The 62,789-nt window shown below is 32.9% G+C and overlaps 3 protein-coding genes across 3 annotated transcripts; 2 read left to right on the forward strand and 1 right to left on the reverse strand.

Annotated features, from left to right (window-relative positions):
* Window positions 1-37,243: 37,243 nt before the first annotated feature.
* LOC139871060 (putative cysteine-rich receptor-like protein kinase 9) lies at window positions 37,244-38,830 on the forward strand. The gene is made up of 2 exons (XM_071858806.1): window positions 37,244-38,106; window positions 38,595-38,830. The coding sequence occupies exons 1-2, from the start codon at window positions 37,287-37,289 to the stop codon at window positions 38,828-38,830; spliced, it is 1,056 nt and encodes a 351-aa protein (XP_071714907.1). The 5' UTR covers window positions 37,244-37,286.
* On the forward strand, window positions 38,772-43,486 carry LOC139872173 (cysteine-rich receptor-like protein kinase 29). Its single transcript, XM_071860008.1, has 5 exons — window positions 38,772-38,982; window positions 39,085-39,295; window positions 39,985-40,222; window positions 40,439-40,589; window positions 43,020-43,486. Exons 1-5 carry the CDS (start codon window positions 38,866-38,868, stop codon window positions 43,335-43,337), a joined length of 1,035 nt encoding a protein of 344 aa, XP_071716109.1. The 5' UTR covers window positions 38,772-38,865; the 3' UTR covers window positions 43,338-43,486.
* Window positions 43,487-43,522: 36 nt separating this feature from the next.
* LOC139872172 (phospholipase D zeta 1-like) lies at window positions 43,523-60,627 on the reverse strand. Its single transcript, XM_071860007.1, is given in 21 exon segments — window positions 43,523-43,965; window positions 44,044-44,105; window positions 44,509-44,533; window positions 44,535-44,572; window positions 44,656-44,787; window positions 45,442-45,543; window positions 45,627-45,824; window positions 46,160-46,306; window positions 46,418-46,528; window positions 46,677-47,096; window positions 47,453-47,609; window positions 47,960-48,109; window positions 48,216-48,355; window positions 48,688-48,804; window positions 48,906-49,148; window positions 49,515-49,688; window positions 49,781-49,942; window positions 50,067-50,205; window positions 50,294-50,409; window positions 50,559-50,660; window positions 60,396-60,627. Coding segments are annotated over 21 exon segments (3,162 nt in total). The 5' UTR covers window positions 60,582-60,627; the 3' UTR covers window positions 43,523-43,724.
* Window positions 60,628-62,789: the final 2,162 nt, after the last annotated feature.

The raw sequence follows: 62,789 nt of genomic DNA on the forward strand, positions 1-62,789 counted from the left end.
TGTACGAATAATCGTTCATTTAACCGGACACGGGAATGGATTAATAGCCACTAGAATAATTAAAACAGGGGTGAAATTATGTACAAGGACACTTGGTATAATTGATAACAAAGTATTAAAACCTTGGGTTACACTCAGTCGACATCCTGGTGTAATTATTAAACAAAGTATTAAAATCTTGTTACAGTTTAAGTCCCCAATTAGTTGGAATATTTAACTTCGGGTATAAGAATAATTTGACGAGGACACTCGCACTTTATATTTATGACTGATGGACTGTTATGGACAAAAACCAGACGGACATATTAAATAATCCAGGACAAAGGACAATTAACCCATGGGCATAAAACTAAAATCAACACGTCAAACATCATGATTACGGAAGTTTAAATAAGCATAATTCTTTTATTTCATATTTAATTTCCTTTATTTTATATTTAATTGCACTTCTAATTTTTGCACTTTTATTTATTGTTATTGTATTTAGTTGCACTTTTAATTATCTTACTTTTTAATTATCGCAAGTTTATTTTATCGCACTTTTATTTATCGCAATTTCATTATCGTTATTTACTTTACGCTTTAAATTAAGTCCTTTATTTATTTAATATTTTACATTTTGTTTTAACTGCAACTAAAGTTTTAAAATCGACAAACCGGTCATTAAACGGTAAAAACCCCCCTTTATAATAATAATATTACTTATATATATATTTGTATTTTTATAAAATAAAACTAATATAGCGTTAAGCTTTGTTTAAAGATTTTTCCTGTGGAACGAACCGGACTTACTAAAAACTACACTACTGTACGATTAGGTACACTGCCTATAAGTGTTGTAGCAAGGTTTAAGTATATCCATTCTCTAAATAAATAAATATCTTGTGTAAAATTGTATCGTATTTAATAGTATTTCCTTGTAAAATATAAGCTATTTTATATACACCTCGCATAACATCAAGTTATTTTTGGCGCCTCTGTCGGGGACAATCTAGCTTAAAAGACGGAAGCGTAACGCTAAATTTTTTAAAAAAAAAATTTATTTTTAGTTTACTTTTATTAAAATTCGCTTTTGTAAAAATACGTTTTTAATTATTCGAAAATATAAAAAGAAAAATAAAAATATAAATATTTTTAAGATTTTGTTAAATATTTAAGTTTTATAAAGTTTCTTTATTTTTATTTTATAAAAATTATAAGTTTTATTTAAATATTTTGTGTTTATTTAAAATATAAAATCAAAAACCGAAAAAGAAAAAAAATTATATATATATATATATATATATATATATATATATATATATATATATATATATAATCTAGTTTTAAGATTTTTATTTATAAAATTATAAAGTAGTTCTATTTTTATTTTAGTTTTTAAATATAAGTTTTTATTATATAAATATTTTTATTTAAAACAGAAAATATAAAGCATAATACAGAAAATATAAAAAAAAAACGCGTCGAATTAAAAACTGTACCAGAGTTGAATTTTAGAACTCCGCGACTCGCGGAGTTTTCCTGCTTCGGGCACCGCAACTCGCGGAGCAGCCCTGACACACGTGACAGAAACCCTAATCAGCATTAATTACGGGGTTTATATTTATTAATTAACTTTTAACCCTAATTAGGTTTAATTTTAATATATTAATTAGTTTTACTTTTTATTTAATTTATATATTTTAGTTAAATCAGTTTATTTAAATTATAAAATTAATAGTTTTATAAAATAGATAATATAAAAATAATATTTTTATAAAAATTGTACTTTTTACAATTTTTTTTGTATATTTTTATATTTTGTCCCTTTTTAATTATTTTAGCGTAATATTTGTATTTTTCGCTAGTTTTTAGTTTTAAACTTAGTTTTTGCCATAGTTATTTTTATTTCTAGATTTTTAGGCCTTGCCGTAAAATCCCTTAAGTGCTTTTTCTTTAGACTAAGATTTAAGTGCTTTAGAATTCTGCGACGCCTTTTTAAGTTTTAGTTTCTTTTTAAGTTATTGCCATTTGGGATATAGTTTTTCTTGTAAGCTTTAATATTTTTAGACGCCTTTTACCTATGTATCAATTATCATTCCAATTAGTAATCTCAATTTGCGATTATAATTTTAAGTTAGTGATAGTAATAAGGTTGGGTTAGTCGAGTGTTTTTAAGTTCTATAAGTTACTCTTTTTCTTTCTTATTTTTATTTTTTGACTTTTTTCGACACGCTCTTTTTCTTTCTTATTTCTCGTCATTCTAGTTTTTAGGAATTAGATTTTTATTCTACTTCTTATCTAAATTTCTTAAAATTACGAAAATTTATTTTAAGTGGTTAAATTGATAGACATCAAAATTTTCTGGTTCGTAGTAATAGTTGGATTTGTACGTGGACCGGGTTATTGGAGCCAAACAGTCCTCAATTATATTGAGACCAAACGAATCCTGCCCCTCTGCTGCATCTTTTGGCTATTCGAAACGTGGGCAAAATCAGAAAAGTCTATTAATTGGATAACTTATATAATTTTTCTTTCCTTTTTAAAAACTAATAGGATATTCAGTGAATGCACCGAGCAAGACGTTCACCACCTTTTGTACGTTCACCACCTGTAACTCGATCAAGACATTTAGCAAATATTACCGCCGTTGATTTTTCTTTAGAATCGTCATCCAGTCGACCAAGTACTTCAGTTCAAATTTCCGATAATCCATTTTTTGAACCCGACCTCACAATTGAGAATCCAGAGAATATTCAGGGACGATTCATAGATCCTGAACCATTAAATTTTCCTCCGGAACCACCAATCATTCAAACAGAGATTGTTGATGAACGAACCATTAAATCAGAATCCTCTAGTAATTCTGAAAGGACCCGTTCATATACATTATAAACGATTCACAATAGTTGATTACATCGCGAGGTATTTGACCTCTATATGATACATTTTACAAACATTGCATTCGTTTTTAAAAGACAAACTTTCTTTACAACGAAAGTTGACGGCATGCACACCATTTCATAATACATCCAACTATAATTGACATAATAATAATCTTGATGAACTCAATGACCCGAATGCAACGTCTTTCAAAATATGCCATGAATGACTCCAAGTAATATCCTTAAAATGAGCTAATGCACAGCAGAAGATTTCTTTAATACCTGAGAATAAACATGATTTAAAGTGTCAACCAAAAGGTTGGTGAGTTCATAGGTTTATCATAACAATCATTTCAATATATTAATAGACCACAAGATTTCCGTTTATAAATATATGTACACTCGCAAGTGTATAAAAGTATTCTATAAGTTGTAGGCACCCGGTAACAAGCCTTAAAGTTCATGTTTTACCCTCTGAAGTACACCAAATCAGGTGTGTTTAAAATAACCTCGAAGTACTAAAGCATCCCATAGTCAGGATGGGGTTTGTCAGGCCCAATAGATCTATCTTTAGGATTCGCGCCTACCAGTCATACACCAGTAGTTATAGTTACCAAGCTAAGGGGATATTTCTGGTTTAAACCCACGTAGAATTAGTTTTAGTACTCGTGCCTATTTCGTAAAACAGTTATAAAATATGCATGTATTCTCAGCCCAAAAATATATAATGCAAAAGCATTTAAAAAGGGAGCAATGAAACTCACCATACTGTATTTCGTAGTAAAAATACATATAACGTCATTTAACAAGTGCAAGGTTGGCCTTGGATTCACAAACCTATATTAATTATATATATTTATATGTTGGTCAATATTTGTCTAACAATTTTTGGTCAAGTCATAGTGTACCACAATCCTAATGCTCGAGACTAATATGCAAAAGTCAACAAAAGTCAACTTGACCCAAAATGACTTCTAAAATTTATACGTGTTTATTATATAACTTAACTATAGTCATTTTATATATTTAAATATATTTATTAGATTTTATAATAATAAAAGTCATTTATTAATAAAAATTTATATTAACGTTTATATATGATAAAATATACTTTTATATATCTTAAGTAGTAAAATTTATAAAGTTCACTTAATATCGTAAAACTATAGTGGTAAGTATTATTAATGTAATTATATTACGCGTGGTGAAAAATATCTTTGTATCCCCTATTTATTTGATAAAATAATATTGATCATAATAATAATAAGTAAAAGTTGTATTATTTTGTAATAATAATTATTATTATTCTATAAAAAAATAACAATATTTATATTTACTAAAAATGTTATTATGATAAAATGATAATACTAACATAATAGTAATAATGATATTTTATAATAACAATGATATTTCTATTAAAATAATAACGACGATAGTAATAATAATCATTTTGACAATAATACTAAAATTCAGTTGACTATAACTTCTAATCCGTTCTTCGAAACCATTCGATATCTAAATGAAAAGTTCTTAATTTTTCGCTAGCTTTCCAATGACATGCATATCATATACCCTATCTCAGTAGCATATGTATCTAATTCAGGATTCAACAAACCTATCTAAGGACAATATCGAATGTACAAGCATGCATAATCCTATATACTCGAGCACTAGTCAGGGATACACTATTGATATATAAAAGTTAAGTTATGAGTGCTCACGTATCAATATTGAGATTCAATATTGCAGGAAAGTACGTAGACACAACGGAGATGATAAATACTAGATTGACCTCACGAGCATACCCATGAACCATACCCATCACCTCCATAGCTATAACCGATAATTTCCTTAGCTTCAACTCATTCAAAAAACTATTTTGAAATCACTCGGACATCACTCCGTCGTAATATTTTATGTATACTAATAATATCTTGAAATAATACAGAGCAAATATATATATATATATATATATATATATATATATATATATATATATATATATATATATATATATAAATCGATTGAGAGAGTTTAGAGAAATATATTTTCAAGTTTCTATGAAATAATGAAACCTATTGAATTCTATTTATAATATATTTTTGAATTATTAAAGTAAATTATTAAAGTATGAATTATTAAAGTGAATTATTAAAGTATGAATTATTAAAGTGAATTATTAAAGTATGAATTATTAAAGTGAATTATTAAAGTATGAATTATTAAAGTGAATTATTAAAGTATGAATTATTAAAGTGAATTATTAAAGTATGAATTATTAAAGTGAATTATTAAAGTATGAATTATTAAAGTAAATTATTAAAGTTAAAGTAAAGTAAAGGTAAAGTTAAAGTATAATAAAAGTATAAAAACTATGTATGTATAATACGCGTATAAGTATATATAATATTAATTTAAATCGTTATATATATTTAATGAAATAAAATATAAATATCGTTATATTTATTATACTGGTTAAGTAATGAGTTGTCAAAAGTGATTCTAGATATTTATAAAAGTTATATACGTTTTAATAATAAAGTTCTTTTTAAACTGAAAACGTTTTTGTACGTTTGAAAATAGATTAATAGAATATTATGGAAACCAATTCTCCACTAGCTTTTGTCTAACTTTCGTAAATGACACTTTTTATTTTTATTTATAAATAGCTTTACAAATTATTTCGAATATCGTTAAGAGGAATAGATTTTCTCAAATCATAGTGGACCTCTCAACAGAGACTTGTAATCATAATTCAATGTTTCTGATAATTCAATCATTTAATAAATTTTTTTAATTTCGTTGATAATCAAATTGAAACAAATACGTTCATATAAAGCATTATACGTTTAAATACTTTGTTGACATTTTCAATTTATAACATATACACATATACATACATATTCATATATGTTCATTTAATGGTTCGTGAATCATTGGAATTTGGTCGAGGTTTAAATGAATGTATAAACATAGTTTAAAATCCTTGAGATTTAACTTAACAAACATTGCTTATCGTGTCAGAATAATATAAAGATAAAGTTTAAATTTAGTCGGAAATTTCCGGGTCGTCACAGATTCCGATTCAACAAATTCAATTATGGAGAATCTAGAACCTTTAAGTATGGAAGACCGAATGAGAGCTAAACGTACTGGCCAAGGTCACGCAATTACTCATCCAGACATTAATGCGCCAGATTATGAAATCAAAGGACAAATTCTACATATGGTGACTAATCAATGCCAATTTAGTGGTGCGCCGAAGGAAGATCCAAATGAACATCTACGTACCTTTAATAGGATCTGCACTCTATTTAAAATAAGAGAAGTTGAAGATGAACAGATATATCTCATATTATTTCCCTGGACTTTAAAGGGAGAAGCCAAAGATTGATTGGAATCGTTACCTGAAGGGGCGATTGATACATGGGACGTTTTAGTTGAAAAATTTCTTGAACAATTCTTTCCGGCATCTAAAGCCGTAAGACTTCAAGGAGAAATTGTTACGTTCACACAGAAATCGAATGAAACTCTATATGAGGCGTGGACAAGATTTGGAAAGTTATTAAGAGGATGTCCGCAACATGGTTTAGACACCTGTCAAATAGTACAAATATTCTACCAAGGATGCGACATCACTACAAGAAAAGACATCGATATAGCAGCTGGTGGTTCCATTATGAAGAAAACCGAAACTGATGCTTATAAAATTATTGATAACACTGCTTCCCACTCACATGAGTGGCACCAAGAAAAAGATATCGTTAGATCATCTAAAGCAGCTAGAGCCGATTCTAGCCATAACTTAGATTCCATTTCCGCAAAGATAGATGCTGTGGAGAGACGAATGGAAAAGATGACTAAGGATATTCACTCAATACGAATTAGTTGTGAGCAGTGTGGAGGACCACATTTGATAAAAGATTGTCTCAGTATTGAATTAACAATGGAACAAAGAGAGAATATTTCATACATAAACCAAAGGCCTGGAAATAATTATCAGAATAATTATCAACCGCCAAGACCTATTTACAATCAAAATCAGAATTATAATCGAAATATTCCATACAACAACCAACAAGGTCCTAGCAATCAACAAGTATCCAATAATACTTACAACCAGCAAAGACCTAATTTTCAAAACAAACCACCACAACCCGATGATAAAAAGCCGAATTTAGAAGATATGATGACGAAGCTAGTTGAAACTCAAACGCAGTTTTTCACATCTCAAAAACAAACTAATGAACAAAATGCTCAAGTATTTAGAAATCAACAAGCTTCTATTCAAAATTTGGAACAAGAAGTAAGTAACCTAGCAAGGTTAATAGGTGAAAGAAAACCGGAAAGTTTACCTAGTGATACAAATGCTAACCCCCGGAATGAAACAGCTAAAGCCATTACCACAAGAAGTGGTACAACACTTAAACCACATGAAATACCTGTAACTTCTGATGAAGCTATTCCTACTCCACAAGAACCACAACCTGATCAAGATAAGGAAAAAGAACCGGTAGTTGAAAAGGTTAATGAAGATAACACAGTTAAGGCTAAACCTTATGTTAAACCATACCAACCACCACTTCCTTACCCGAGTAAAATGAAGAAAGAGAAACTTGAAGCCGAGCAATCCAAATTCTTGGATATGTTTAAACAGATAAATGTAAATCTTCCTTTCATTGATGTGATTTCAGGAATGCCTAGATATGCTAAATTCTTGAAAGATCTAATCTCAAATAGAAAGAAAATGGAAGAACTCTCGGCCGTTACTATGAATGCTAATTGTTCAGCAGTGCTGTTGAATAAGATACCAGAAAAACTATCTGATACAGGAAGTTTCACAATTCCATGTTTTCTGGGTAGTCTTAGTTCAATAGAAGCATTGGCAGACTTAGGTGCTAGTATAAATTTAATGCCGTTTTCACTATACACTAAACTAGACCTTGGAGAATTGAAACCAACAAGAATAAGCATACAACTAGCCGATCGATCAATAAAATATCCTAGAGGGATAATGGAGAACATGCTAGTTAAAGTTGGTACTTTAGTATTTCCAGTAGATTTTGTTGTTCTGGACATGGAAGAAGATTCTCAAGTTCCTCTCATATTAGGAAGACCATTCTTAAACACGGCTAAAGCAATGATAGACGTGTTTGGTAAAAAACTGACCCTAAGTATAGAGGATGAGAGTGTTACCTTTTCAGTTGATAGAGCAATGCAACAACCGCAATCTGCAGATGATACATGTTATTATATTCAAACTATAGACTCACATGCAGAATTGTTAGAAGAATTTCCAGAATTACAAGGAACAGGAGAATGTTCTTTAGGAGAAGGTAATGAACCAATTGATGAAGCTGAAATGTTAGCTACACTTATAGCTAATGGATATGAACCAACAACAGAAGAAATTCAAATGCTAAAAGAAGAAGACAGATATCGATATAAATCATCGATAGAAGAACCTCCGAAATTAGAGTTAAAGCCACTTCCAAACCATTTGGAATACGCTTATTTACATGGTGAATCTGAATTACCTGTAATAATATCATCTTCTCTTAATGAAAATGAGAAATCACAACTCATTTCTGTGTTGAAAACTCATAAACCAGCCATTGCATGGAAGATTCATGATATTAAAGGAATAAGTCCTTCGTATTGCACACATAAAATCCTTATGGAAGAAGGTCATAAAACGTATGTGCAACGCCAACGAAGACTAAATCCTAATATGCAAGATGTAGTTAAGAAAGAAATTATTAAACTGCTAGATGCAGGTTTAATATATCCAATTTCTGATAGTCCATGGGTAAGCCCAGTTCAATGCGTGCCTAAGAAGGGTGGCATGACTGTCATTACAAATGAGAAAAATGAGCTTATTCCTACTAGGACTGTAACAGGATGGCGTGTATGTATTGATTATAGAAAATTAAATGACGCCACCAGAAAAGATCACTTTCCCTTACCTTTCATTGATCAAATGTTGGAAAGATTAGCCGGAAATAGTTACTATTGTTTTCTAGATGGATTTTCCGGATATTTTCAAATTCTAATAGCACCCGAGGACCAAGAGAAAACCACGTTCACGTGCCCTTATGGTACTTTTGCTTACAAACGCATGCCATTTGGACTTTGCAACGCCACCTGCAACCTTTCAAAGGTGTATGATGGCGATTTTTCATGACATGATAGAAGAATGCATGGAAGTTTTCATGGATGACTTTTCAGTCTTCAGTGATACATTTGAATCATGTCTAGTTAATCTGGAACGAATGCTTATTAGATGCGAACAATCAAATTTAGTACTTAATTGGGAGAAATGTCATTTCATGGTTAAAGAAGGCATCGTTCTTGGTCATAAAATTTCAAAGGAAGGAATTGAAGTGGATAGAGCTAAAATAGATGTAATTGCTAAACTTCCACATCCAACCAATGTTAGAGGAGTTAGGAGTTTTCTAGGGCATGCCGGTTTTTACCGACGCTTCATAAAAGATTTTTCTAAAATTGCCACTCCTATGAATAAACTCCTAGAAAAGGATGCTCCATTCATCTTTTCAGATGAATGTATCAAATCTTTTAATATTCTTAAAGAAAAACTCACTAATGCGCCGATCATGATAACACCAAATTGGAATCTACCGTTTGAACTAATGTGCGATGCAAGTGATTTTGCAATGGGAGCCGTTTTAGGACAAAGGATTGAAAAACGATTTCAACCTATATATTATGCTAGTAAGACGTTACAAGGAGCACAGACAAATTACACAACTACTGAAAAAGAACTCCTTGCTATTGTCTTTGCTTTTGACAAATTTCGTTCATATCTCGTTCTAGCAAAAACGGTGGTCTATACCGACCATTCTGCTCTTAGATACCTATTTTAGAAACAAGATGCTAAACCAAGATTAATCCGTTGGATCTTACTCTTACAAGAGTTCGATATTGAAATCCGAGATAAAAAAGGAGCAGAAAATCTCGCCGCTGATCATCTTTCTCGTCTTGAAAATCCCGAATTAGAAGTTCTAAATGAATCGGCCATACAAGACAACTTTCCTGATGAATATCTATTGAAGATAGATTATAATGAAATCCCATGGTTTGCAGACTATGCAAACTACTTAGTTTGTGGATTCCTTGAAAAAGGATTGTCGTACCAAAAACGAAAGAAATTCTTCAGTGATATAAAACACTATTTCTGGGAAGATCCACATTTGTTTAAAAGTTGTCCCGATGGAATAATACGCCGATGTGTATTTGGAAATGAAGCTAGTAAAATCTTAAACCATTGTCACACAGGACCAACAGGAGGGCATTATGGGCCTCAACTAACAGCAAGAAAAGTGTATGAAGCTGGATTCTATTGGCCTACAATTTACAAAGATGCACACCTTCTTTGCAAATCCTGTGATGCTTGTCAAAGGGCCGGAAAAATAAGTCAACGTGATGAAATGCCACAAAATGTCATCCAAGTATGTGAAGTATTTGACATTTGGGGTATTGACTTTATGGGTCCATTTCCAAAATCTCATAATAATCTCTATATTCTCGTAGCCATTGATTATGTATCTAAATGGGCGGAAGCACAAGCTCTCCCAACTAACGATGCACGAGTTGTAGTCAACTTTTTAAAACGTCTTTTTGCAAGGTTTGGAACACCGAAAGCTTTAATAAGTGATCGGGGTACTCATTTCTGTAATAATCAACTTGAGAAAGTTCTCAAAAGATATGGAGTAACTCATAAAATCTCCACTGCATATCATCCACAAACAAGTGGACAAGTTGAAAATACCAACCGAGCTTTAAAACGTATTCTAGAGAAAACCGTAGGATCAAATCCGAAGGAATGGTCCATTAAATTGGAGGATGCACTCTGGGCTTTTAGAACAGCCTACAAAACTCCAATTGGAACCACACCTTTTAGACTCGTTTATGGAAAAGCAAGTCATCTTCCAGTAGAAATTGAACACAAAGCATTTTGGGCTTTGAAGACATGTAATCTTGATTTACATGAAGCCGGACGTCTACGATTAAGTCAACTAAATGAATTAGAAGAATTAAGACATGAAGCATACGAAAATTCGTTAATCTATAAGGAAAGAACAAAGAAATGGCATGATAAAAGAATCAGAAGTTCAAAAGAATTTAAAGAAGGAGACAAAGTTCTTCTTTTCAATTCACGATTCAAGCTATTTCCTGGAAAATTGAAATCAAGATGGTCTGGACCATTCATAGTCAAAAGAGTTTTCCCATACGGAACGATAGAATTAATAAATTCAAATGGGATTGAATTTAAAGTTAATGGTCACAGAGTTAAACATTACATAGATAGTCCGATGGAAGTCAACAACGAAGTTAATCACAATTTTGATACCACAGCTAACTAAGTGTGGGAAGAATCAAGTCTTTTAAGGATTTTATGTATTTCTGTTAGAGTTAGATTTTCTGTTTTCGTGTAGTTCTCGAAAATGGAACTCGAATGGTCTTTCCCTAGCAGACCCTAAAGAACTAGTCTTCTCCCCCCATTCTGAATTTTTTTTTTTTTAGGAAATGAAGACTGCCTGTGAACTAAACCATGGTCTAATGCTACACGCTTTGATCACTAAACGTAATAATGACACACTACCGAGTGAAACAGTATCAGTAATCAGAAAAAGATTGGACGGAGTAAGAAAAGAATCCAGATGCGAAGATAATAAGTTACAATTTGGTAAAGGAAAATCAAAATCCGCAGCGAAAAGAAGAGCACGACACCTTGAAAGATGTCACAAATGCGGAAAATGGTCACATGGATGTAAATGTTCAAATAATCAAACCTATTCAAATACCGAATTTGTTACTTTATGCAGAGACGGACCGTTCATATGTTTAGAAGAAAAAACACTGAATGCTCGAGGTTACGCCTATGTAGCTATGGAAAACCAATTAAACCGACTATCTTATGAATGAGATAGATCATATAACTAAGAATACTATCTCACAGGTAAGTCTGTACAGTTTTTATTTTTTTTATTTTTATTTTTAACCTTTTGATAATAAACGCTAATTTGTTCGCTATAAAGTATTAAATTGGTATTGAATAAAATTAGGTTTGGCAACCGAAATTATTGATATCATTCAAAAATTTATTACATCACTGCGAAATTTAACGTTTATTCTTAAGGTATAAATATCTTTAATCAATCAACCCAAAATATTTCAAAAATTCGTCATGAGTTAAATTAGTTCATGGAACCGAAATTACTTTACCGAAAAGAGGGGCGCATATTTTTGATAATATTTGATTAATTAAAGTGGGATAAAAAGTCAAAAAGATTTTTAATTTTATTTTTACCATGTTTTTAAAATTAATATATAAATCTTAAATTAATATTGTAAACTTTTTAGATTAATATATTTAAAATTGTAAATATTTGAACAATTGATATTTTTAAGTTTGTATGTATAAAAACAAAAATATAATATAAGTTTGGTGTGAATTTTTAATTTCTATTATATGAATTTTGAATTTTATGCATTTTAAATTTAAGTTTGGTGTGAATTTAAAAACAAAAATTTACTTTATTTCGCTAAGTTAAAAATATGATTTTTAAAATTCGTCGTAAGTTGAAGACTACGTCTTTGAACCGAAATTGCTTTACCCGAGGAAGGGACGAGAACTTTTATTACCATTATTTTTAATCTTATTGAATTAAAGTATGCCAAAAACATTAAAAAACCCAAAAATCTAAGCTTTTAAAACAATCGCTACAAAAAGACAAATTTTAAAATTTTGTCGAAGGACGGACTAGGACATCGATCCGAAACGACCTCGTCCTAAATAACAAAGGAAAACAAAATTTTAAATTTATTTTATATTTGTTTTATAAGTTAAGATTTTATTTAAAAAAAAAATATCAAACCCCGCGACTCGCAGAGTTTGAAGGGTCAAACACCGCGACTCGCGGAGGGACCAAAACCCAGAAAAAAATAAAAACGTAAACTGATCAGTCCACACACCACACCACAAAAAAAAACTGCGAAATAAAACCCGAAAAAACCCGAAAAAGACCTCCCAAATTCACAATTTTTCACCGTTAATCATCAAATCTTTTACTAAAATCATGTTAAGAAGGATGCTATCAAGGAATTACTCAAGAAAAACGGTAAATTTCTACACCTAAACACCATTTAATCCGAAAATTGGTGTTCTTGAGCAATTTTTTCTCCAATTCGATTTTGATGCTTTTTAGTGTAATTATGCTTAAATTGCTTATGTATTATGCTTGTATAACCTAGATTGATGCTATTTAACATAATTAGAAGCCTTAAACTTCAAATTTTGAGTAATCTAGGGTTTGTGTTCTTGAGCAATTTGGGGCTTTTTGATATAAACAGGTTATGGCCGATTTTTGTCATGGAATTGTTGCTAAATTAAGTAGTGTAACATGTTTAGGTAGTTAAATGATCCAAACTTTGAGCCTAAACATGATTTTGAGAATTAAAGTGGACTTTTTCAAGTCTAAAATTCATGAACTTGATTTTTGAGAAATAATGCCAATTGAGACTTGTTTAATTGCTAGTAATGATTATTTTGACATGTTATTTGAGTTGAATGCTTATGAACTTGGCGAACATTTTCGTATATGCTTATTTGAAAAAGTGTAGATTTGATAAAAATATGAAAATGAGCTTAAGTTTGATATAAATTGGACATGTTATTGTAATTATTTTGATTGATGATTTTGCTGACATTAATGCATATTTGGATGCACAAAAATTGTGTTTGATGTGTTTTGCGGACTGAAAGGGGTGAATCTTCATCCCAAGCTCGCAATGCTACTCCTGAGAATGCGGACCAACAGGAGGTGGATAACTACTACAAGCAAGATATACCTCATCCAGTCATGACATTTTCTGATATGCACTTGGAAGATTTGCACCCGAACCTGAGATTTGACAGACTTTGGATAGATTATCCAAAATACCAAAGGGGCTTGCATACTCTTCATTCTAAAGCTGTTGAAGTACCTAGGGTCATAGAATGGGGACCATTAGAAGCTATAGAATTGGCCGGGCCAATTAGGGAATTACTTACACAGAGGTATGGTAATTCTACTTTTAACGATTGGGCACGTTTATTCAACATGCGTAGACCTGTATATAAAGTATGGTGTGAAGAATTATTGTGTAGTATAGAAATAAATGATCGGGTAGCTAGTTTAACCGATATATCTTTTATTAGATTTTTGTTAGGAGGTTCGATGCGCCACATGTCTTTACTAGACATGGCTCAGGCTTTACGTATATATACGCCTGAGGAGTTAGCATCTGCCGATTGTAGAGGGTTGATACTAAATGGTAGAAAGATAGACGAAAATTTTGATACGCATGGTGTATGGAGTCAAATGACTAGCCATCACCGATTTAAAGGGGGAAATTACTCTTATTTGGATATAGATAGAGCTGAATTAAGAGTAATTCATAAGTTTTTAGCTAATTCGATTACACAAAGAGGTAAGAATAAGGAAAAGGTAAATGAACAGGATTTATTTTACCACATGTGTATTCGAGACCCACAAAGCGCTGTAAGTATACCATATTGTGTGGGTTATTATTTATCAGCTATGGTTAGGGGGATGAGACCACATAGCATAATAGGAGGTGGTATATTTATTACTTTGATTGCTGAATATCTCAATGTGGATATAAGTCAGGGGGGATTATTAATCGAAGAACCAGAACCCCAAGATACAATAGGTTTAAATCTATACCATGGTGCTAAAGTTTTGAAGAGGCGAAATAACGCCGCAGTACGATATAATGGTAGACATCCACAGGTTGAGAGAAACCAACAGCAAGGTAATGTAGGAGGGAGAAATGAAATGGCAGAAATGCAAAGGTTTATAGCTTCACAAGAGTATGAAAATGCTAGACATAGAGCATTTGAAGATTGGCAAGTTCATCAAAGCCAAATCATAGCTTATTGCCAACATATAGGTAGAAACTATATTCCTACCCGAACGCCCATATTCCCTCCCTGGTCTATAGAGATGCAACCACCGTATCCTACGTATAACCCAGGAGAAGCATTTTATAGCACATATGGTTATGCATGGAACCCCTTCTGGTATCAGTATCATCCCTAGTCTACTTAGTTTTTTTTTTATTTTATTATTTGTAATGTTGATACATTTAATACTTATGTTGGATTTGTAATAGTTTTATAATTTTCTAAATTTTATTATTAGATTTTAATAATTTTTGAATGTGGGGTAATATACCAAACTTCAAAAATATATATATATATGTTTGCAGTTTATCTTATGTACACAACAGGGTAAAACAACGCATTTTCAAAGACTGGCATTAAGTTCAGCAAAAACAACTAATTTTGATGACAAGATGCAAAATATATGTGAAATAACAACAAGACGGAATGAACAAATGATATGCACCATTTATCATTCAGCAAGCAAACACAAATATGTTTGGAAACTTTGGTAAAATTTAATCATTTTCACACAAATCACCCTCAATAATTTAAATTGTTACTGATTTCTTGCAAATGAGGGCATTGCAAGATCTTAAGTGTGGGAAGGGGTTAAATTCTTTCGGATTTTAAAATTTTTACTTTATACACTTGGTTACCATTAGAAATACTAGTAAAGTAGTAGTTGTATTAGAATCTTGTGCTCTCTGATAATAAAGAACAGTCCTAGTCTTATATACTGACTACCCAATTATAGTAAAAAATTTTAAAAATTTCAACTAAATGAACTCAAAATCATGTTTATACATATTTATGAACGATAAAACTAGGTGTTAACACTGAAATTATTGTTACCTCGGAAAGGACATAAATTGAGAAACAAACCAAAATGTAAAATTCATTTAAAATGGAATAGAGGACAATAAAAAGGAAAATAAAAGCCAAGTGTGGGAAAATTCTCCAAGTTATTCAAAACATATGTCACATATTTTTTTACAAATAACTGAGAATACTTTTGCTTTGGACTAAACTAAAAAGTTTTACCTGATTTACTGTAAGAAAGATGGATCTACACGATGAATCAATTCCATCATTAAAAGAAAGTAAAGTCTTCCGAAAAAGAAACGCGCTTCTTGATTTAGGTCAAGAAGTTGTCGTCCAGACCAGCTGTAGGTTGACGAAAAATCTAGAAAAGTCATCACTAAAATCAGCAGGAAATCCACGAACCTCAGCATTAAACAGGGTCGCAAAGTGGTCAGATTTATCCTAACCATGAGAAGGATTTATCTCGTACAATGGGGGGGGGGCACCGTGCAAATTAGCTTGATAAGACTAATGAATCAGATCCCCAGAAAGGATAATCTCCTTAAAGATCAAAAATCAGCTTTTAAGACTGATATTACTCAATCCTAGAGATTGACCTTAAAGATTAAGAATTACAAACTCATGGAATTCGATGATATCTAAACTCGAGCTTGAACGAGAAAATATTTTGATCAAATTATAAACCGATTTGTTTTCTGAAAACCCATTTTCAATGCGTTCATTACCATTGAACGTAAAATCCTAGGAATTCACCTGGAATTCATTAGGTCGCCTGAACCAAATCGGGTGTCAACCGTAAGAACGGTGGTTGCGTAGCATGGTCAAAGACAGGACCTTGTGCCAGACCGAAAAATTATAAGGGTGAGCTTTACTATTGCTCCTACAAAGGATAGTAATTGCGTTCGACACGTTAAAAGACCATAATTAAAAGCATGTCAGAGGACATTGCCTTAACAGTTGCTTGTTCAACGCTTTCCTTTACAACCGGACGGTAGTTTATCGAAAGGTAATATACGGAGCAAGTAAACTGGACGTGTTGCTTTCCTAATACAAGGTTAGCAAGTGGGTGACACAAAACCGCAAGTTTTGAGCTAAAATTTTCAAATCTGAAACCCACCAAACCCACAAAAAGAACTTGCAAACACTGGTGAAGGGTTATTCCGGAAAACTTATCTAGGGTAAAAGCTAGATTTAATTTTCAAAAGATCAAATGTTTTCATAAAGATCCAATTTCCTTAAAGGATCTAAATTTTTATAGTCATATGGGACTGTAAACCACAACGTTACTACCATTGTTTATACCGCCGTAAAAAAATCACTGATGTACAAAGTGTGAAGAATAAAGAAGTGATTCTAGTATTTCAAGACTATATTGCTTGAGGACAAGCAACGCTCAAGTGTGGGAATATTTGATAATGCTAAAAACGAACATATATTTCATAGCATTATTCCTCAAGAAAAACAAGCTTTTAGTTGCAATTGTTCTATTTACAAGTGATATTCGTTTAAATAATAAAAGGTGAAGACAAAAGACAGATTCGACGAATTGAATACGCAAACGACCAAAAAGCTCAAAAGTACAAAAGACAATCAAAGAGGTTCCAATTATTGATGAGAAACGTCTCAAAATTACAAGAGTACAAGATTTAAAACGCAAAGTACAAGATATTAAATTATACGCAAGGACGTTCTAAAATCCGGAACCAGGACCAGAGTCAACTCTCAACGCTCGACGCAACGGACTAAAAATTACAAGTCAACTATGCACATGAATATAATATAATATATAAATAATTCTTAAAAATTATATATATATTATATTATTATTTAAAATCGTCGGCAAACAAAGAGCCAAGGCTGATTGAGCTGTAAAAACGAACTCCGCGACTTGCGGTGTTCGAAGGCTAAAAGAACCGCGACTCGCGGAGCCCCAAAAAATGAAAATGCCTATAAAAGCCAACGCAGTTCGACGAATTTTAATATCAATATATATATCCATCCATCTATCTATACGTAATATTTATATTTATAATTTATATTTTAATTTTAATTTTAATTTTAATCCTAATAATAAGGGTATGTTAGCGAATGTTGTAAGGGTGTAAGTCGAAATTCTGTCCGTGTAACGCTATGCTATTTTTAATCATTGTAAGTTATGTTCAACCTTTTTAATTTAATGTCTCGTAGCTAAGTTATTATTATGCTTATTTAAAACGAAGTAATCATGATGTTGGGCTAATTACTAAAATTGGGTAATTGGGCTTTGTACCATAATTGGGGTTTGGACAAAAGAACGACACTTGTGGAAATTAGACTATGGGCTATTAATGGGCTTTATATTTGTTTAACTAAATGATAGTTTGTTAATGTTAATATAAAGATTTATAATTGGACGTACCCATAAATTACCATATACACTCGATCGGACACGATGGGCGGGGTATTTATATGTACGAATAATCGTTCATTTAACCGGACACGGGAATGGATTAATAGCCACTAGAATAATTAAAACAAGGGTGAAATTATGTACAAGGACACTTGGTATAATTGATAACAAAGTATTAAAACCTTGGGTTACACTCAGTCGACATCCTGGTGTAATTATTAAATAAAGTATTAAAATCTTGTTACAGTTTAAGTCCCCAATTAGTTGGAATATTTAACTTCGGGTATAAGAATAATTTGACGAGGACACTCGCACTTTATATTTATGACTGATGGACTGTTATGGACAAAAACCAGACGGACATATTAAATAATCCAGGACAAAGGACAATTAACCCATGGGCATAAAACTAAAATCAACACGTCAAACATCATGATTACGAAAGTTTAAATAAGCATAATTCTTTTATTTCATATTTAATTTCCTTTATTTTATATTTAATTGCACTTCTAATTATCGCACTTTTATTTATTGTTATTGTATTTAGTTGCACTTTTAATTATCGTACTTTTTAATTATCGCAAGTTTATTTTATCGCACTTTTATTTATCGCAATTTCATTATCGTTATTTACTTTACGCTTTAAATTAAGTCCTTTATTTATTTAATATTTTACATTTTGTTTTAACTGCAACTAAAGTTTTAAAATCGACAAACCGGTCATTAAACGGTAAAACCCCCCTTTATAATAATAATATTACTTATATATATATTTGTATTTTTATAAAATAAAACTAATATAGCGTTAAGCTTTGTTTAAAGATTTTTCCTGTGGAACGAACCGGACTTACTAAAAACTACACTACTGTACGATTAGGTACACTGCCTATAAGTGTTGTAGCAAGGTTTAAGTATATCCATTCTCTAAATAAATAAATATCTTGTGTAAAATTGTATCGTATTTAATAGTATTTCCTTGTAAAATATAAGCTATTTTATATACACCTTGTGACGCCCCGTACTAAATCATCATGTACGGACCATCAACAACAGGATCATTACAAGGTTAAGTACTATATGCGTTTTCAAAACAGAGTTTACATTCATAAATAAAAGTGACGTCATAACATACGTCAATTGTTTTACAAATCAAAAGTATGCTTCGCTAAGTAGAAGCATTAAATAAGTGTACGTGACCATAATGGTCGTTACATAACATAAGTTCATAAGTAAAAAGTTTGAATGCAACATAAGTAGTCATGCGATAACAACTCTAGGCAGCGGGTTCTACAGCACGACTAGTAAGATAGCGGAAGCGACTTCAAACACCTGAGAAAATACATGCTTAAAAGGTCAACACAAAGGTTGGTGAGCTATAGTTTAAGTATAACAGTAATGTAAGTAGGCCACGAGATTTCAGTGCTACAACGAGCGTTTCAAAAGTATGTAAAAGTATATGCTTAACCGTGGGCACCCGGTAACTAACTTAACGTTTAAAGTACCCCCTTAAAGTGCACTTGGCAAGTGCGTATAACCTCGAAGTATTAAACACTCGTTAAATGCTAGCGCTACTAGCCCGAGTGGGGATGTCAAACCCTATGGATCCATATCTAAGATTCGCGTTCACGGTTCAAAAACCAATGATTAAACGTTACCGAGCTAAAGGGAATGTTTCTGCCGTTATATAACCCACACATATATAAAGTTTAAGTACTCGTGCCTAGTATGTAAAACATAAAATCCGCATGTATTCTCAGTTCCCAAAATAAGTTAAAGTAAAAAGGGAATGCTATAACTCACAATGATTAGTAGTAATGGTAAGGTAGTAGTCGGAAAGTGGTGTGCAAGTAACGGTCCAAACGTCCTCAACCTAAGTCAAATAGCACTAAGTCAATAAGTCGTCTCAAAAGGTTTACAAGTACGTAATTAAGGTCATAAGGGTCATCATCAATCATCATTAAACAAAAGGTAACAAGTAAGACTCGTTTATGAAAGTCGTTTAAAACAAAGGCTGACTTCGGTCAGTCACCACGGCCTCTACCCTTACTGAATTAAGGTGAGACCAGTGGTCATGGCTCCGTCTATGAGTCCCTTAAGTGTGGTAAAATTTACAGAAGCAAACTCGTCTTGGTTTGACCGTGGCGACGGTCTAAGTGCGAGTAGGTCAGAAATTTCTGCACAACGTTAAAGGACATGGTAACGAACGGAGGGCCATAAATCCTAAACCGTAACTCGGATTAAGACGAGTCCTATATGAAAAGTTATCTACTCGAAAAGTTCTATCTAAAAATCAAGGTTAGAATAGCCCAGGTCTACTGGTCTGTTCCAGAAGCATCAGGTCAGTAGGTTTTGGACAGAACAGTGGGTTTTGAAGAGTTCCGGTTGTCTCGGTGCTTGATGTTCATCACGGTTCTCATCCTTGATGCGTATAGCTTCAAGTGTACAACTCGTTGATGTGTTAACATCATTTTGACCAAGGTTTGTCCATCATAACTCAAGTACAAGTGTTGTAAGTGTGTTGATGAACCAAGGTTACATCAAGGCTTTGTTTCAACACTTATATGAACTTTAATAGTAAAAACAAGTTATAAACTTAAATCAACAACTAGTAAAGTGTATGTAAGCTTAATAGCTTTTGTTTATGACAAATTTAGAAGACCATAAGCTAGATAACTTAGATCCTTTACAAGTTTATGAAGTCATAACTAGTAAGTTACACTTCTTTGTTCTTGAAACTTAAATAAAGTTAACCTTTGTTCAAGAAGTATAAGATCAAAGTTAACTAGTAATCTTTGACCAACAAACCAACAAACATGAAATTTAAAGTGCATAAATAAAGTAGTAAACTTAAATAAACAAGAAAAAGATTCATGGTTGTTCATACTTTTAAAGATTCAACCAAAGTTGATCTTTAAGTGAAGTAATCTTCAAGGTTACTTCAAGAACTACAAGTAATGAGTTTATACAACCATGAACTTAAATCTTTTGAAACAATTGAAGTAGAATCATAAAATAGTGAATTTATGTTCTTGTGTTCTTGAAAATACAAGATAATAGAAGAATCAAAACTAGAAAGTTAGATCCTTGAAAGCTAGTAAGTAAATAACAAACAATCAAAGACATGTAACATTAAACAACAAAGAACAACAAATGATGATGATTAAAGGGTATAAGGCCACGGTTTTGTAAAGAAAAGAAAGGGAGAAAAGAAGTCCAAATTGCTTACAAGTATGAAGAGAAAGAAGAGGAAGTTTGAGAGAAATTTGAGAGGTATCAAGTGTGTGTTTGAATGGAAGAAGTCTAGCAAGTGAGGTAATGAAAAATGAAAGCCAAAAATCACTCCTAAAGGCCATCAAACCGTTGGCCAGCTGAAAAGGGAGGGGGAGGACAAAGTTCTTTGGTTATTAGGGTGCTAAAGCTTCAAAAGTTGGTTAAAGAGTGGTTATACATGGGGATTATGGCATGACTAGATTCCAAATGTTCAAACCAACTAGTTACAAGTCCTAAGTAATACTTACACATGGAAGAAGTGGGCTAGTGAAACCATTTAGATGTAGGGTGGGCTTATAAGCCCATGTTCATGAGTCCATTAAACTAATTAAAGCCCAAGTTGCAAGTAATCCAATAAAAGTCCAAGTTAAGCCCAAGTAACTAACTAATAGCTTTAGTTAATTAAAATGATTAATAAAACTTAATCATGAATGCAAATAATATTTAAATATATTATTCGTGAAGTTTCGTGTGTTGCAGAGACGTTCCGGGCCATAAAAAGTCAAGTACGGGCAATTAAGGCAACATGTAAATGTAATAACATACATTCGTTTAATCACACGTATTAATAATAATAATTATTAATAAATAAATGTTGTAAATTCCAGGGTCGTTACATTACCCACCTGTTAAAGAAAATTTCGTCCCGAAATTTAAGCTGAGGTAGATGGAGGAGTCGGGAAAAGGTGAGGATACTTTCGCATCATTTGATCCTCTCGCTCCCAAGTAAACTCAGGTCCTCGTTTGGCATTCCATCGTACTCGTACAATCGGAATCTTGTTGCGTTTCAAAGTTTTGATCTCCCGATCCATAATCTCAACAGGTTCCTCCACAAAGTGGAGTTTGTCATCAATAGTAAGTTCTTCCAATGGTATGATGAGTTCGGGTGCAGCAAGACACTTCTTCAAGTTTGACACATGGAAGGTAGGATGAACTGAGCTCAATTGTGCTGGTAGATCCAAACGGTATGCAACTGGTCCAACACGTTCCAAGATCTCGAATGGACCAATGTATCGTGGGTTCAACTTTCCACGTTTTCCAAAACGGATCACACCTTTCCAAGGTGCAACCTTCAACATTACACGATCACCAACATTAAATTCAAAGTCTTTCCGTTTAAGATCGGCATAGCTCTTTTGGCGATCACGGGCAGTCTTAAGTCTAGCTTGGATCTGAGCAATCTTCTCCGTGGTTTCGTGAACTACCTCGGGTCCGGTGATTTGCTTTTCACCTACTTCGGCCCAACAAATGGGAGATCGGCACTTACGACCATACAATGCTTCAAAAGGTGCAGCATTAATGCTTGAGTGATAACTGTTGTTGTACGAGAATTCGGCGAGTGGCAAATGCCTTTCCCAGGCCTTTCCAAAATCAATGACACATGCACGCAGCATGTCCTCCAAGGTCTGAATCGTTCGTTCACTTTGCCCGTCAGTCTGAGGATGATAAGCAGTACTCATGTCAAGACGAGTTCCCATGGCTTCTTGCAAAGAACGCCAAAATCTGGAAGCAAAACGGGGATCGCGATCGGAGATGATTGATAAAGGTACACCATGACGAGATACAACCTCTTTGATGTACAGCTGAGCAAGTCTTTCCATTGTATCAGTTTCCTTCATCGCTAGGAAGTGTGCAGATTTGGTGAGGCGGTCAACAATAACCCAAATAGTATCGCATCCGCCCACCGTCTTCGGCAGCTTAGTAATGAAATCCATTGTGATCCTTTCCCACTTCCATTGTGGGATTTCCGGCTGTTGAAGTAACCCAGAAGGTCTCTGATGCTCGGCTTTAACCTTCGAGCAAGTCAAACACTTACCTACATAAGTTGCAACGTCCTTCTTAAGATTCGGCCACCAATACTGTTCTTTAAGGTCGTGGTACATCTTACCTGCACCGGGGTGAATCGAATATCTCGATTTGTGTGCTTCATCAAGTATCAGGCTTCGTAGATCTCCATAGTAAGGTACCCAAATTCTTCCGGCATAACATCGGAGTCCAGACTCTCTAACCTCGAATCGAGAGACAAGTATGTTCAAATGCTCGTGAGATATGTTCTCCTCCTTGAGAGCCTCAACTTGGGCTACTCTGATCTGGTTGTTGAGGTTCGAATGGATGGTGATGTTCAGAGCCCTAACACGGAGAGGTGCCGTTCTCTCCTTTCGGCTTAAAGCGTCAGCTACAACATTGGCCTTGCCAGGGTGATAACGGAGTTCACAATCGTAGTCGTTGAGCGTCTCGATCCATCGACGCTGTCTCATATTCAATTGCTTCTGATCGAAGATGTGCTGGAGACTCTTGTGATCGGTGAAGATAGTGCTCTTAGTTCCATACAAATAATGTCTCCACAATTTGAGTGCAAAGACAACGGCTCCAAGTTCAAGATCATGTGTAGTGTAGTTCCGCTCGTGAATCTTCAATTGGCGGGAGGCATAGGCAATAACCTTTGATCGTTGCATCAGTACACAACCAAAACCACTCTTCGATGCATCGCAATAAACAACAAAGTCGTCACTGCCTTCAGGAAGTGATAGGATAGGTGCGGAGGTTAACTTCTTCTTCAAAGTTTGGAATGCTGATTCGTGTGTGGGTTCCCAAATGAACTTCTTGCCCTTGTGAGTCAGTGCGGTCAAAGGACGCGCAATCAGAGAAAATCCTTCGATAAACCTTCGATAATAACCGGCGAGACCTAGAAATTGGCGAATATGCGTTGGAGTAGTGGGGGTCTCCCACTTGCTGATGGCTTCGATCTTGGCGGGATCAACTTTGATACCCTGGTCGCTCACAACATGACCCAAAAACTGTACTTCCTTCAACCAAAATTCGCACTTGGAGAATTTGGCGTAAAGTTGCTCTTGTCTTAAGAGTTCAAGCACTAGTCGAAGGTGTTGCTCATGTTCTTCTTCGCTCTTAGAGTAGATGAGGATATCATCTATGAAGACGATAACAAACTTATCCAAGTAAGGCTTGCAGACACGATTCATGAGATCCATGAACACGGCAGGGGCATTTGTCAAACCGAATGGCATCACGAGGAACTCATAATGACCATAACGGGTCCTGAATGCAGTTTTCATCACGTCACTTTCCTTCACCCTCAGCTGGTGATATCCGGATCGCAAATCGATCTTTGAATAAACGCTCGATCCTTGTAGTTGATCAAAAAGATCATCAATTCGTGGAAGAGGATATCGATTCTTGATAGTCAATTTGTTGAGTTCACGGTAGTCGATACACATACGGAAGGATCCATCCTTCTTCTTTACAAACAACACAGGTGCGCCCCAAGGCGAGAAGCTTGGTTGGATAAACCCTCGATCTAATAGCTCTTGTAGTTGACTCTGTAATTCTTGCATCTCGGAGGGTGCGAGTCTATAAGGTGCGCGAGCTACAGGTGCAGCTCCTGGCACTAAGTCAATCTGAAACTCTACTGCCCTCGGTGGCGGTAATCCAGGCAGTTCTTCGGGAAAGACATCGGAAAACTCGTTCACAATACGCACATCGTTCACGTTCTTCACCTCAGTTTCTACCGCTTTCACATGTGCTAGGACAGCAAAGCGTCCCTTCTTCATAATCTTTTGTGCTTTCACGCAACTAATGAGGTTCAACTTCGAGGTACATCTCTCTCCATAGATAACCAGTGGTTCGCCATCTCCTTGTGGTATGCGAAGTGCTTTATCTCCACAGATAACATCGGCCTTTATCTTGCTCAACCAATCCATACCGACGATCGCGTCAAAACTTCCCAGTTTGATAGGTATCAAATCAATTTCGAAATCTGCACCAGCTATGTTGATAATAGCTCCACGACTAATATGGTCGACCTTTTCAAGTTTTCCATTGGCGACCTCGACAAGCATACTTTCCTTCAAAGGAACTAACGACCAATCTAACTTATCACAAAAATGTCTACACACATAGCTCCTATCGGCACCAGTATCAAATAGGACAGAAGCTAAAAGATTGTTGATCTTGAATATACCTGTCACCAAGTCGGGGTTGTCGCGAGCGTCCCTTGCATTAACATTGAAGGCTCTAGCACGTGGTGGTCCGCCATCCTTACGCTTGTTAGGACACTCGTTTCTGAAATGGCCCGTCTTTCCACATTCATAACACTTCTTAGGCCCATTGTTGTTGTGGTTTGGCTTCACATTCAAAGTGGTAACCTTGCAATCCTTGCCAACATGTCCAGATCGTTGGCACTTCTCACAGATAACATTGCAATACCCAGTGTGGTGCTTGTAGCACCTATTGCATTGTGGTAGGGTTCCTTTGTAGTTCGGATTGGTGCGGTTGTTGTTGTTGGGGTTGGTGTTGTTGTTGTGCATGTTGTTGTTTTGCCTGAACCCTTCATGTCGTTTTGCCGAGTTTTGATCATAGTTCCTACCCCTGTTGTTGTTGTGGTTGTTGTCCCATTTCCTCTTTTCACCACTAACAGTTTCGAACTTAGCCTTCTCCGGCTCGTCAAGGATGATTTGATTCAAGAGAGTATGCGCCATGCGCATTGCTTCGGGAACGCTTGGCGGCTTGGATGAGGTAACATTACCCTTGATGGACTTAGGAAGTCCCGAGAAGTATTTCTCCAAACGCTTAAATTCGGGGGTGACCATGGTTGGACACATAAGAGCCAATTCCAAAAACCTACGGTTGTAGCTGTTAAGGTCGTTCCCTACGGTCTTCAATTGCATAAATTCGATTTCCATCTTTTGAATCTCGGTTCTCGGACAGTATTCCTCGATCATAGCACATTTAAATTCTTCCCAAGGCGTAGCATACGCCTCATCAATTCCTTTCGCTTGGGCCATGGTATTCCACCATGTGAGCGCGCCATCAGACAGCGTGCAAGATGCAAATTTCGTTTTGTTAGTCTCAGAACAATTGCTAACCCTGAATACCGATTCCAACTTTTCGAACCATCTGGTGAGACCGACGGGTCCCTCAGTGCCACTGAAGTAGTGTGGCTTGCAGTTTTGGAATTCCTTGTAAGTACACCCCTCTCGGACGACAGGTGGATTGACAGGCGGTGGTGGTGGAACTTGGGGTTGTCTTTCAGCTAGTGCAGCAGCGACTCGCTCGTTAATCATTTCTTCAATTTGTGCCGCGGTAGGGATAGATCTCCCGTTGGCCATGATGTTCTATACAATCATTTTGACTCAAGTCAAAATCCATTATGCAAATGATAATAATATAGTATATAACAACCAACATGAAAGCAGCACAACACATGTTGATTAAGTAATGCAAGCATATATAAGTACCACAAAACCATGATATGATAATGTAAATAGAACACTTGCGCAAGAAGTAAGCAACACAAATTTCATTCATTAATGATAATAAGTTCATACATTACAATAAGTTCGTACATTACATAAGTGAAATATGAAATTACAAAAGAAATTACAATACAGAATCTAGTACAAAGTCCTACGGCGATGGTGGGTACAAGATGTCCAAAACATGAGCCAACTGCTCCTCGAGCTCAGTAACTCGAGTCTGGAGAATCTCAATCTCCCGCCTCATTTCCTCATTATAGGAAGATGATGGGGCAGGTGGTGCTGGCGGTGCAGGTGGAGCCGGTGGTGCTGAAGTGGATGGTCCGGCTCTGGGTGGAGACGGTAATATCAGTGGGTCGGCGGGGTACGGCACCAGCCGTTTACGAGCAGTGATCCTACGACGCCGACCATAAGCGTCAGTGACAGTACGACCAGGAATTATGCCAGCGAAGCGATACCGCTTCTTCGGCGGGGTAGAAGGTGCCTGAATCGGTCGGTCAGCGGGATCCTCCTCATCACTGGAGTCGTCAGATGAGGTGTCGTCTGAAGAAGCATCGGTGGAAGAACCGTCGTCTGAATCATGCGGTGGTGGCGCGGGTGGCTCAACATATCCGAAAGCGGCCAACATCTGTCGGTGTCGGCCTGGCGTAATCACGGCTAAGCGGCCGTCGGCGGTGCGTCGGCAAGGTGTGCGCCAGTGGTTACGGAAGGGACCTTCCCCGAACTCCGCGGGGATCTCCATGCCACCAATGCGAGCCAGTTGCCTCAGGGGTCTGGAAGAAGACGCCGGGATAGGCACACTAGAGCTAGCTCCAGAACTAGAGGCGCCGGGGTCGCCAGTGGGTGTCGGGGCCGGAATGTCGGCAGCAGCAGCAGCAGCAACAGGTGCAGCAGTGGGTGGAACAACGGGGCCTGAGCCGCTCGGGATGTCAGTAGGTGGAACGTCCGACATCTGAACAAGGAAAAATAAATTTTCCATGTCAGTATGTCATAAAGCAAGCAAATAATAGGCCAACAGTTTAATTCATGTATAACAATAAGTAGCATGGCAATATCAGTAATCGTACGAAACTAGCATGCAATCGAAAGCAAGTAATAGCATGCAGTAGTGAAATCACGTAGTAGCATACGGCATATAGCAGTAACAGTAAGCAGCAGCATGCAGTAAGTTCAGCGGAAACAAGTAAACTAATAAGTTGTAGATTAGCCCTATTAGTGAATCCTACTCGGGTCGGTCTTAGACTCACTAATGCATCCTAATTCCCTACAACCAATGCTCTGATACCAAATGTGACGCCCCGTACTAAATCATCATGTACGGACCATCAACAACAGGATCATTACAAGGTTAAGTACTATATGCGTTTTCAAAACAGAGTTTACATTCATAAATAAAAGTGACGTCATAACATACGTCAATTGTTTTACAAATCAAAAGTATGCTTCGCTAAGTAGAAGCATTAAATAAGTGTACGTGACCATAATGGTCGTTACATAACATAAGTTCATAAGTAAAAAGTTTGAATGCAACATAAGTAGTCATGCGATAACAACTCTAGGCAGCGGGTTCTACAGCACGACTAGTAAGATAGCGGAAGCGACTTCAAACACCTGAGAAAATACATGCTTAAAAGGTCAACACAAAGGTTGGTGAGCTATAGTTTAAGTATAACAGTAATGTAAGTAGGCCACGAGATTTCAGTGCTACAACGAGCGTTTCAAAAGTATGTAAAAGTATATGCTTAACCGTGGGCACCCGGTAACTAACTTAACGTTTAAAGTACCCCCTTAAAGTGCACTTGGCAAGTGCGTATAACCTCGAAGTATTAAACACTCGTTAAATGCTAGCGCTACTAGCCCGAGTGGGGATGTCAAACCCTATGGATCCATATCTAAGATTCGCGTTCACGGTTCAAAAACCAATGATTAAACGTTACCGAGCTAAAGGGAATGTTTCTGCCGTTATATAACCCACACATATATAAAGTTTAAGTACTCGTGCCTAGTATGTAAAACATAAAATCCGCATGTATTCTCAGTTCCCAAAATAAGTTAAAGTAAAAAGGGAATGCTATAACTCACAATGATTAGTAGTAATGGTAAGGTAGTAGTCGGAAAGTGGTGTGCAAGTAACGGTCCAAACGTCCTCAACCTAAGTCAAATAGCACTAAGTCAATAAGTCGTCTCAAAAGGTTTACAAGTACGTAATTAAGGTCATAAGGGTCATCATCAATCATCATTAAACAAAAGGTAACAAGTAAGACTCGTTTATGAAAGTCGTTTAAAACAAAGGCTGACTTCGGTCAGTCACCACGGCCTCTACCCTTACTGAATTAAGGTGAGACCAGTGGTCATGGCTCCGTCTATGAGTCCCTTAAGTGTGGTAAAATTTACAGAAGCAAACTCGTCTTGGTTTGACCGTGGCGACGGTCTAAGTGCGAGTAGGTCAGAAATTTCTGCACAACGTTAAAGGACATGGTAACGAACGGAGGGCCATAAATCCTAAACCGTAACTCGGATTAAGACGAGTCCTATATGAAAAGTTATCTACTCGAAAAGTTCTATCTAAAAATCAAGGTTAGAATAGCCCAGGTCTACTGGTCTGTTCCAGAAGCATCAGGTCAGTAGGTTTTGGACAGAACAGTGGGTTTTGAAGAGTTCCGGTTGTCTCGGTGCTTGATGTTCATCACGGTTCTCATCCTTGATGCGTATAGCTTCAAGTGTACAACTCGTTGATGTGTTAACATCATTTTGACCAAGGTTTGTCCATCATAACTCAAGTACAAGTGTTGTAAGTGTGTTGATGAACCAAGGTTACATCAAGGCTTTGTTTCAACACTTATATGAACTTTAATAGTAAAAACAAGTTATAAACTTAAATCAACAACTAGTAAAGTGTATGTAAGCTTAATAGCTTTTGTTTATGACAAATTTAGAAGACCATAAGCTAGATAACTTAGATCCTTTACAAGTTTATGAAGTCATAACTAGTAAGTTACACTTCTTTGTTCTTGAAACTTAAATAAAGTTAACCTTTGTTCAAGAAGTATAAGATCAAAGTTAACTAGTAATCTTTGACCAACAAACCAACAAACATGAAATTTAAAGTGCATAAATAAAGTAGTAAACTTAAATAAACAAGAAAAAGATTCATGGTTGTTCATACTTTTAAAGATTCAACCAAAGTTGATCTTTAAGTGAAGTAATCTTCAAGGTTACTTCAAGAACTACAAGTAATGAGTTTATACAACCATGAACTTAAATCTTTTGAAACAATTGAAGTAGAATCATAAAATAGTGAATTTATGTTCTTGTGTTCTTGAAAATACAAGATAATAGAAGAATCAAAACTAGAAAGTTAGATCCTTGAAAGCTAGTAAGTAAATAACAAACAATCAAAGACATGTAACATTAAACAACAAAGAACAACAAATGATGATGATTAAAGGGTATAAGGCCACGGTTTTGTAAAGAAAAGAAAGGGAGAAAAGAAGTCCAAATTGCTTACAAGTATGAAGAGAAAGAAGAGGAAGTTTGAGAGAAATTTGAGAGGTATCAAGTGTGTGTTTGAATGGAAGAAGTCTAGCAAGTGAGGTAATGAAAAATGAAAGCCAAAAATCACTCCTAAAGGCCATCAAACCGTTGGCCAGCTGAAAAGGGAGGGGGAGGACAAAGTTCTTTGGTTATTAGGGTGCTAAAGCTTCAAAAGTTGGTTAAAGAGTGGTTATACATGGGGATTATGGCATGACTAGATTCCAAATGTTCAAACCAACTAGTTACAAGTCCTAAGTAATACTTACACATGGAAGAAGTGGGCTAGTGAAACCATTTAGATGTAGGGTGGGCTTATAAGCCCATGTTCATGAGTCCATTAAACTAATTAAAGCCCAAGTTGCAAGTAATCCAATAAAAGTCCAAGTTAAGCCCAAGTAACTAACTAATAGCTTTAGTTAATTAAAATGATTAATAAAACTTAATCATGAATGCAAATAATATTTAAATATATTATTCGTGAAGTTTCGTGTGTTGCAGAGACGTTCCGGGCCATAAAAAGTCAAGTACGGGCAATTAAGGCAACATGTAAATGTAATAACATACATTCGTTTAATCACACGTATTAATAATAATAATTATTAATAAATAAATGTTGTAAATTCCAGGGTCGTTACACACCTAGCATAACATCAGTTACAAGTGGTATCAGAGCATGGTCTAAGGGATTTAGGTGACTTGAGATATGTGCCTAGACTTAGACTTGTGTGTGTGCTTAATTTGTTGCGGAACTTGTAGGATTACGGGTCGGAATGGGTTTAGTTAGTGCCTTGTATATAGGTCGACTAACGTTTATATTAGTAATGCGGATATTATTAATATATGATTGTGTTGTGATTAAAATTCTCGCGTGTGTTTATATCGCGTAGGATTTTGTTTGTGTTTGTTTATATCATCGAGCGAGGCGGTCGTTGTACTAACGAGTTGATACGACGTGTATGCGTAATAAGGACTTGCAAACCTTATTACGGGTGCAAATCGGGTCTAGCAAGTGATGTACGACGAGTGTTTAGCAAGATGGGGGGTATTGTATGTGTACTTTATACGTTTGTGATCTAATCGCTTTGCATTCCTTAGAATGGCGACGGGAAATGGGATCGAGACGAACGACGTGGAGTTTAACGCTAGAGTTGCGGCCGCCGTTCCGGAGCAAATGAGTGCGTTTCGAGAAGAAATGGATAGGAAGTATTCCGAACTTCAAGGTAGTGGTGAGATGGAGCGTTGTCTTAAAAGCTTCATGAGGACTAAACCCCCGATGTACGACGGAGAACCGGATCTTTTGATAAGCACAACTTGGATCTCGGATGTCGAAGGGTGTTTTCGAACAATTGAATGTCCTCCCGAGAAGAGGACGAGGCTCGCTACGAGCTTGTTGCGGAGTAGAACAAAGGATTGGTTGGATGGTAAGATTGATCTTGTCGGTGGCGAACCGTTTATGGCGTTATCATGGGACGAGTTTAAGAAGGAATTCTTCGAGGAGTTCCGAACTTCAGCCGATTTGTCGAAAATGCGTAATGAGTTGCGAAATTTGCAACAGGGTTCTATGGATTTGAATACTCTCAAAAAAGGGGTAATTTGGGCATATGTGGGCCCGGTGTCGTAAAACCCTTTTTATAAATGGAACATGTTAGTTTTACATATTTGAACATGTGGTTAAAAGCGTTTTGTCTAATTAGGTCGGGAAGTGGCCAATCTTTTTCGCATTTCAAACTTTTTGGGACAGACCAGTTTGGCGCGCTGCGCGGTCTTATGGCGCGCCGCGCCAGTTGCTGAACGAACATTTTTTTTTTTATTTTGGTATTTTAAGTGGATTGTTCGTGGTTTGGTTTGGGTTGTTACAACTGTTTTTCTACTTCTTTTTCTTTTCTTTTTTTCTTTTTTTTATTTCTTCTTCTTTTTCTTTATTTGCTTTTTCTTTCTTATATTTGGAGGCTGTAATGAAGAAGGAGAGAAGAAGTGCAGGTTGAAATAAAGGAGAGAAGAAGAAGTAGAAGAGAGGTACAAAAAGAGGGTATAGGTATTATCCTATATTTGTTATAAAATTAAATAAAATTAATAATTTTAATAAATAGAAAATAATTTAAGTATTGTATTTTTTAAAGTAATGTATTTTTTAAAGTATTGTTTTTTTTAAGTAATACAATTTTTTTTATTAATGAAATTTAGTATTGCATTTGTTTTTATATTTTTAATATATAATTAAACTAAATAATATTATTAAAAGTATTAAAAAAAATTAAATACTAATTTAACACTGAAATTTAACACTAACCATTTCTCATGTTTTGACCTTAGTGTTAAATTCAGTATTAAATTTAACATGGAGATTTAACACCGAATCAATCCTCTTAAAAACCCGTATCAAATGCTCTATTATCAAGAATTCATATCTTTTTTAAAATTCTCATTCACCTGCACGCTTGCTTTTCATATCCATTTTCATTTCAAATCCTCACACAAAACCTCTGCTCTTCATCTCCCATATGATTTCATAGTATTTCATGTTTCATAAATTAGGGTTTGACTTAATCAGGTTTGGATTGAAGAGATTTTATCTACTATTTGTTTTTAAGTTTTATCAGTTCTGTAAATTTCGATTTCTCCTTGACACTGCTTTTCTCCATTTTTTTTCTTCATCTCCTTTTTTTTTTCTCTGTTATTTTTAGCTGAGAACATTAGGGTTTGGTGTGCACTGTGCATCCCCAAATCTTTCGGTTCAAATTTGTCTTTCTCTGTACTCATTTTATTTTATCATCTACGGAGTATATTCTTTACAGGATTATCTTCATCTTCTATGAGCTTCATCTGTTCTACTCCTCTACAACCCTAATAAACACAAATCTCTGATCTAGGTTTTGATTTATCGTTTTCTATTACAGGCCTACCATCTGAAATTCGGCGAAGAGGGATTGTTCCCATTACCAAGAAGCTAAATTAGGAACATGAATTAATGTAGAGAGGTACGTTTGCTACTTTGAAAGATCGATTTTGACTATGAATTTTGTAGAGCTCTAAGTCAGTTACCTGTATTCGAATATTGAATTAACGACGACATGTGAAGGGTGACGACACCACCTCTCAGTTCATTTCATCCTAATAAATGGTAATACAATTTAGGGTTTGATTACTTTTCATAAATATTGTGGCTTTCTTAATTTTAGTCTGATGTCTTTATAATTGTTTGTTTTTTTCATATTCAGATTTTTATGTTGTTTGTTGTTGTAGTTGTTAATGGTACCTTCCTTCAGTCCTCTAGAACATTTAAATTAATTTGAATCGAAATACATCTGGCCTTTTCCCGGGAACGAGGAAGTGTGTTCTTCTTCTTCCACATTCATATCTTCATGAATTTCATTAAGGTAACTGTTTGTTTGTCTGTAAACTTCATAAACAAAACAATTAAAATTTTGATTATCTTAAGCTTTTGTTTTCTTCTAATTTTTTTAACGGTTTTAAATTTGTTAGTTCGGTCCCCTCTTCACAAATGAGTTATTGATTGGGTTAAATTTGCAGGTTTTAATTCGCATGTGCTAAATTTGGGTTAAATTTATAGTCAATATGTTTTGGCCACCTCTAGCAATATCATTTGTTTCGATTAATTTCTTAATTTGTTTGGAACATCATCGGAATATTTATAGTTTTTTTATCATAAGAATATTTATTGTTTAAAGTTTGCTAAAGTTTGTGATTAAAACAAACTAGAATCACTTTAATTGGCGCACACCATGTGTTTGATGAAATGATGGAGAGAAATTCGGCAATAAGCATGAGTAAGGTTTTTATGTTTTCTTAATACCTAATTTAGTATTCATTGGAGTTTTGTAGACGTTTTTATTGTAGGATAATCACATTAGTTGAAATGTTTCCTATGCTACTAAAAATTATGTTGGTAAAAGGTCAGTGTGTTCTTAAATCATATTTAGCTACTCAGTTGATTATTTTGCTGAAGGCAATGGGTTACAATTATGTAACCTAAAGATTTATGTATGTAGTGTAGAGTTTGATTTCATACTTCATTTATATGATATTATTATGACCGAATCTGATTTTGTTGGTTTATAATTGGTATATTAGTTTCATAATCTACATGAGGTATGATTCACAATTTACATGAGGTATAAACACAATTCAGTTATGTATTTTAGTGCATTATGAGATATGAATTTACAACCAATTATTATGTAGTTATACGTATTGTATTTTGATTATCAGTTTCTTATAATATGCTCATTTTATTATGTCACTTTACACTGTCTTAGATGTGTCAATCACGATCCATTACTTGAACACAATAAGCATGATCCATGAAATATGCTCCTTATGAACTGAAGTGCCACACCAAAACTCCATCAAATAAATTTACAAGGTACTATTTCATATTTTTGTTTAACATCTAGAAGTCTCATTATCTTAGACAGTAGAGAGGAACATTATCGATTTGGTTGTTAATTTTGTTGTAAACAAGTTGCATAACCTGAGAATCTTTAACGTGACTTGGGTCATGAGCGGTTAGTAGTTCTTCTCTTAGTGGAGTGATTAACCTGAGAATCTTTAAAGAAGAGCTCTTCGAGAGATATGTTTAGGTGAGATCATCGAGTAACTTTTTATATGTTATTTGTTATTGTCACCGCAAGTTAGTAAGTAATGTTATTTGTTATTGTCAATGATCTAACGATGAAATTGTAAAAGTTTGTCCATTATAGGTTGACCCGCTTAGATATATTTAGGTAGTAAGCATTGTTAATCTTAATATGAACAAGTCACTTTTGGTTCACTAATGCTTAAAAGTCTCATATTCTTGGTTCACTTACTTAAAAGTCTCATACTCTTCTAAATTTTTTCATATGTTTTTTTTTTTATATTGCAGAGATATTTTTGCTAATTGTGGTCCTGGGATTGTTTTACCTGCTGATGGTATAGAAGGCCTGAATGATTTTTAAGTAAGTTTTTCTTTTTTAGTTAATTATAATTTAATTTCCTAATTTTGATATCGACCTTGATTAGTTAACAAAAAAGCATGAATTGATTTGTTGATCACTTGACATTTGCTTTTGATTATTTTGGTTTTATAGATGATTATGATGGTTTTATTATAATCCTCTTTGCAGTAAGCCAGTAACCAGTGTAGCATGCAAAATAACTCAGCAAACATTGTATTTTGGATGAATGTTCTGCCCATATACTTTTTCTAATATAGATTTTGTATGTGATTTGAAGGTAAATTCTATTTTTGTGTGTATAATTATATTTATATTTGGTAGACCAATATAACATGCTCATAGCAATATGTCAACTTATGTAGTAATCTAATTCCATCTAATGTGAAAGTTTTATGATTTTACAAATACAAGTGTTGTTTGAGTATGTAGTTTGTTTAAAAATTATATAGATGGTAATTTGTGTAGATTTGTTGTATCTTGTGACGATTGTGTGCATGATTGTCGTGCTTATTGATATTGATAATATATCGGAATCACATCGTAAAGTTTACCATTTATGGCTTTATCTTCTTGGAAATTTGGTGCGGAAGCTGAACATATCCGAAAGACTGTGCCAACGTTTTGGAAGCATCAAAGACAATGGTGGATCAAAGGGATATACATGTATATTGTATTGTTTTGGATTACATATTAATGTGTTTTGATTAAAATTATTTTGAGATCATTAGTTTTACCTTTTATAAAATTTGATTAGGAGAAGGTTGAGATGGAGGATATTAAGGAACTGATACTTGATATTCATGTCGATGATGCTTATTTTAGAAGTGTGGAGGTATGTGGCTTCTTTTGAAGTTGGCAATTTTCAATTGACCTGTCAAATTGATCAAGGATAAAAAAGTATGTTTTGCTAATTTAATGTTAGCATTGGTACGAATATTGCATGTTATACATCATGGTTACAAAAAGTACAAGTAGATAGATTAGATTTAAGGATCATCCTGGTATAATATAGAACTATTTTGAATCTTCCAAGATATTCATATCTATAGTTTAATTCCTTCATAATATTTATCATCATATTAAACTTTTTGACCAACTTATTAGATGTTTGGTCGTCTGGCTTGTGGTTGCTGTGTGTTCGAAGTTGTTTCGGTAGCTTTTTGGGTGTTTGGTAGTTTAATGCAATGGAAGATTGTTCTTTTATTATAGTTGTTCTTTATTTATTTATATGCTGAATGACCCAAAGTTGGTGGGTTCTAAGTGGGTGAGTCTGAAGTCTAAACGTGTTTTCGCTAAAATAACTCGTGGATTGTACTTTTTTAATTTGATTGTTATAACTATTCGCTAAAATATTCGTGTTTTCTATTTTCTTCAACTTAATCAATTATGCTATATTATCTACATCCAAATTTATGTTAAATAATATTTGTCATTTATAAAATATCATTCAACAATTTTTCTTATACAATCCCGTGAAATCACGGGTTCCTTCACTAGTTTAGGCTCTAAGAGTCAGTCAAGTCGCCAATAAATCGACGCCATGAAATTTAATTTATGTTTAAATGACGTGTGTAATTTCCACATGGCTTTATATGCTAGTTAATCCGGATTAATGACAACTATGCTAGTATTAACTCTCTTTTATAAGTATATAGATATAGATAGATAGATAGATAGATAGATAGATAGATAGATAGATAGATATTCAAAAGCTCATTGTCCATATACAATAAATAACCAAATGACTGAATAAATGTACAGACGCGATTACAAACTAGAAACTTATACATTATGCACTAACACATGTGTTCTAACAAGATATAAAAAGAAACTAATACAGTTAAGTAATAACTAGTGTTGGATATTATAGGAAGAGGCTTATCTTGGGAAGATAGAGTTGACAATATTCTAGTAAAGTAGAATACAGTCTTCAGTCAATTTGACTTGTTCCAAATGCTTAGAGTTGACATCACAATTAGTGATACTTAATAGAACTATTTGCAATATTTATAATGTATCTTAAACGAGGATGAGGTATGCAGATGCAAGCGCAAGTGATGGTCAACATGTATTAACTATAGGCAAATTGGTTTAAATAGTTGTTGAATGAAGAAGACGGATGGATTATGTATATATGATCAACACCAAGTCTTTAAGTTTAGTGTCATACCATTTATTTCCTCACTCTTATCTTGTAGAAAAAACATGTTGATGGTCACCGGAAATAACCTTTTATGGTTGTCTCTTATAATTTTTCTAACAATCAACACCACGACTCTAGCTCAACCTAATTTCATAGACTACTACTGTGACCATAAAGTTACTATAAATACTACTTTCGAAAGGAATTACAAAACCATCTTTTCCGAACTCCCAACCACCAACAACGGTTTTGGTTTCTTCAATCTCTCCGTTGGCACTGGCACGAATTATGTCAGCTCCATAGCCCTATGTCGAGGTGATATCAATCCGGATGTGTGTCAAAATTGCCTGAATGATTCTATTGTTAAGGTGCAACAAGTTTGCCCCCACAAATTTTACACAATTGCATACTACGAGCTCTGTTGGTTATATATCAATAATTTTACTATACTGGGAAACACTAACATACCCTTTTATACTTACAATTCGGTTGGACAAAATACAACGAATGTTTCTCTGTTTAATGGGGATTTGAGACCATTGTTGGAGAGATTGCAAGGTGAGGCTGCCTCTGGGGGTTCATTAAAGAAATTTGCGACTGGGAACGCGACAGGGCCGGATTTTACAACGATCTATGCGCTTGTGCAATGCACTCCAGACTTATCAAGTCAAGAGTGTAGTGATTGCGTACAAACATTATTCAATCAGATAACCACACTCTTTAATGGATTAGTTGGAGGTCAAATTTTTTCACATATTTGTCATATGCAATACGACATAACAAAGTTTTACAATGACAGTGCTTTTGTAATACTTCCATCACCATCTTCACCGTCACCATCAACGAATTCATCGATATCTCCGGTGAGTTTGCCACCACCAGGTACGTATGAATCATATTATTTAATGTTTGCACGCATCCGGAAAAAGACGAACATTAACTTAACTCAAGGACCATTCATCCGTTGAGTTCATTAGATAGCTAGCTAGTAGCTACTATGAACAATATTGAGTTGATCAACAACTTTGTTACTAAAAAAAAATGTAATAAGGTAGTTTTATTATAAAAATAGTTTAAGTATAATGAGATGATAACTATTTAAATCTTACCGTTGTTTTAAGAATTTTTTTATTATATTGACAACTTTTTAGTGGTTTATCTTTTTATATGTATTAAAAATTAGGTTTATTAAAGACCAATTTTTTTATTTAGATCAAAGACATCTTAATTAACGATAAGATCAGTGTCGATCCACACTACCTATCCTAAAGTTTGAAAAAGTCCAGAGTTCAAACACTTGGCCAAATTTCAAATAGCCAGACTGTGAAATACTCCTCAACTACAATACGCCGTTACCTATTTATTTACAGGTAAAAAGAAAAACACGGCACGGTATGTGATCATAGCAATTGTTAGTGTGATTGTCATTGTTTTCATAACAATTGCTTCATGTAGTATCTTCATGAGATCAAGGAACAACAAAGAAAGTCCGCCTTCACAAAGCAAGCCACAAACTAGCAGTCTCATTAATTTAATTACTTTTATTCTACTGTTGTCCAAAGATATACTTGGAGCTGTTTTTGCACTAATTACTACGGAGTACTAACTTGATTCTTCTCTTTCATTATACTAGTTGAAACAATGCATATAGGCGTTATTGAATCTTTGCAATACAACTTTGATACAGTGAAAGCTGCAACAAATGACTTTTCCGAAGAGAATATGCTTGGACGAGGTGGTTTTGGGGGTGTTTACAAGGTATCTACAAATCAAAATATACATTTTGTTACTATATGTGTGCAAAAAGTTAATGATTTGATACTACTAGCTACTTATTTACTTAAATGTTGATAAATATAGGGTGTGCTAACAGATGGACAGGAAATAGCAGTAAAGAGGCTCGCGACAGATTCGGAACAAGGAGATGTAGAATTTAAGAATGAGGTTGTTCTAGTTGCAAAGCTTCAACATCGAAATTTGGTTAGACTTCTTGGCTTCAGCATTGAAGGAAGTGAACGACTACTTGTTTACGAGTTCTTGCAAAATGCAAGTCTCGATCAAATTCTTTTTGGTAAGTTATAAAGATATAACTAACCACTAATTCAATCATGTAAGTTGCACATCTAGTCGCGATTCTAGAATCAAAACTCAAAGGGTACTACACAATTTTAGTGGTACTTTGTCATTTTTGTTTTAAAGGATTACTATTTACTTTAATAAAACTATTAATTCAAAAATATATGTGGTCATATCTTGAAATTTAGAATGTCCTTTACAATTTAAATACTATTTTGTTGGGGAAAAAAAAAAAAAAATTTTAAACTAGTGGAGTCATAAGACTCCACCCACTATAAGCTACATTCGTCATAGAGTAAGTACATCATCAAAAAATAACATCAAACCGTAGACACTTCAGATTGTATATACATTGTACTTCAAGACGTGTGTCTTAAACTTCACTAACAACATATCTTGTGAGTGGCCAGAGAAAAGGATCGGAAATGATTACGGGATAACCCGGTTAAGATGCGTACTACTTTCCCGGTTGCCTGAGCATGGAAAAAATTATCCATATACCCGTATGTATGTAGTACGTACCTTAGAAACAACCTTTTGGTGCCTGGTTTAGACCACCATATAAAGTATTAAAGATCCACAGGTATATAACTAATTAGATGCACTATAAAGTTTTTTATTTTTATTTTTTTCAGTAAATAAGATAGTTGCTAATATGTAAACAAATCATAATGCTACTTGTAGATCCTATTAAGTGTTTGCTTCTTGATTGGGAAAAGCGATTTAAGATCATCAAAGGGGTTGCAAAAGGACTTCTATACCTTCATGAAGATTCTCGTCTAAGGATAATTCACCGTGATATGAAAGCTAGTAATGTTTTGTTAGATGCGGACATGAACCCTAAAATTGCAGATTTTGGTATGGCAAGGTTGTTCAAACTTGAGGAAACTCATGGTGACACAAGTCGAATAGTTGGAACACAGTGAGTATAATATGATAATATCTTTATACGAATTCATTGAAAAATATAGTGCAATTGGTTTAGCTATACGGGATGATGATTTTAATTCAAACACTTCTATAGTTCTATCCAATCAATGGTTGTTAAAAGAAATAATTCAGGGATTATATATTTCAATGCACCCAATGTCTCGAAATGCTACTCCGTAATAATTTTCTGTTCCATGCTTTCTTATAGTGGTTATATGGCTCCGGAATATGTCATGCAAGGACAATTCTCTGTGAAATCTGATGTCTTTAGCTTTGGGGTATTAGTATTAGAGATTGTAACAGGTCAAAAGAATCGATCTTTTTGGAACGGAGAGAACACTGAAGATATTCTCAGCTTAGTAAGTATCCACACTTACCATGTTATTATATTTAGTATAACTAGTGTACAGGGCGAATTCGCGAAATTGATGATAACTATAAATTTACGTTTTTTAAATTTTTTTTAATTAATTAATAATATAATATAATAGTAATAACTACAAGGTAAAAATTAATATTAATATTAATATTAATATTAATATTAATATTAATATTAATATTTGAGACGACTCGTCCCAATCCATAAGGACGAATACGATAACATATGATTACATCGCGAGTTCGCCCTGTACACTAGTTATACTATTATATTATATTATTAATTAATTAAAAATTTAAAAAAAAAATGTAAATTTATAGTTATCAAATTTATCTTTATTATTTAGTTAATGTACCAAATAATGTATTAAAAGGATCGTGACTAAACAATAACGTTGGTAGTCAAACTTCTCGGTGTGACTGGATAGATATAAACCTTCTCGGTTTATAGTGCACAAAACCTTCATGGTTGAAATAAGACTTCACTTCTTTTTTTTATTTTATTTATTTATCAAAACTTCAAAAACTGAATTCTCAAAATAATGATATACGTTAATATATAAACTAGGAACCTAAATGGATAAACATTAACTAAATAATAAAGATAAATTCTAATCCTAACAAACTTTTAACTTCAAATTCCTTGCCAATCTTCCATATGCTTCGTGTACGTCAAATTCGAACTAGTCAACCCATCTTGATATACTTTCACGTGCATGGATTTGATATGCTTAAAATTCCAACTTAACTAAAACAATTAACATAACATATTCAAATATCAAATTAATTTAAATACTAATTAATAATATAAAGAACATGAACCAATTAAATAAATTAGTTCCAACATTTAGCACTTGTTGGGCTGTCCACCTGGATCATACACATATGCATCAATGACGATTCTAAGATTAAAATACAAAGGGTACTGAAGTAGACTATGTGATCACTCTTGTATAATCCTGAAATAAAATTCATATAACGAGACATTTCGGATTGAATTGTTCTTTTGAGAAAGTGATCAAACCAAAACTCAACAGATATCTTGTCATCAAATTCTATACCCTATATACAAGTTATTCCTCTAACATAACATACTATGATATGTGTATTTGCATCACATACACATGATGATCACACTATCGCTAGGAAATATTTTCCATTATTATTATTATTATTATTATTATTATTATTATTATTATTATTATTATTATTATTATTATTATTATTATTATTATTATTATTATTATTATTATTATTATTATTATTATTATTATTATTATTATTATTATTATTATTATTATTATTATTATTATTATTATTATTATTATTATTATTATTATTATTATTATTATTATTATTATTATTATTATTATTATTATTATTATTATTATTATTATTATTATTATTATTATTATTATTATTATTATTATTATTATTATTATTATTATTATTATTATTATTATTATTATTATTATTATTATTATTATTATTATTATTATTATTATTATTATTATTATTATTATTATTATTATTATTATTATTATTATTATTATTATTATTATTATTATTATTATTATTATTATTATTATTATTATTATTATTATTATTATTATTATTATTATTATTATTATTATTATTATTATTATTATTATTATTATTATTATTATTATTATTATTATTATTATTATTATTATTATTATTATTATTATTATTATTATTATTATTATTATTATTATTATTATTATTATTATTATTATTATTATTATTATTATTATTATTATTATTATTATTATTATTATTATTATTATTATTATTATTATTATTATTATTATTATTATTATTATTATTATTATTATTATTATTATTATTATTATTATTATTATTATTATTATTATTATTATTATTATTATTATTATTATTATTATTATTATTATTATTATTATTATTATTATTATTATTATTATTATTATTATTATTATTATTATTATTATTATTATTATTATTATTATTATTATTATTATTATTATTATTATTATTATTATTATTATTATTATTATTATTATTATTATTATTATTATTATTATTATTATTATTATTATTATTATTATTATTATTATTATTATTATTATTATTATTATTATTATTATTATTATTATTATTATTATTATTATTATTATTATTATTATTATTATTATTATTATTATTATTATTATTATTATTATTATTATTATTATTATTATTATTATTATTATTATTATTATTATTATTATTATTATTATTATTATTATTATTATTATTATTATTATTATTATTATTATTATTATTACAATTAGAATTAGAATTTAGTAGACTTATGTGCTGTAAACAAACTTATTACTATTACTTTTTACTTTTTACCTTTTACTTTGTAGGCATGGAGAAGTTGGAGAAATGGGACAGTGCAAGATCTGATAGATTCTACATTGAATATAGAATCAGGTTCGATACATGACATCGTTAGAATAATCAACATTGGGTTATTATGCATTCAAGAACATGCTATCGATAGGCCAACCATGGCTTCTGTCATTCTTATGCTTAATAGCTTATCTGTTACGCTTCCGCTACCATCAGAACCTGCATTTTTCAGACGTAGTAATATTCATCTTGAAATGCCACTATTGACTGAGTCAAGGTCATCCCAGTTATCAATTAATGAGGTTTCAGCTTCGGAGTTCGATCCTAGATAGGTGTTTGGAATGCACTTTAATATGTTACACATATATTTCTTCAGTATAATTGATTGATATGCTAAATTGTGGATGCTTAATATGATGTGTTAAACTTTAGTGTATTGTGTTTGTATAAATTACATTTTATGTTAAGAAATGGACATTTCGCAACTTATGAAGAAAGAACAAGAACATTCACCACTTATTACTATTTATAAATTATTACAACCAATGAACTAATAAAGCAGATTCTAACTTACAATTTACATCAATGATCTACACCAACTACCCTTTTCCCTCTAAAATTAAAATGAAAGAAAAAAAAAAAACAATCACTGTGAGTGTCCAAAGATTATATCATATGTACTGTACATTTTTTGCTAGTAAAATGGGTAACAAAAACATCTAGTAAAAGACCTGAGGTGATGTGTAGAACTCAGTTTCACTAAACATTGGTCTTAAATCTTCTTGACACATAAAGTCTAATGGAAATGAAACAAGAAACCCTCTTACTCGCTTTAATATCTCCATTGTTTGAATGTCTCCTTCGGTCAATAATTCAAGTTTCTCGGGAGCTAAACCTAAATCGATTGTAGTATGTCCAAATTTTTCTTTCCAGTAGTTCATACTTTGTCTAAAAGCATATCTGCGTAACAGAATATTAGTAAACAACATTAAATCCAGTTTTTACTAATGAAAAGTTGCACTAAAGTTGCATATCTACCTCGAGTGTATAGCATCACTTGGGACGCAAGAAAATACGTCCTGGTATATTTGGGAGTTTGCCTGCCAATAATATATCAATTAAATGTATCACTTGAAGGTTAGAACAATAAAAACAAATAATTATGTCTTTGTTAAAGGTGGCTATGGTGGGTAGTGACTCATTAATGGGTTGAATTTTGGATTAAAAAAAAATTATAATCAAATGGAAAATAATTTCAGTTAAGATGGAAACAGGTCAAAAGTGTATAAAGTTGCCCAAAATGTGTTTGAGTGCATAAAACCTCCTAAGTTCTATTATTAAAATCCTTGTAATATTGTGTAATCACATAGTTTGTAATCAATTTTAAACACCAAAAACTTCCAAAATTAGAAAACTTGTTGTGTGTCTGCCCAACCCACTTCAGCCCACTACTCATTGTGACCATTTTGCCACCTGTAACTTAATGTTGTCATATTAACTTACCGTTGCAGTTGCTAACCACAAATCTGTATGTATTATCAGCTATGGGATCTGTTATCCGATTCATCTGAAACAGAAAAAAGAGAGTTAAAAGGAAAAAAACAAAAGACATTTATTACTTTTTATAATTAGTAAAATGATGATACTAACCTCTTCACCATGAAGACCAAGATGTTCGCACCATAGCGAACGCCTGAGACTAATTGCAAATTTCCCAGCACTCCAAGGTTCTCCATTCATCGTTGATTCACTAAATTCTTTATCTTCAATCAAAACCCCAATCTGATGCAAAAACTTATCTTAGCCTATTTTACCTTTTACCACAAATATCAATACATGATATGCATAATGGACTTTTCCAGATTGGATAACGGGTCAAAAGCGGGTACTTCTAGTATAGGTTGTAACGGGTCATGTGTATACTTGGAAAACGGGTCGGGTCAGGACCCTGACGGGTTCATAAATTTTGGATGAGTCAAACAGATCGGGTGAATGGGTCGAGACCCGTTTCTCAAAGTTTTTTAAACTCAGAAAACCTCTAATATTTTTTAAATCTCATAAAGACTCGTTAAGACCCATTAAGTACCCGTTGCCCGTTGGACCTTATATATATTTGTTAGGCTTCATATGAGTCTAAATTGGACTTGTTCTTTAACTTTTTTATGGACCCAATTGGTTAAATACCTAACCCAATGGACCTATTTATCAATCTATGGGTCTCAATTGCCGGGTATAATCAAGTCTTGTTAGATTGACCAACAAGCACTTTTTTGTCAAAAAAAATTCCACCTTTTTATTCTTAAAAAATAACTGAGTTAGATATAATTACTAAAACATATTATTGCAATAATAATCTAAACTGTAAACGAGAGTTTAAATGTTTAGAAAGGATATATGAAAAGAGAAAGAAATTGAGAAAAGAATGTTAATTTGTACCTCGGAATCCCTATGTCCAAGCAAACTCCTGTCATTAATGTTGGATGATCCAATTAATGTGATACGGTCATCAACTATCATAACTTTACTATGCACATAAACCTACATTAAAAAAACAAAAACGATGTTAGTTCATTGTTACTACAAAAGTAACATTGCTAAACATCGCCAAAACGTTGCATTACCTGACTTGTGGCAATGGGACCATCATCACCAAGTCTGCCGTATGTTCTAAGACCATAAAATGATATATAGTCATTCGTTTTAGGACCAAGAAGCGTATTTAGATTATGTAGTATCGAATTCTTTCCTCTTGAAATGCTTCGATATTGCCAATGCATTATCGCTCTCACAGTTGCAGCCCCACCATCATCCAGACGCCCCTGTTTATTCGTTAACGCTTTAGTCCAACTTTCAAAAGAGAACATAGAAGTCACAAAATGGGTGGGTTGGTTAATGGGTCAAGACAAAAAATTTGTAGAGTAGTAATATTAATAAACTACCTATTTTCTTAAAAGGTGATTATGCATTTTTTTGGATTTAAATACACTTTAGAAGACTTTTGACCCATTTTAGTTGTTACATTTTCTTGTCAAGTTCTCGTTGACCTATTTGACCCTTCAGAAATAAAACATAAAAAACGAATTGACTCTTTTATAGTAAATGGGTCGAAATTGCTACACTGAACAGGTCATTTCAAGAGAAGGGTGTTTATTACCTGGAATCCTGGTAGGAGTGGTATCACGACGATAACTCTAAAGCACTTTTCCTCTTTGTGTGCACGCAAAATACGTCTATATAAAGCTTCCAATACACGATTCTGTATGATATCATCATCTGACAGGCCCGAAATGAAAAACTGGTTCTGGAAAAACAAATAAAACATTAAAAAAAAAAGAGAGAGATTAGCTTTAGAGATTGCTATTATAAAACTGCTCTAATTTTACAATTATAAATAATATTTCCCATGAATTACCTCGATGTAAATAAACTTTTCTGCATTTTCAATAAGAGAACAATAAGTTTTATGAATGCTGTCTTCAGTATGACTCGTTCCACCAGACCACTGGCAGACACTTCTAATAACCTGAAAAACGTACATTTAATCATGTTATCTACTATTGTTGAATAAACTTAAATGATAAAATATAAGTGTACTTATTTTATCAACCAAGTACTTAACTTTTGTTATTTGTTTACATGATATATTCACAAAGTTTATCATAATAGCTAACCTGACAAGAGCACGATATACGCGGACCAACTTGTGAAATATCACCACAAATAACTTGTTGACTATCACACCCCTCATCTGACACGTCAGATCCATAACTAGTTGTCCCTGTGCTATTTTCACGATGATCTGAAAAATCAAAATCATCTGCAAATTTTTCTGTTTGCATAGTTTGGCTTGAAAGTTCAGTTGACTCGGTCAACGTGGTATTGACTTGTTTAGAATCTATACCATCAGCTTCTTGAGGCAAAAGAAACTGTATGTCTTGTGACGGTGACTCATACGACGAACTTTGTGGTGTATCGTCATTATGTTTACTCTCGATATCCAAATTTTCACTCTTTCCTAAGTAATGTGGAAGAACCATGTGTTGTTGTGGCATTAATAGCGGTATTCTTTGTTCGTTTGGTGCTTTGTTTCTCTGTATAAAACGTTTAACGTATCAGATAAAGCAACTCACGTTTAGGTGGCCGTAAGATTAAAAGGGATTTTACTCATTCATATCACATTTAGAGAATGACCATTTTACCCTCATGTGCAGGGCACATGACAACTTAACGGGATTTTTTAATGACCGTCAGTGCGAGGGACTATAAGCAAGAGTTGCATACCAAGGACTATCTTAGTCAAGAAAAACATAGGGACTAAATAGGCAATTTTGAACAAACCACAAAGACTATTTTAGTAATTTTTGTCTCTAAATAATTCAGACTTTTAATTCATTCAGCAATATAACATATTGTTTTATCAAAAGTGGTATGTAAGTATAACGTGAACCTTAGCATGATTCCAACGTTGTACGAAGTGTCTAGCTACATCTCGACAAGGAGGTCCCCAAAGAGCACAGTGAACATCATGCCACGGCATTCGAGGATATTTTTTACGGTCTAATTCATCTGTCATCGTGTCCACCCAAGAATTTGGTTCGGATTCTCTGGAAAATATATAAAAGATAATAAGCATCTACAGTTTCATCATTTTAGGATAAGGGGGTGTTTGGATGTGATTGATATGGCAAATGTCAGTTTTGCCCTTATAATTAAGGTAAGTTTAACTGAATTTATTCAAGACATGAGTGATTGATAGTAATAAATGAGGGTAATTCAGAGAGTTTAATAATATTTTTTAGTTATTTGTTGCAAGTGAACAATTATTTTGGGGCATATATAAATAGTAAGGTGGACACTTATTTTAAGACGTAGAGTGTTTAATAAGATGGGTTGTAGAAAGCAGTGTTAGGATGTGTGACTTTCTGATACTTAAAGTATAATAATAACAATCTACCTAGGGTTATAATAATCCTTCCCGGGCCAAATGAAAGGAGGACGATCACTGATTTTGTGTTCGATTGTATCATAACGACCAAAACATAGATCTAATCCTCCAATATAACAGATTTGGTGATCAACAACTACAATTTTTTCATGGTGTGACCTGCATATTGAAAAGTTGTGATCAAATCTAGATAAGAAAAATCAATTAAAATTCACAAATATTTCTATGATATAGATAGCAAATATATAATTAATAGAATGCGTACCACAAATAGATGCCGGCTGCCAAGTGGTCAGGATAGCGCATCACTTTCACATTCTCATGAATATTCAAAAGCCTTTTTTGGCTGTATAAACTATTGATTTTTAAGGCAATTGACACTTCCTTGTAAAGAAGAATGTATATCTGTAAAAAAATTGTATGAACTATTAATAACATTGTAATTATTTCCCTTGTGGTTACCCACCCATTTCATGGCCTCGGAGATTTTGGACGTCTATGCGTTTGAGCATCACCCGAGGGGGTTTTACCACACGCGATGCCCGTATGGATTCGTCGTGTGGGTTTCCTCCTAACAGGCGGTAGGACTGTATTGGTGCGTCCTTGGAAAATGATCGGGTTGTGGGTCCCGACATCGCATTTGGACCCCGTCAGTGACTCTAATCGCCGTTAAAAAAAAAGAGTATGCGAGTGTCTGCATGAGCGTATATAAAAACAATTATATGATTAGCCTTTACCTTGACACCTTCATTGGCTTTAGCTTCAAACAGTGCATCAAGACGAGAAGAACCATTTGCATGAAAAGGGCGTTTTAGGTATAGTTCTGGGCACAGCCACCAGCCTGTAACATAAATCTACATGAAAGGTTATATCAATTAGCTTGTCGTTTGGTTGTCAAGATTTCATCAAGACGAGAATATCAGTTTTATGTTTGAGGAAATTAAACATAATGTACCTCGGATTTTGCATTTGCAATTGACGAAGCAATTGAATCAAAGGCTACTTGTCCATCTACGAACCATTGAGCTCGACTACCATCATCTATTAAACCCCTTTGCGGAGCAAATGAACCAAAACGGTGAGAATTGCACCAACCTTCAGTTGGCTTTTGACTTGCATCATAAATAGCAGATATCCAATCTTTGACTTTTGCACTACTCGTAGTTCTTATCTTTGTACTTCGGTTTCCACATGTAACCTATCAAAAAAATCAACCTTTTCATTCAAACATCATTAACAAGAATAAGGCAAAACTAAACAAAAGATCACCAAAATTTTGCACACTAATAATAAATCAAACAATTACTATAATTACATCTGCGCGCGCGCCCTCAGACTGTTTGTTTTTCTAAAGACATAAGATAAAATAATGTTTTATTTTGTGTTTTCAAATTCGCAGACTTAGAAATATGCTTCTTAGTGCTACGGACATGATTAAATTATTTTGCAGACATAAAACCAAACAGTCTTAACTATTCAGAAGAGCAGATCTTTAGACAAAAAAAATATCTTAAAAAAGAGAGCACCTAAAAGTCAACTATGATAAAGAAACAAACTTTTCAACCTTGAACGCATAACGCAGGGGGTTCCGTTCCTTTACTTCTTCTGCTAAAAGTATTCGATTCTGTTTTTCTCCATTTGAAGGAGGAAGTACGTCGAAAACAACGATATCTAAGAGCTTGGTACTAAAAGGATCTTCTAACAGAGCCAAAAAACCGGGTTTTAATACTGCCCAAACCTGCATAAAATCAATCAAGATACAAAATTTAATAACGGGTAACTTACTATATTAAGAAAAGTTGGAATAGATAATATTTCATAAACACAAACCTTCTGCCAAGTGTTTCGAAAACAGCAGCACATCAAACATCCAGCTTTTGACTCGTCTCTTTGTATGAGATTTAAATGTTGAACCATAACATAGTCTTCTTTCAACTTTCGACCGTACTCTGAAGAAAACGATAACTTAGACACCTCCAGAAATTGGCAAACCTGACCCAAGTTATACAGGTACGAAAAATGTAGAAAAAAAAAACAAAATTCAACATTTAACTTATGAATGAATAAATACAAAATGCAGTTTGAGTGCATAACGGGATTCTATGGTTATATGTACCTCGCGAGAATTCACGATATCTATGTTCCCGAGGAAGTGATTAAGATAATTTTGCATTGCAATTTTTGCGTTTTCTGAGATCGTTGATCTCCCAATTGATGGTCGTATAATTGGCAGAGCAGCCCTAGTTGGAACAGATCTGCATCGAAATGTACAATAAGAAAACACGGACATAATTTAAAAAAAATAATAATAAAAAAAAACATCCCATGTACTACACAGTTTACCTCTTTTTAATGCTATCCTCATTATGTACAGGAATAGCTCCATCATCAGGTTCATCGTTATCATGCACGATTGTAGTCTGATCTCCTAGTCCTATGTGGTGAAGCCAATCCTTAACCTTTGGTGTTCGTAGTATTAAGGAAATTTGAATAAAAATTAATGGGATCTCAGAATAAGAGTAACAACAGACTATATTTAAATATAGTTTGATTTTCAAAAGTTCGTTGTGCATTTATACATCGACATTTTTAAGAAGATGGAAAAAACCTGTTCTTGCTTGCCATGAATTTCCTCAGCTATTGCACGTTTCTTCAATGCGAAATGTAAGAAGATAACTTGTGACGCCTTCTTTAGTAAGCACCACTTGAACTGTTCGAGTACACAAGATTAGGAGGTTAACTATAAACTATACATCAAAAATCTGAATTGCTTAAATGTTTCACACCTCGAAAACTTGTAATATTCAAAAAGAGAAACTGTATATATCATTGAACGCCATAGATTCCCATCAACTATTAGTCCTTAAATTAATTCGAAACCACCTAAATCTCAAATAAACTTTCCACCATATATACCAATTCCCAAATCTCAGTTATATCTACTACTTCATTAAAGAACTTATGAGTTACAAGTATGTACCTTCACTAACCAAATAACATGTACAGTATATCCTAAGTTAGAAATCACTGTACAACTTTATAACAGTGTAATCGTCTTAACGCACTATAACTCTAAATTCCTTCAATATACAGTAATAGATTGCAGAACCTAACTGCCATAACTAAAATTCAAAAAAAAAAATTGGCACCTAAAATCTCCTGGCATTAATCATACATCAATCTTTAGTAGTGAAAACAAGTTAAAAACTTATTGACACGGATATTGATCAGCCTGGATCTTTAGATACTCCGTTTTCACGTAGTCAAAGAAGCAGATCAACTCCCCCATCAAGGGTTTTACTAATCTCGCATCAATTCACCAATCAACTCAATCGAATTCATCTAGAAACTGCAATTTCGCACGGGGAAGACAATTTAATCGACCTCCAGCTCTAGAATCCACACATTATTCGCGAAAACGCTTGATTCAGCAGTAACGTTATTATCTTCTCTGGTTTTAAAATTCGCCTTGTTGTCATCTCTCTCTATTTCCCCAAATTCTCTGCATCTCATATCATATAATCAGTATAATTTTTATCTTTAAGAGTAATCGTGTATCATGGTGTCCAAGAAGAAGAAAAAGTACCAAGATATAACGATAACGGCGACTGCTACTAGGGTTTTGCGAAACCGATCGGTTAGTCGTGGAACAGCGGATGCGGCTTCTAAAAGTGGAGAAGTGTCTTCATCTGATTCTGATGGGGATCGTTCATCTCAGATTATGGATGATGTCGTACGTTCCAATCTGATGGTAGATGAAGTTGATCAGCCAAATAAGAATGAGGGAGATGTGCCAATTGATCAACCTGGGAAGGATAATCGTGATTCAGAGGGGATGGTTCTGAAAACCTATAGTTCTAGAAAGAGGAAGGGTAAAGTGAACCAGCTGATTGATGTTGGGGATGGTCCGTCTAAAGAAAAGAAGAGTGCTCAGTTTGTTCCTTATGCTGGTGATTCTTCTATTCCTGCTAATGAAAAAATACTCCCTGAAGTAATTAAAAAACGCAAGGGTAACAGGAAGAAAGGTGGGTATGGTAAGAATTCTGCTGTAACTGATCATTCTATTGATGATATTGTAGTTAGTAACGATGATATTATTGCTAAATCTATTGGTGAAACAATTGCTGTTGCTAAACCGACTGTTTCTGCTAGTCCTGTTGTATTCTTTAAGAGTTCAAAAGATGGTAGTTATAATGAGGTTGATGTAAACCTAGTGGCTGCTGCTGAGAATGCTGTTAAGTTATTTAAGAATGATGGTTTTAGAGAGTCAATTGTTGTTCCTGATGATTTCTCCCAATTTACATTGGGTGGCAATGTAACATTAATGAATACGTAGGATAATAATAGTGGTGATAAAGATAATGTTGTTTCTGGGATTAAATCTACAACAATGGAAGGGGTAGAGACTAGTGATGGGCAAGACAATACAAATACTAAAACCCCAAGACCATGGGTAAATCCAAACATCACTTTTGCTGACTTCTTAAAACAAAACAAAGATGAAGAAGAATTAAAAATGGAGTTCATTCCTCCTGTTTTAATGTCTAATGGTCAAAAGAGAGTAGTTTTCACCGCTGAGGAGGTTAAGAAGGGCGTTAGTGCATTTTCTCTTCAATTATATGGGTATTTTATTGGAACTTCTATGGATTATAGGGTTGTTAATGCCCATCTAAGGAGAATGTGGCGGAGGTATGACCTTAAAGAAATCGTCAAAACAGCTGCAGGATTTTATTTATGCAAATTTAAAAATGAAAAGGGTATGAAGGAGGTTCTTGAGAGTGGTCCATGGTTAGTTAATAATGTTCCTTTTTTCGTGAATCAGTGGGAACCTGGGGTTTGGCTTGAAAAAATTGAACCTGAAAAAGTTCCAATTTGGATTTGCATTCACAATATACCCATTGAACTATGGAGTGGCAGAAGTATAGGTAAACTTGTTAGTGGTATTGGTAGGCCTATGTTGATGGACAAAGTTACTTCAGAGAGATGTTTGAGTAAAAGTGGAAGACTAGGTTTTGCTAGAGTTTTGACTGAAGTCAATGCAGCTGATGACCTTCCTAGCTTTGTCGAATTTTCCTATCCTGTGATTGGTTCTTTTCCAGCCAAAGTGGGTAAACTTGAGGTGACTTATCAATGGAAACCGCCTTTATGCACTCATTGCAAAGTGTTTGGGCACTCTTTTAATACTTGTAAAATTAGGCCTAAAACAGAAGATGAAGTATCTGCACAAGTGTTAAAAGACGCTTTGAAAATCAACAATGATGGTGAAACAGTTGATTTAAATAACCAGTGTGTTGAGGACGGCTTTAAAGTTGTTGGTAAGAAAGGAAGGGTATTTCATAAGTTGAATTTTGATAATAATAAAAGTCAATGGCAGTCAACAGAAGCAAAAGGTATCAAGCAAAATGCAGTTAACAATAATTATGGTATTAAAGACAATATTTTTGTGGAGGAAACAGATTGGAATGTGGAGTCCCAGAAAAGTCGAAATCATAATGTTTTAAGGAAAAGAGATAAAGGGAAGGACATTGATGGTGAAGGTAATAATAAGACATATTCCAAGGATAGAATTGAAACAAACAATCCTTTTTATGTATTAGTAGATGATGAGGGTAATGGTGATTGATGTTAAGTTTGATAATACTGCTCCGAAATTAGGGTATTCTACATCTTGTTAGTTTCTTACTTTATATCTAGTATAGGTCCTCGAGTTTCGCTCAAATTAGTGTTGCTCATGTTGTAATCCTCTTTGTATCATTTCCTTATCAATAAAATTATCTTGCTTTTCAAAAAAAAAAAAAAAAAAAAAATTAATCATACATCAAATTTTAACACCAGTTAAGCACTTACCAAACTGAAAATTCTTGTATCCAATTCTCATATCTAGTATTAACTACTCACATTCAACATAAAGTTCCAAACTTAAAAAAAAAACCACACTTTTTCACATATAATAACAACAAATCCATAAAAAAATCACATATTGTTATAAAATATCTAGATTGTGTTATAAAATATCTAGATTGGATGTTAATTTTATTATTATTATATTTCTTGCATAGTAATATTTTATACTATAAATAGACATGTATGGTAACCATTTAAGGTGCACCATTTCTCTTGAAATATCAATATCAATATTTCTTCTCTCCTCCTTCTCTCTTTTTCTCTCTTTGTTCTTATAAACATTAAAGGTAGTTATAAGCCTACTGAATTATAACACGTTATCAGCACGAAAAGCTTAGTGTAATTAAAAGATATCTCAAACGATCACGAATCACTAATCAAGGTATGAAATTATTAATAATTTTCAGACTCGAATATATCAAATTTTGGACTACTAACATTTATATTTATGTTATTTAAGTTATATATGGTCGGTTATACCACCTGAATTATATTTCTGTAATCTAACTTTTACTAACTTCACTAACATTTATATTTATGTTATTTAAGTTATATATGGTCGGTTATACCACCTGAATTATATTTTCTGTAATCTAACTCTTATTAACTTCACTAACATTTATATTTATGTTAATAAGACCTCATGATTGTACGCAACACGTCATTTGACAACACGGTACTTTATGTACGCAACACGTCATTTGACAACACGGTACCATGGGTCGAGATTAATTCCGATCAATACGAATACGACGGGGTCTTTATATGTTATCTAACATTTATGATTACTTATGCAATTAATCATTATTTATTTCATGCATACTAATGTTTATTCTTAAATTTATAATTTTAAAAGTTAAAATAAAAAAATAGTTTGTATTTTTATTAAAAGTAAATCTTAAAAGATAAAATAAGAAAAAGTAGTTTGTATTTTTATTAAAAGTATATCTTAAAAGTTAAAGTAAGAAAAAAAAGGGATGGTAAAATGGAATAGTTTTTTGTCAAAAATGAAGTATTGAAAATGAAGTGGTCTCCTTCTATAACTAAAAAAAATATATACTTTTATCAAATGAATTTTTTTGTGGCCGACAATTTCAAACACGAGTCCGTGTTTAGTTTGTCAAGAATATCTCTTGCTTTGGTGAAAGGTCACGATCACGATATCAGGTGTTGTGAAAGAATTAAAAAATTGGTCAAGTGGCCTTTTAAAAACTAGAAAAAAAATTTAAACAAAAAGTTTTTTTTTATATATTTATAATTTACGGGTAACGTAAAAAAAAGGAAGTTTTTTTTTAAAAAAAAAAAAACAAAGAAAGTGTTTAAATGAGTTTTACAGAAAGGGGGAAAGCAAAGTAAAAAAAAAACTTTTTTCCAAACAAAGGTAAATGAAAGTAGGACTTAATACAAGAAAAAAGTAAACATCTCCTAGACGTGATAAAATCTATCAATGATAAGTATTAGACTTGATGAGCTAAATGTGACAAAAATGTTTCAACATGTCTTATGTTAATTTTTCTAAAATAAGTTATTATTATTCCGAGTTTAACACATATACATATGTTAATTAAAAACAATCTTTTTGTTCTTATGTAGTGTTGGGTTGCAATTTTGGTTGTATGCCATAATTCCATCCAGTAGAGTGACAATAGAAAACTTTTGATGATAATCAATAAAAAACTTTTTTCCAAACTTGTCAAATGTTTTGTTAAAAACGTGACCGTTGAAAAAAGGAGGTTGAATAATAAAACTTAAAAAACAAATTATTTTTTTAAGAGTGTGCATCAAAATGGCCCGTTTAATAATGGGGAGTAAAAATATAGTCAAATTGTTTCAACGAACAAGGGTTCAATTGGATGTCTCTTAAAAAAAATCCGCGGGTACGGGTGATGGATCCAATGGATCCGCATCCACGACCCGCGGGTGCTATCCCTAATTGTGACAAGTACAAATCAACTAAAAGTCTAAAAAATAAATGCTCTTATAGGGACCAAATGTTCACAATAATTGCCTAAGCTAGATATGAAACAAATAGTTCATAAAAAAAAAAAAAAGTCGTTGTGCGTTTTCGGGATGATAGCCGAAATACACTTACAAAAGTAAGTCAGCCGTCAATTCTTTATGGCCATATCAACGTAGATCAATAAAATCATTTATGATTTTGATAAAAGATTAATTAAAAATTAATTGTTTTTTGGTCTTGGATTCTCGGTAACAAAAGCAAAGGTTGTTTTTGGTTGCCACAACAAACAAGACAGAGGTTGTTGACTTTTGTTGTTAAACATGGCACAAGTGAACAATAACAATAGATTATTGTTTTTGAAAAGAATAATGATGCGTTAATTTTATTGTATAAAATAAAATTAAAGAAAATGGTTTTCATTGATGACTATGAACAAACGCAAACAAAGTGTTTGTGGTATTTGGTGATTAAAAAAAAGTGCATCTAAAGCTTCTACTGAAAATAATATGCATCTAAAGCTTCTACTGAAAATTAATGTGCAAGGTACAACGTATAACTATATGGTCAAATTCATTTGAGCCTTCGGAGTCACAAGTATATGATGTATATATATATTACTCAATTAACAAAATAGTAAATCTAAATTAATTCATATGAATAGTAAAACGAAATTAATTAATTTACTATTCACATAAAAAGCGCATATGATAAAAAGCGCATCGCATATGATAAGCGCATATGATAAAAAGCGAATATGATGAAAAGCACAACGCATATGATGAAAATCGCATATGATTAAAAGCGCATATGGTGAAAAACACAGCGCATATGATTAAAAGCGTATATGGTGAAAAGGATATATGATAAAAAAAAAAACACATATGGTGATTTATAAAAAAAAAAAACACATATGGTGATTAATGGAAAGCACATATGGTGATTAATGAAAAGTATATTGTGAAAAAGAATCACAAATGTTTCTTGAAAGAATTCAAGGTAAGATATATGAACCAATTCATCCATCATGTGAACCATTTTGATATTTCATGGTTCTAATAGACGCATCTAGCGGATGGTCTCATATTTGTATGTTATCAAGCCGTAATATGGCATTTGCAAAGTTTCTTGCACAAATTATTAAATTGAGAACACATTATTCTGATTACACCATTAAAAGGATGAGACTTGATAATGCTGGTGAGTTAACATCTCAAGCATTTAATGATCATTATATATCTACAGGGATTGTTGTTGAACATCCAGTTGCTCATGTGCATACACAAAATTGGTTTAGCTGAATCAATAGATAAACGCTTACAGCTAATAACTAGACAATTGATAATGAGTACAAATCTCTCAATATTTATATGTGGACATGTAAATTTACATGCTGCGACATTAATTCGCATTATACCATGTGGAAGTCGTAAATATTTTCACTTAATACTTGATTTTGGCCAAGAGCCAAATATTTTCTACCTTAAAACATTGGTTGTGCAGTGTATGTTCCAATTGTATCACCACAACACAATAAAATGGTTCTTCAAAGAAAGATGATAATATATTTTGGATATAAAACATCTTCAATCATAAGATATATTGAACCCATGATGGGTGATGTTTTTACAGCACGTTTTGCTGATTGTCATTTTAATAAAACATTGTTCCCTAGATTAGGGGGAGAAATAAAAATAAAAAATAAAATGATGCTTCATGATGTGAACATCAATTAAGGTATATTGAACTCGCACAAAAGAATGTGAAACGAAAGTTCAAAAATAATGCATATGCAAGAACTTGCAAATTAATTACTTTATGCATTTACAGATATAAAAAAGTGACTAAATCATATATACCAGCGATAAATGCTCCAGCTCGAACTGAAATTCCAAAAGCTGGCAATAATGTCACTGTTGAGTCTTTGCCACGCATCAAACGTGGAAGATCAATTGGTTCCGAAGATAAAAATCCTCGAAAAAGAAAATCAGCTGATAATGAGGTAAGAGAAAGTGTTCAAGAAGAACCACAAATCAATATTCCTTCTGCAGAGGATATTGATAAATGTAAATACTAAAATTGCGATAAATTATGCAATATTATGGAACCGAAATGAAACTAAAATCTCTATGAGATATTTTCATATAATGTTACAATGACATCATGAATAAAGATGATGATCTGGAACTAAAATCTGTCATTGAATATACAAAATGGACATGATTGAGCTCAATGGAAAGGAGCAATAAGAGCTGAATTAGAATCGCTCGATAAAAGAAAAGTTTTCGGATCAATCGTTATCACTTTTAAAGATGTGAAACGTATGGGATACAAATGAATTTTTATCCGAAAAGAAATGTGCAAATGAAGTTACAAGGCAAAACTAGACTTGTAACTCAATATTTCCCACAAAGACCAGAAATGAATTAGGAGGAAAAATTATCCTCCTGTAATGGATACAATTACTTATTAGATACTTAATCAACCTGGTAGTTATTTAAATGCATCTCATGAATGTTGTTACTACTTATCTGTATGGATCACTTAATAGTGATATATATGAATATACCTAAAGGGTTAAGGTATCATAAGCATCTAATGTAAAACTCAAGGGAATATATTCCATTAAATCACAAAGATTTCTAAGTGGGTTTATACAAACGGGACGTATGTGGTATAACCGATTAAATGACTACTTGATAAAAAAAAGGGTATAAATATAAACTTATTTTGCACGTATGTTTTATAAAAACAATGTTCGGATATGAGATCGTAGTTGTTTATGTCAATGTTCTTAACATCATATGAACAAATAAAGAGATCTATGAAATCATTCAACTTCTAAAGAATTATTTTGAAATGAAAGATCTTGAAAAAACCAAGTATTACCTTGGATTGCAAATTGAGCATATGCCTAATGGTTTACTTGTACATCAAACAACTTATACCGAAAAGATTTTAAAACATTTTTTTTAAAGACAAACTCATTGTTGTTAGATCACTCAATATTGACACTGATCTATTTCATCCCTGCGAAGATCATGAAAATTTTAACAGATCGGAAGTTCTATATTTTAGTGCAATTGAGGTTCTTATGTATCTTATAGATTATACAAGATCTGACATTTCTTTTGCAGTTAATTTGTTGACAAGGTTCAGCTCAGCCCCTACCAAAAGACATTGGAATGGGATCAAACAAATAGTTTGATACCTTCGGGGAACTACTGATTTATAATTATTTTATTCTAACAACTCGAAACAAGATTTGTTTGGTTATACAGATGCAGATTATTTATCCGATCTACATAAAGCTAAATCTCAAACTGGATATGTATTCCTAAATGGAGGCACCGCAATATCATGACGTTCTCAAAACAAACACTTGTTGCAACATCATCAAATCATGCCGAAGTGATTGCATTACATGAAGCTACTCGGGAATGATTTTAGTTAAGATCAATGATACAAATCATTATTGATTCTTGTGGACTAGAACGCTATAAAAGCGTAACAACTATCTATGAAGATAATACAGCTTACATAATACAAATGAAAGAAGAGTATCAAAAATGACAGAACAAAACATAAATGCTGACGAGGCGCTAAAGCTATAAACGGTCTTAACGGTCATAAGTTTGATGGAAAAGAATGGTATATTGGTAAGGCTCAGAAAAAGACTGAAAGGGAATAGGAACTGAAACAACGGTTTGAACAAACCATGAAGGAGACTGTAGACAAATCACGAGGGCCAAACTTGTACATAAAAGATTTAGATGATACAGTTTCAGATGAAAACCTCAGATTTTTCTCATATACTCAAGATATCGTAAAAGACAACCAGATTAAAATGAGATACGTTCAATCAACAACTCTGCTGATCTTTATACCAAAGCACTGCTAACTGCTATTTTCAGAACACACGTTCATAATATTGGCATGAGGCATGTTCAGAAGATGTAACAACTCAGGCGTTGCCTACTTGAGGGGGAGTCAACTTTATGCTGCACTCTTTTTCCCTTAGCTAAAGTTTTATCCCAATGAATTTTCTTTAGCAAGGTTTTTAACGAGGCAGTACTAGTTATTCTCTAATAAAATTGTCATCCAAGGGGGAGTGTTATAAAATATCTAGATTGTGTTACAAAATATCTAGATTGGATGTTAATTTTATTATTATTATATTTCTTGCATAGTAATATTTTATACTATAAATAGACATGTATGGTAACCATTTAAGGTGCACCATTTCTCTTGAAATATCAATATCAATATTTCTTCTCTCCTCCTTCTCTCTTTTTCTCTCTTTGTTCTTATAAACATTAAAGGTAGTTATAAGCCTACTGAATTATAACACATATACCACATAAAGTTTTCATCTTTAACCAATGTAACATTTTTCTAAGATGACCCCACCAACCCCCACACACTAAAATTCTGCCCAGTTTTAGTATCAGCCACCACATACATAATTACAAGTTGCTTCTTTACATAGACAAAAACATGTGGATGTATAAATAGTCAGTATCTAATCAATAAATGTAATTACTACATAATTCACAATCAAATTACTTAAAAACTTGAACTTGCCTGTTTATACTCAATCTGAATGGTGTAAGAAAGAAGCAAAGGTCCGATATCACTAACATCGGGTCTTGAAACCGATAAAATTGTAGCTTTTGGGAGTTCATCGAATATACGGGTCGGTTCAACACCATATTGAGACCCATGGTGTGATTGTAACGAACCTTTTGAAATTAACCGCTCTGTTGACATCTATATTTCTATCTATAGTAACAATGAGTGTATATAGATATAGAGATATAGATATAGATACAGAGAGAAATGAATTGAAATTAAAATTGAGACGAAATATTTGCTTGGAAGCTTGGATATTGTGTGAGGTATTATAGTTAGTTAATTGACAGGGGAAGGGTTATTTGTGACGTGTTTATAATAGTATGAGGGGTGTTTATGAAATATTTTTAAGGTATTATGCGTTTTAGTTGTGAAATTTGGAAGGAATATTTTCTTTTGGATCTCGCACGATTTGTCAACCAAATGCAACTCAATTTTTCATTTTGTATAAATAAATATGTAAAAAACGTAAACGTAATGTTTTCGAATTGTGGTTGATTTAATTTGACTTTGTTATGATTAAGTCTTATTCTAAAAATAACGATTGTTTACAAAACCTTTAGGATAAATAAAAATAAGATAAAGAGTATTTAGAAACTAGCCATAAGAAGAAAATAGGCCATTGAGAAAAAAACTCTTACGAAACTCTTAAGGTTATCATTAAAGTATATAAATGAGTAGTACATGATAATTATTATTGATTTTGATTTACGGTTATTCTTTTGTATAAATATTTTATACTCCTTAAAGACGACAACCTTGCCCCTTAACGATGGCAGCCTTTACGGTTGTCAATTTTTCATATCCTTAAGAAAGATATTGGATACTTGAACTGTAATACAATACTATACAAACGATTATTGGCTTTATGTTCATGTTATTCGAGGAGGTCAAGTATTTTTTTAACTCGAATTTACGTGGTTTAACAAGTTATTGCATGACTATATTTGAATATCTATTTGACAACCCTAAAATTTTATTGTTAATAATGTTGGAACCTAAAATATTTTATAAGTATATCAAAATGATAATCACAAGAACATCTTGTATGGTTCAGAATAATATTAAAATATTTGATAATAATACAATAAAAATTTTATATATTTTGATTGAAAATACAAATTACATTGGACACATTATAATAGCGTACATTTCAACAAAATTAGCTAATAATATACTTACTTACTATGTTTCATTATAATAAAGACATTAGTTATTAATGAATATTGAAAAATAGATGTTTGTATATAACAGTATGAGTAGGTCACTTTATAATTTACTCATCGAATGATGCTTCTTTATACCTGGTTAGAAAATATATTTGTACTTTTTCACATACATCATTTATTTATTTTAATTAATCTGGAAATATAATCTATTTACTAGTTAACATCCCGCGATTTCGTGGGTTTTATGAAATGATAGAGTATTTGTTAGGTTGATTAAAAATCAAACAATATTAGATAAACCACAAAGGGTTGCGATATATTCAATAACATAAATAGACCTCATAATACGTTCCACATATTTAACCAGCAAAAGGTTGTAATAAGAAATGTTTATGAGTAAAAGTACATACGGACCTGAAATTAAACGATTTTTTTTAATCATGGATGGAAATACTAAATACATGCATATATAACTATTTCATTAGCATGAGCGTCACAAGAATTGACTCATTATAAAGACCCACGAATTCGAGGAGATTTTTGGGGGATGAATCACCGTTGACTTGTATGAATCACTATTTCTTGTATAGTATTATTTAGGTTTATAATAAATTGATTCAGTTGCAATATTAGTGTTACCTGACTTATAATGAATGTAGGTTTTTTGAACTTAAAAACAATATATATAAAATAAAATCGAAAGTCTAACACTATAAAAAATGCTAACATCCATTTCGCCAGGAAAAGACTCGCGAATTCGCGGGATTGGTTAAAAAATTGTTGTCATAAAGTAAAACATAAGGTTTCATGTAGTCGTATCTTTTCTTTGATTTCGGAGTATATGATATGCGATAGACATGAAAAAGAATATGATACACTTCAAACATATCTTTTTGGGTGTCATGTGGCGGCTTGCAGGTACCTGCATACAGTAAGTGGCGACAAATACTTTTACCAACAACTACTTTTATCAACATACTGTACTACCACGAAATTTACACAATAATATTAATGGGTCGTGCATTGCATCGGTATTTTGTTAACAATGCTAATAGGTTAACAACACAAATTACTTGACATTGAAGTTGTAGTAAGAGTAAACACAACCAATACTTTTATAAAACTGCTTCTAGATGATAAATATATGTATTACAACATCTTATGCCTTTTGTTTATG

The sequence above is a fragment of the Rutidosis leptorrhynchoides genome, chromosome 10, assembly GCF_046630445.1.
Source record: "Rutidosis leptorrhynchoides isolate AG116_Rl617_1_P2 chromosome 10, CSIRO_AGI_Rlap_v1, whole genome shotgun sequence".
NCBI classification, from domain to species: domain Eukaryota; kingdom Viridiplantae; phylum Streptophyta; class Magnoliopsida; order Asterales; family Asteraceae; genus Rutidosis; species Rutidosis leptorrhynchoides.

Bases quoted from the DNA above. Each gene is read 5' to 3' on its own strand.
- LOC139871060 (XM_071858806.1), top strand. From the start codon at position 37,287: ATGTTGATGGTCACCGGAAATAACCTTTTATGGTTGTCTCTTATAATT. The intron at 38,107-38,594 runs GTACGTATGAAT...ATTTATTTACAG, and splicing joins GGTGAGTTTGCCACCACCAG to GTAAAAAGAAAAACACGGCA.
- LOC139872173 (XM_071860008.1), top strand. From the start codon at position 38,866: ATGCATATAGGCGTTATTGAATCTTTGCAATACAACTTTGATACAGTG. The intron at 38,983-39,084 runs GTATCTACAAAT...TGATAAATATAG, and splicing joins GTTTTGGGGGTGTTTACAAG to GGTGTGCTAACAGATGGACA. The intron at 40,223-40,438 runs GTGAGTATAATA...GCTTTCTTATAG, and splicing joins AGTCGAATAGTTGGAACACA to TGGTTATATGGCTCCGGAAT.